The sequence below is a fragment of the Zingiber officinale genome, chromosome 7B (genome assembly GCF_018446385.1).
Source record: "Zingiber officinale cultivar Zhangliang chromosome 7B, Zo_v1.1, whole genome shotgun sequence".
Classification (NCBI taxonomy): domain Eukaryota; kingdom Viridiplantae; phylum Streptophyta; class Magnoliopsida; order Zingiberales; family Zingiberaceae; genus Zingiber; species Zingiber officinale.
This window is the reverse complement of record NC_055999.1, coordinates 60,573,726-60,631,436: the sequence shown is the minus strand read 5'-3', so window position 1 is coordinate 60,631,436 and position 57,711 is coordinate 60,573,726. Positions and strand designations below refer to the sequence as shown.

Sequence of the window (57,711 nt, the reverse complement as noted above, 5' to 3'; positions counted from 1 at the left end):
CCGGTAAATAGTATGTGACTATTAATTTTTAAAATAATGATTAATATATAAAAAAAGTATTTATTTTGATTTTGTCGAGATTTGAATCTCATATCTCATAATGATAATACCTCATATATTAATCATTAGATCGTTTCGAGTAGACAAATAAAAGATACATATCATATTAAAGGAAGATGGTGATATCGTTGCTCCCATTTACTCGTTATTTGTCACCTATTTTATATGCTTTTACACCTCCAATACTAATATTATATTTATTTGAGAGAAAAAAAATAAAACTTTAGAAAAATTTATATATAATTCATGAGCGATATTTTTAAAGTTAAAATTCATCGTCTCAAAATTTGACAAAAAATAACGTATAAAAAAAATAATATATACTCTTTTTCATTTATAAAATTATATTATATAAAAAAATGATGTATATATATTTTTAATTATAAAAATCACATATTTATCTTCCTCAATTTAATCTGATCCGTCCGATCAATAATAAGACATAGAGACATAGGAAAACGGGGATAGAAGATCCGAACTGGTTTTTGGGAGGCCAAACATCTTAAATCCTATACATTTATTCTATTGTATTTTAAAATGGATAATATTTTATTAACTTTAAAATAAGATTCTGAATATTTGTTGGAATATTCTTCGGCGGCCGTTAAGGCTACTCAAAATACTCGTCTCAACCAATTACTACATTTTCTTTTCCTGCTTGCTGTCTCGAGTAAAACAGGAATATGCACGGCACTCGTCGACCAATCCGCGAGATACGGCAGTTAGTTTAGTTCGTGTCCTTCTTCTGCCCCAAGCTCGGGGAACCCTAAACACAGACGACGAAGGCGAAGCCCTCGATCGAACGGCTGGAGACCATCGGTCCGCGAGATTCGTAGCCGGAAAAATGTGGAAGAACTCGGGTTACTCGAAATCCGAGGACTTGGAGTCCGGCGCCGCACAGCCGCTCTACCCGGGAATGCTCGAGAGCCCCGATCTCCGCTGGGCCTTCATCAGGAAGATCTACTTCATTCTCTCTGTCCAACTGGCCTTGACGGTGGTTGTCGCCTCGGTCGTCATCGCTGTCCGCCCCATCTCCCAGTTCATCGTCTCGTCGAGCCCCGGATTGGCAATTTATATGTTGAGCTTCATCCTTCCATTAATCGGTCCTCTTCAATCTTTGATCTATTTTCTCTGTTCATTGAATTAGTTTTCTCCGATCGTTCATTTTTCGTTGTTGATTGCGTGCAGCGCTGTGCTTTCTTTCTCACTATTATCAGCGGCACCCTGTGAATCTACTTCTCCTTGGATTGTTTACGGTATCAATCAGTTTCGCCGTTGGACTGACCTGTGCATTCACGAGCGGTAGTATTTGAACCCTAATCCCTTAATCTCAGTATCTCCTTACTAATTTCATAGCATTGGATTGAAATCTCTCTTTTTTTGTTCGTACTGGAAAAAAATTTGTCATGTATTCTGATTATCTTCTCCCAGAATACATATTTCTACTCCAATTACGCTCTATTCTTTACTTCCTTGTCAATTCTATTATGTGAACATCATTTAAGGGAAAAAAACAGAGGAAAAATAAAACCTGCATTTAGCTAGTTATGAGAATATAATTATTTTACATACAAAGGTTGTATTGAAGAAGAGTTTTGGCCTAACGATAAGTTGTTGTCATGTCATCTAGGAGTCATTTGTTCGAGTCTTGAAAACAATCTCTTGCAAGATAAGGGCAAAATTATATACGAGATCTTTCCTCAGGACTCCACATTAGCGGAAGCTTTAGACACTGAGCTGCCTTTTTACAAATGTTGCATTATGAAAGAAAACTTTAGAAACTTAGGCTATGTTTACTTGGATGGAAAGGCGGAAAAGGTGATTCGTAAGTTAATTTAGGTTTTAATTTTAAGTTGAACTAAGACTGAATATGTGAAGTATTTTTCAACACTAAAAAGAATCAACTTGAATGTCAAGATGGATAGGCACAAAATTTCTTTATGGAAGAATTTTAAATATCATGGATTTATTATTCAACAGAAGAGTATTGTTAAAATGTAGCAGAGAATTGAGATGAGGATATTAAAATAGATGTATATTACTATATAAAATAGAATTAATATCCATCAATGGAAAGTAAAATAAGAGAAAATGCATTAAGATGGTAGAAAGATGTATTTCTTGACTAAGATTTCTCCTTTCTGAAAAGGTTCCCTTACCCCTGAAATTCATGCTTTGAATTATAGGAGTTAAACTGAGATTCTTGATGTTTGCAAACAGGAAAGATCATTTTGGAAGCAGCTATTCTCACTGCAGTGGTGGTTGTTAGTCTCACTTTGTACACATTCTGGGCAGCACGCAGAGGCCATGACTTCAGTTTTCTAGGCCCTTTCCTCTTTTCTGCTTTCACGGCGATGATGGTGTTCGCATCGATCCAGGTAAAACTTATATGGATATTCCTTCTTTTACTGCATAACGAACCTCGGCCTAAACCACAAGCCTGTGCCAGTTGATTTTAAAGTCAGCTATGTTTTTGCACCATTACGGCATGGGAGACCCATAAAAGATCACTTTAGGTGCAAACAAACTCAAAACACAACAATCTTGAGTGAAATTAGTGCTGCAAATCAACTCGTGGATCATACCAGCTAGCTCTATGTTGATTGATACATTGTGAGACCCAAAAATGATTGTTTTCGTTGCAGAAAATCACAATTAAATTGAGTTTGAGTGAAATCATGTTGCATGGGCAAGCTTTCATATTTTATGATATGCGAGACCCGAACACGACCGTCTAGGTACAAACCAACTCAAACAAGCCGAATGTGACTGAAATTCATGCTGCAAGCCGATTTCTAAATGAGCGTGTTGGTCATTCTGACCAATCGTATTAGTGCAAGCTGAATCGGGTTGTGGAGATCTACAGGCGTAATCTGTGGAAGGGTTTTTGGAAAACTGTGTTGGGGCCTAATTTGCTAAAATGCCCTTTCCTTTTAATCTCTGCACTGCATTGACTCTGAATCATACTCCCCATCATGCTTCAGATTCTATGTCCACTGGGAAAGACTTCAGTGATGATATATGGAGTAGCGTCTGCAATCATGTACGCCGGCTACCTCGTCTACGAAACAGACAACTTGATCAAGAGATACTCTTATGACGAGTACATTTGGGCCGCTGTTGCTCTCTATCTTGACATCATAAACCTGTTTCTTAGTCTGCTTTCCATTCTAAGGGATGCTGACAATTGAATCATGCACTGTGAATAGCATTATATTTTTTTTCACACTAATAAACTTCACAAAGGTGCTCCTTTTGATTTGTTTGAAAAATGCCTTAATCAAACTTGTAAACAATTATCATTTATTTAGCCTGATTATCATGGTTTATGATGTTCCCACGAGGCTTATTGTGCCTTTTTCTCTCTCTCTATTTTTTGCCATTGCCATTTATTTGAGGATTATAAACATAATTTTTGCTCATCAATAAACTTGAAATGTGTTTGATGTTATTTCCCATTGCCTTATTTTCTAGGATTGTGACGTGTGCAGTTTTTTTTATTTGAAAATGCCTAAAAATCATTTATGATGCTCCAAAACTGATCATTAAGATCATTTTGTGCAAAAAAAAAATCATAATATTTTGATGTTTTGTCACAAAAACTCCGGTTCCAGCCTAAAAACCTCAAGACACTTGTAGTTCGCAGGATGCTTTAGCTCAGACGGCCTCAGTAATAGGATGAGGATGATAAGGCAAATCAGGCAAGCGATTTAGCACATCCGTCAAAAGAGTTAGTTAGCCAACGGTGATGCGGTTAGGTTGCTGCTAGACTTACAAAGGGAGAGGAGCTAGAGCTCAGAGACAACGATTCACACCCAAGTCATGTCCTTGGGTGCAAAAAAACATTTAGGGTGAGGCGGTAGATCACAGAGGTCACATATCGCATTCAATGCAATGTGTTTCAGTCCCGCCTCGCAAGTTGCAGATATTGTCAGCTAGACGATCTCCTGTTTAGAGCTTTCATCACCATCGCACAATGCCCTCAGAATATGGCAACAGCTCCGCCAGATGAGAGCCGAGGCCACTAAAGATCCAACTGAGAACAAGCTCCTCCCTTCAATGAATCAGGATTGTGACTTTACCGAGTGTGCGACTTGAAACGCTTTATCAATGATAACCAACTTTCAAAATTTGGTGCGAGGCTTATGCAAACTCGACCAACACTCATTGAAGAACTTCAGAGATGATGTAAAAAGTGTAATCACAGAAAGGAATAAGTGGGAAATATAGTTCCATTACTGGCACCAGCCAAAGATTTTTCAAGGAGTTTGATCTTAATTAAATATATAGTAAGGCAGAGTTGTGACGGAACATTAGCATAGTGGGCACTGAAGAATATACACGTTTTGGAATGCTTACTTACAGAACACGATCCGATTAGCTCACAGGGAGCCAAATGTGTTCTCCCCACTGTAAGTCATATAAAGAAAACCATCCTCGTCCTTGTTCTCCTCATAGATCGCAGACATGATTGCAGCTGGAAGATAGAAAAAGGGTGGGGAAAAAATCGTCAAAACCAATTCTATTAATTGATTGATTTGGTGTTTGTGGTTGTGTTTACCTGTGGGAGGTAGTGAATTCTTTACGAAGATGAAGATGGCCTTCTCGGCGCTGAGCTTGATCCTCTTGCGCACCACGTATACAAACTGCCCGACTGTGAGATCAGCAGGAACCAGGTACCTGGGTTGAGAAGTTATTCAGAGGTTTGTATGATTATGGAGGATAAACTCAGCTAACTTTCCTAACATTAATATATATGCATGCAAATTTCCATTTTGGTAAAGGTGAACTTTTTACATTGGACTTTCACAACTATGCAAAGTTAAACTTGTTTGTTATGCACATGGAATAGGTTCCAGATGCAGATGACCCAACATTACCAAAGCAAAATAGAATTATTCTGTGGCATCCAGTTTAACCTTGTGGGAACTAATTACTACTCACTCGGGCTTGAGTCAATGGTTGAGTTCAATTAGTTGTTGAGTTGGTTTTCTCGTCCAAGTAGGACAACACAATTGCTATTAAAGTGAACCTAAGGTGTTGGAAGAACCTACCTTTGAAATGGTGTAGCCGTTATTGAGCCTCACCAGTCAAATAGTTTAAGGATGATTTTCAAATGAGTTGGGGATGTCAAGCCTTCAGTGAGGTATATTGTGATGCTTCAGCTTAGTTACACATGAACTGGGACAATGGGTAAATTAACAATGCGAAGCAGTAGAATCTGACAATAACAAAGCTGACGTGCAAATCTTCTACATGGAGAGAATAAAACTGATGCACATGCCCATGCCCATTCCACAAAGATAGAGCTCTCCTTGATGGAGTGGACTTTAATGAAAACAGATATAATTGGTAGCGGAAGAAGCCATATTGAAAAAGGATGGCCTTCCATGGAAAGCTCTTTTATTTATCCAACAAGATGCTTTATATATTCCAGACATCATAGATATTATATTTACACAGGTAAAAGAGCAGAATATTGTTCTCAAAGAAAGCAAAGGGTGCATTTTCAATGTGACTCAATATGTGAGAATTCTATATTTGGAAATATATTAATATCAGATGATCACCCAAATGATTGAAGAATGAGAGAGCTATCATGTGAAGGAGTGGTCTAAAAAAAAATCAGTCACTTGAAATGAAACACAAACTATAGACATCAAATATGTAAAAGCATGCATATGTTAGACCACGAAGCTTAAAATAAACAGGGCAGATGTGTTGAAATAACTAACTTCTTTTTGTCAATGTCTGGTATATCACTCCTCTCTGCCTTCTCCACAATCACCTATCATACAAACAATTAGACGAGTTACATTAGAAACTAGTTAAATGGATGATGGATAATCAACATCACATTGTATTTACTCACAGGAATTCTATCAGGGTACTTCTCCCTGATACGAGAAGCTTCTGCTAACCTCCTTTCTGAATATTTGAATGGGTTAACTCAAAGATCATCTTACCAAAAATAGAAAACATATATGCAAATTGCATGAAAAACATTAAATTTGAAAAGTTAATTCCTTGCCTGATCTGCTTAAAAGCATTCATTAGAAAAAACAATAAACTAAATAAAATAGCTACATGCTCTCATATTAATGGGGGAAAAGACAGAGAAAAACAAAACGAAGGATTACATCCAAAATTTACAAAATTTCTAAACATCACCATAAACCACCTAAACAGATATACCATGGTGATTTAGACAAAGTTCCTGTAAACTATTATACCGATTTGGCCAACTGATATGCATCATTATCTACACATCACCAACGACACCAAAATTCATTAATTAAGTTTTAAATATTATCATAGCACATTGCTTTGTTCCTCCCAAATGCAATCCTAAAGCATGAACTGATAAAATGAAGAGAAAGACGAAGGGATTATCAAGTAAGAGATTATCTTACCATCAGTGATATATTTTGAACTTAGAAAAACAAATAAAAAACCTAAATCATGTGCAATAAGGGGTTAATTGACTGTCATATGGAAAACAATAGCTAAAAGAATAGCATAATCTGAAGTATGTTGGTGATAAGCCTTCTTATTCATCTAAATTACAAATTCTACTAAAATAAGTTTTACAGCGAAACTAAAAGGCGGGGCGGAATCCAGAATCCTGATTCTCAGGGTCAAGTACTGATAATAAGAACCATAGAAGAGTAATATAATACCATCAGGAGGACATAATTGTAAGCCAGATTCAATCGCGTGAATCCCAATTTCGGATTCTAATCCTTGTTGGTGAAGATAGATCAATCAAACCCTAATCGATTTGCGTCCAATTATTGGATCAAAAGATAGGAAAGAAAGGAAACGAACCAAGTGGATGCTCCAACTTGAAGGGATTCTTGGCCATGGTCTCCTTTGCCTGCGATTCCAAAATAAAGCAGCATAATTTCGATGTCAAATCCATGATACAGAACAGAAAAACAACAACAACAACAACAACAACAACAACAACAACAAAAGCACGTAAAATTTGCAGCGATGAAGATCACAGACCTGAAAAATTACGCGAAGAAGGTGGGAAAAGCTGTGAATCGAACGATTGGAGAAGGGAATTTGGGGGAAGTCGGCAAAATAGCGACTCGATTTATAGAGGCGTGAATAGACGATTTCATCTTCTGGCTTTTCTGGATACCTAAAAGCTACCTGGTTTGTTGTCGAAAGACTATACGTGGGTATGTCAGTGGATTATCTATAGTGAAGGAATGTGATTTCACCACAAGTTAAGGAAGAAATGAGCTTTTTGATGGAATTAGTTAATCACATTTTGGCAAAAATGAAATGCGGATGCTTTTGTTTTTTTGTTTTTAATATTTCAAGTATAATGAATTATCAAAATAGCTTTTTGATTTTATAACTATATGCTTATTAATTGTGTGGTAGAAATGTGTATTAATTCTCTCCTTGCATCATCTACTCTAGAATATAAACATAGCAAAAAAGTGGGCTCCACCTCTCTCACCCAATATGTGACATTCAAAGTAGAAGGAATGTTTAATCGAAGCAGAAGATGGTCTTTATCAATAAACTATCCACTAAATTTAAGAGAGAATAGCTCTTTACCATGACCGATCTGTGGGGCTAGATTGTCCAATATCAGGATTAGTATGATTGTAAGAGTTTATAAGCCATTATTTAATCAAATTATCCACATATATATCATTTATCCACTAGAATTACGGGTTTAATAATGATGAAGGTCACAAGAGAGTCAAAAATCGTATACCCTTTAGATATTATTTACTCGATGTAGTCGACACGATCAGAAACTTGCTCACAATTCGTCAGTGCCGATGGGTGGTCCCATGGCATGTTCTAATTGAGATGCTGATTTAGGTACGTTGAACATGAATTCAAAGGCAACAAATCCGTTCCGATTTTGTCACTCGTATTGTTTCCCGGACGTCCAGAGGTGGGTCTACGCTGGTTGTCCAATAAAGGTTTAGGTAAACGAGTGTGAATTTCCGTGCCGGATCGAATTTCCCAAATCGGAGGACTCGTAGACGGAGGGAAACTGGATTATGTAATTATACACGTTCGACAGAAAAATGAAATAAAATGATTTAAAAAAAGGAAAAAGAAAAAAGGAAAAAAGAAATAGTGTTGTTTAAAAGCGCCCCACCTCTTCGCCCTCATTCACCTCCCCCGAGCTCCCCCCCTCTTCGCCTCCGCCTCCGTATCGATCTTGCGTCGCCAACCCTAATCCTACTCCACAGATCTGTTCGCCGCAGTTGATCTCCCTGCCAAATCGCGCCATTCCTCGAGAATCCCCATCGCTGTTCGAGGTATGCAGGATTTCGCTCCTTGATCCGCTGATTCTGTCGGGGCTGTGATGTTCTGCTCATTTTTGCTTATTTTCACTCGTGCTCGGATCCGAGCTGGTTTATTTTTTTTCTAGATCTTACCTCTAGGCTTGGCGTGTGGGGATCCTTTGTTCTTCGTCGCTTGGTGCGGTTGGTTTGGTTTCTGGGTCGAAGTCGATACTGTAGGGTGGAGGCGTCTGAGTTCTTCTGGCGCATCCTAGATGAAGAAGCGGAGAGGGATCGAAGTCTCTGCAGCGGAAAAGGTTGATGGGTCGAATAAGGATATGAAACGGAGGTTGATTATGAGCGATTCGGAGTGTAACTTGGATGATTGCCTCGCTTCTTTGCGGAGGGCGGATCGTGGAGTTAGTCGAAATGGGGACAACTCCATCTGCGGCGAAGACAATGAGGTGGAGATGAAAGAAGAGGAGGAGAATGCGGATGTAGATAAGAAAGAAAAGGTTTTGAAGTCTTATGAAGGAACTCAAACTGATGAGGTCGCAGTTTCTTGTAAGAAAGAAGTGTTAGAGACAGAGCTCGAGAGGAAGTGCCGAATAGAGTCATCTCGTGCTGAAGTCCAATCAGAAAAGTCAAAATTGGATTCTTCGGAACAAGGAGGAAAGAAGAAATTTCTGTCTGGCGGGAACATGTCTAAAACTGTTATTTCAGATGGTGTGGATGAAAAAGAGGAGATGAATGTGCACAAAGAAGGAAGTTCCAAATCCTCAGTCCCTGCAAAGAGGAAGAGGGGTCGAGTAATGGAGAACCAAACACTGACAAATTTACAAAAAACTGGGAAGACGGAAACTGAAAAGAACAAGCTGATAGAATCACCAGATAAGCAGAAACTTGAGGCGAAGGATAACAGTAGCTGTGTCACCGGAGACAGGGCAGAAGACATTGGTGTTTCACGACCCAAGGATGATATTCTGAGGATGCAAGGGAAATCTGGCGTCTTGCGAGTACTACCTAGTAATAAGAAGGTTGATGGGCTTGAGAACCATTCTAAAAGGAATTATGAAGAGGTCTCAAAGGCCATAAGCTCTCGTGGTGTAGCTACCCGTGCCGCACTGAAGCAACAATCCCTGTCTCCCTTTGAAAGAGTTGATGAAAATTCAAGCTTAGGTGCCTCGCCGAGCAAAAATGAATTGAGAAAGTCAAAAAAGGACAGTCTCGAGAAAAGTGCAAACAGTAGACGTGAAACACTGCAGAAGAATGTTTTTCATAAAACAAGAAAAAAGAAAGCACATATTTCAAAGGGTAAGACTGGTCTGAGAACAAAGAGCAACTCCAGTGCAGAAAGTGTTGTTAAGGCAAAACAAGTATCAGAGAGTGCAAACGTATCTCGCAGAACTGAAAAGCAAAAACTTAGAGATCAGTTAAAAGATATACTTCTTAATGCTGGTTGGACAATAGATCTGAGGCCAAGAAGAGGCAGGAACTATGAGGATTCTGTTTACATACCTCCTGAAGGTCATGGTGGTTATTGGTCAATCACAAAGGCTTATGCAGTGTATCAGGAACGTCTAAAGAGAACAAACAAATCGGAGGGTAAGATTTCTTCTGGAAGGAACTGCAGAACACCTTCTGTGAGCGACCCTATCATACCCTTGGAGTCACTTGATTTACTGAAAAGAGTTGTTGTTAACAAGAGAAGAAGAAGGATAGAAGAGTCTGAAGAATCCCCAAAGTATAAAGGGAAGAAAGTAAAGAAAAAATCTGACAAGAGACATCCTAGAGATCAAGCTACTAAGGGTAAGTTGACTCCAGACTCAAAGTTTTCTGTCGGTTCCACATCTTATAAGAATCATCACAACGGAAGAAGCAGACAGAGAGGATGCACCCTATTGGCCCGTGGTATTAACCATAAGTCAGAAGCTGATGACGCAGATTATGTCACTTACAGGCATAAAAGGACAGTTCTTTCATGGATGATAGATGTGGGTGTATTGCCCATAAATGGAAAAGTGAAGTATATGAACCAACGAATGACTAAAACAAAGTTGGAAGGCTGGATAACTAGAGACGGCATTAACTGTAGCTGCTGTGGTAAAATCCTTTCTCTATCAAACTTCGGTCTTCATGCTGGTAACAAACTTATACATCCATCACAAAATATATTTTTGGAGGATGGAGAAATTTCCCTGTTGAAATGCCAGCTTGAGGCATGGAAAAAACAGGGTGAATCTGAACGGCAAGGATTCTACAATATTGATGTCAATGGTGATGACCCTAATGATGATACCTGTGGTATCTGTGGTGATGGTGGCCCCTTAATCTGTTGTGATGGTTGTCCTTCGACCTTTCATCTGGCTTGCTTGGGCATCGAGGTACATCAAACTGAACAATCCTTACTTTGAACAAACCTTACCCTTTATAGAACGCATTGCCGTAGTTAGTTGGCATTGCTATTGCATATGTGGTTATTGCAGAAACATAGATCGGGCTTTTTTATTTGTTCTTTATAAATGGTTTTCTTTCTCCATCTCCATTTTTTTTGTGGATTCTGAAAATTATGCAGGTGGCAAAATGGATTTCTGCAAAACTATTGATTTTTATTGACCGGTAATATTTATGTTATAATTAGCTACTATGGTATTTCCATGCTCGTAACTGCCACATTCTTTAGTTTATTTTTCTACATGATTGTCAGCTTAATCTTGGTAATTTCTTTGCCTTTTGGTTCTGCTATGCATGAATGTCTTAAGTTCCTGTGTTGCATCCCAGAAGCCTCCTCCTGGAGATTGGCACTGTACCAACTGCTGCTGCAGGTTCTGTGGGCAGATCTCGACTGATCCTAGTAGTGCAAGCTATGAAACAGTTTCCTTATTGCTTTCCTGTCACCAGTGTGAGGCAAAATGTATGAATCCTCCTGTTATATGTTCTTACTTAAATGCCCTTCTACATTCTAAGAGCTATGGAGTTACTTGTATTGGATTTTGCAGACCATGAAGATTGCATTCCTGAGACAGAGTATATATCTGCCACTTCCAAGAGTACTGCCATTTCTTTTTGTTCCTCAAGTTGTAGAAAGGTACAAAAATGATTCCTACGAATCCATGTGACCATGACATAATGTGTAAATAGCTCCATCTAGTTTGAAATTTCAAATTATTCCTGTAGAAAGTCATCAACCTTTTCATGCATCCTTTACGATGATTTTGTTACATCAAAAGTTTTATATGTTTGGATACATGCCTATCTTCAGTTATATCAATAATGTTCTTGATAGCAGATTCTGCTTTCTTTCATGCATATTGTGTTATAATGAAGAAGATAATAACACATGTGTCTGTCTGGATAAGTCGAACGATGTATGGTTATGGATGGATGCATAAATGGGTAGATTCAATGAAAGTTAACTTATCCTTCTTCTTATTGTAAACAGATGGATGAATAAAATGATCCATCAATTCATCTATCCTTTCACTTGGTTTAATAAATTGAAGGATAAATAATTAAATTTTTAAAAGGCAACAATACTCTCCTTTTCATAACTACTTTCCTGACTGAATTGTAATTAAATCCATCATAACTACTTTCCTCTCTGAACATTAAATCAATCCAACAAACTTTTATACAAGAATTCATATCTAACAATTTATTAATGCCTTTCCTTTATAATGCCCATTTTGTTTGTGTTTACGACAGAGAAGGTGTGAGGGCATGTAAATGCACGATACAAGGGTATATAGTATGAGCAATCTACTGAGGATAAGTGACTTGAGCTAACTACTCTTGTTCGGTTTTTTATGGAAGAAGAAGGCATGTAGGCAAGCAAGCATGATAACACAACGTGAGAAACTGACTAGAACTAAGAGATGCGAGCGTAGGGTTCGATGGGTGCTAAGTATGTTACAAAACATTTGAATGACAAAGATGTGATTAACAAAATATCTTCATCCATCCTTTGCTCGATTTGCCCTATTTTGGGCAGAGTAAATATGAGGGGAAAATGTGAATCTTTATCCTTCACGATTGATCCATTCTTCCAACCAAACATTGTAAGGATGAATTAAAGGTCCGCCCATCCTCTCATTTATACATCTTTCAAATTATATATTCAAATGAATAGGTCTATAAAAGTTGTTTGTGGGTGGGTATACGGTTGATACTCTACGTAACACACGTGGTTTATATTTTGTTAGAAACTTACTTTAGGTATGTTGACAGCTGCATGCCAAGAAAATGCATTTGTTTGCATGGACTATATAATATATCAAATTAAATAACCTAAACAATCAATACAAATAAAACTTTCCTCTTTCATTCAATAATATCATTTTAAGCAATCTATGTTTCCATATGAATGTTTATACAACTAACCAGAATAAAATATACATATTGATGTAAGCAATGTATAAAATATGCCCATTTTTTTATATCAATTTAGCAAAATTGATTTAATTAAATAAATATTAACTTAAACATGACTTGGAAATTAACAAGATAGAGATCGGAGTAAGCTGCACAATACATGATTGAATAGGTAAACCCTAGGTGGTTTCTCGCCCCATAAGCTTATGTTTCTTTGTCTATATAGAGTTTTAAAAACAATTATTAATTTATTTATATAGTTTATTTATTCACAAAAGTTAATAAAAAAATATATTGAATTAAACATAATTAATAAAAATAATATGAACTTATTAGGAAAAATTTCCAAAAATAGTTTATAAAGATATAGAAAACTAAATAGTAAAATAAAGGAAACTTATCAAAAATAGTAATATTTAGTATCATCAGGTTCATAAGTTTATTATAATATTATATTGGTATCATATTATATATACTATATTGTTATGATATAATAACACAAATAATGAGATCATATTTTATTTATATATATCTGTTAAGTAAAATTAGATTATTGATATGTAGGAAGGAGGTTTCGAGGCTACTGTCTATCAAGAGAGATGCTGTATTTTATCTTGATTGGTAATAACGATATGACAATATCATGCAAGAGACAGAAATATGAGATAGATGGGGTACTTGGTCTAGCTAGTGGTAGATTCCAGAAATAGTAAGATTAAACAATTGATTTTGTGATAAATTTCTAGAGGTGGCGAGGTTGAGCAGTTTAATCTGCAATTCAAATAAGTGACGAAGAATATCTCCTCCTCATGTTATGTTGGCTAGGACTCAAGTTGCAATCAACGAAGAATTGGGTACATCGGCCGAGTTTTCCTAAATCAACTTTATTTGACAAAATTGCATTTATTTCAATTTTTCCTCCTCTAAATTTGATCAAGTTTCAGTGAATTCCATCTATTTCACAGTATAACCTAACTCATTTCTAAGTGATTTCTTGGAATCCTAATTTTTGAAATTCTGCCAAAAATCTTTGTGTATCTATTTCTCTGGAAAAATCATTGCACCCTTTACCAATAGCAATCTAAGTCGAATTACTATATTGATATTGGTTGATGACAATCATGGTGGCAATACAAGAACAGAAATGTGTAAATGACAATATATTAGGTAGGAGATATAATAATACAAAGGAAAACAACAAAAACAAAATACAAAAAAAAGGCACCTCCAATTTTGCATTTATAGCATATCAAAAAATTCAACTCTAAGAAACTAGATAAGCAAAATTATGGATATGAAAACATCTCTTAAAACAAAGAACAAAATAAATAAATGGCATTTATTAATATAGGATGCTAACACGACACATTTATATAACAGATGGAAGTATATGGATTTTTTTTTTCAAAAAAGAATTTTTAGCATGTAAGGTAATAAAATGAAACAAGCAAAAGAAAAGAAAAGGAGAATAATTGTCAGTCAAACTTGTTTTGGTTGATCATATGTGGAATTTATGGACATAATTCTTCTAATGATATATCATTAAGAAGCTCTTATATACAAGAATGCCTAATTTTTCTGTATAAAAATGTAACTTATGTAAACATTAAGTGGCAATGATTGGCTTCTGTAGGTATATAAAAATGTTATATACTGGAGAAAAACCATTAGTTATAGCTTATTAGGCTGACTGGGGAAAATGTAGGCCTCCATGGTTGCTTTATAACTCTTGAACATTGGCCAATTAGTATTGTTTAATATTCTTATATAAGGTGCGAAAATAGAATGCTTGTGTATTGTAGTAGGATTTGAATAATATGTCTATTCACCTTTGATATGGTATCATCGGCTTGTAATTTTGTTTGCTGTAGGTTTTCCGAGGACTAAAGAAGATTCTTGGGATGAAGAATGATATTGAATCAGGATTCTCATGGACTGTTGTCAGGCGTTTTGATGAGGATTCTTCTAAATCTCCATTACAGTTCCATCAAACGGCCGAATCCAACTCAAAGATTGCTGTCGCCCTTGCAGTTATGGATGAGTGTTTTCTGCCTATTGTTGACCGGAGAAGTGGCATTAACCTTATTCATAATGTTGTGTATAATTGTGGGTAAGCATCTGTCATACTATAATTTTAAACTCCATAGCTAGGCACTGACTAACAATGAGTTTGCATGCTTGTGATACCCAGAATTTCATATTGCATTGATGTAAGGCGATAGAATCATAGAAGTTGTTCTTGATAACTCGGAATTGCTAGACAGATCAATGTTGCTTTTATTGCTTTTGTATCAAAGTGGTCCAAATGGAATTAGTTTCCATCCCAATGCAATCTCTCATATTAACCAATGTTTAACATTTTGTAACTGGTAAAACACAACAACATATTTGGGTCCTAATACCTATGTACTATTTATCAAAATTTCTCCAGTCAACCAAACTAGGAGCTGGTTTGCTGGTCTATATTGGATCCTACAGACAAAGCTGTAGAGCTTTTTTTTACTAGGACATCAAAGCTAATCATATACAGTATGATGTAAGAAGAAACAAGATTATAAATGATATCTTGAAATTGTTTCGAATTTTTGGACTTGTGAAAGAAAAATGTCTCTCATCAAAATTTTAACTGTGCTTTAGGTCTTTTAGAGTCAATGTTTGCTCTTTTGTCATTTGAGCTTTGCATGGTGAGACCCTATGGTAACCAACAATTAATGTTGCAGGCAAATGCAAATGATATAATGACATTTGCAACTTGTTTTGTTCTGGCAAATGCATTTGCTATTTGCAATTACAGTTCTTTAAATGACTACACAAGCAACTTTATTATAGTAGTTCTATAAATAATTTTAGGATATTCCATGTTCCAAATGATTGTATTTTTTGTACATTTTTCAAAAGTTATTCAAATATATTATATAATTAAATGTTTTTTGTTGTTGAACTATTTTATCTTCGGTTCATTGTTAGTTTTACAAAGATGATAACATCACACAACATTTGAGCCTAGCCAAAATAAGATATTTTAACATTTTTATTTTTTATTTTATTTAAAGAGAATTTAAGCTTATGTGCCTTTTCTTTTTTGTATATGTTTTGGTAAGTCGCTAAAAATTATTCATAATATTTTAAGGTCTTTTATTTGTGTTTCTATATTTATGTTTTTTAAGGTATTTTTTCACAAAAAGAAAAAATCGTCCCTAGAAGATTTAGGGAACAAAGTTTTATTTTTATTTTTTGGAATAACTGAGAGTTGTTGGTAAAGGTGCCCTCTGTGATTTCTTAATAAATATCATATAACTAACTCTGCTCTATGTATGACTTTGGTTTTCTGTGTAGATCAAATTTCAGTCGGCTGAATTACAGCGGTTTCTACACTTTTATTTTGGAGCATGGGGATGAAATTATCTCTGTGGCATCTATCAGGTACATTTTTCTTATTTTCTTAAACAGGTGATATTTGGATAACAAGTAATAACTGCTTGAGTTAACTTGCTATCGATCAAGCTTCCCTGAAGTGTTTTTGGGTTGATGTAACCTTGGGTTTGTTCTTTCTGTTGAGCATATTGTTCAATAAATGATGATTCTTCCTCCTTGATGCATTTGTTATGTGAAATTCTTAGAACGGAGAAGACTCGTTGGGATGACTCTAATTTATCCAATCTGAAGCTGATATAATCTGACTGATTTGTATTCTGAGTGTTTAGACATTTTTGGTCATCATATCTTTAGCTATAAGAAAGTGCCATTTTTATATAGCTAGATTGCAATTCATTTTTGATTGTATTTAAGCACTACTTTAATTAATTACTATCTAATCTTCTTTCCCACCTCCAAACAGAATTGTTTCATTATTTTTCTTCTCTTCCATTTCCATATGTTGTGTTTCCCTATCATCTCCTCTGGTGCTTAAGTAGTTGCTCTTTTTATTTTATAACCACTTCCTACAAGTGCTGTCATCCGACTTCTCTCTCACATGATGTCCATTACATGGATTATTGCCCATCGTCTTTAGCTGATAATCACAGCTCTAAATGGTATCAATATAATACAAGATGTCATTGGCCATTGCAACTTAGTTTTATAGCTAACCCTTGTCTTCTTTCCTTCAGAGTCTTATTATTGTTTGGTTTCTTTTCTTCCATCGCAATGTGGCTTGTTCATTTAGTTAATCTACGGGGAAAAAAATCTGGCCAAGATAGATTTTTACAGGCAATTTATTTAGGTTTTTGTTGGGTGGATTTAATGGAGCCTCACAAGTTACAAGGATTGTTTGACCTCCAACATATGATTTTGGTGCGGTTAAGCTATATCAGTAAACCTAATGGTTGTCTCTGGCTAGTCAATAGTTGATGCACCTACTTATTTTTTCTTACCAAATCTAGTATTTGTCAAAGACAGTTAACCTAAAGTGTAAATCTAAAATTAAGTCTTCTCTGAATATTATCAGCAAGATTTGATTTCTTTTATTCATCATCACCTATGCTCTATTTGATATTGAATTTTGTTGATTTTATTGCATCAAACAGAATTCACGGAACCAGACTGGCAGAAATGCCTTTCATTGGGACAAGAAACATGTATAGACGTCAAGGGATGTGCCGTCGGCTACTTAGTGGAATTGAATCAGTAAATATTTTCTCTTGGATGTTTTTGAGTAAAAATAAATAGATTGAGGCTATATGTTTTGTCCCATTCTTTTCTATTTTCATCCTATTATAAAATTTTCTACATCTTGACTATAAGTATATCATTCTTTCATTATTTTTATGTTATTTTATAATTCTTATACAACGTAAAAGTTAATCATTGTGTTTATATTCATGTATGCATTAAATTTCTTTTATTTCTATGTTTAAAGCAGGTAAGAAGCTGTAAACTGAATTATCTTCAATATCATCTCTCTGCCATCATAATTATCAAGAAAGCATATTTGTTTCAACCATCTCTCTCTCTCTCTCTCTCTCTTTCAAATTTCCCTACTGCCTCTACTGCTTTCTTTGTTTTCTTTAAAGCCTTAGCGATTGCTTCAATTTATGTTGCCTCAATTCATTTTAACTACTATGACATACAGACCATGCATATTTACAGCTGCAGAGATTAGAGACTTATTTTGGGTCACAAACTTGTAAATATCTAATGTTCTTGTAAAACAAAATGATTGTGATTTCTATAAATGCAATTAAATATGGAAGATAAAATGGAAACATTCGTGTGGTTTTAGACTTTAGAGCATTGAAAATGTCCTTACTAACATAGAGAGGAAAGCTAAATGGAAGTGTTATGAAGTATGTCATTTGTAAGATGGAAAAAAGAATAAAAAGGCTAGCCCAGGACTGATCCTAATGTGGCTGATCATGTCTGAGAGTCGAGGTGATGGACGCTGAGGATGTGACTCTCCTGTTGACCGTGCATGGATCTCCGATGAGACTAGCCTGCAAGCACAAAAGCGTCAGTGCCGAACCGGAGAGCGTAGTGAGGAAAACTCGGGACTTGACCCATCTGTGTACTGATGAAGAGTAGCAGCGTTATCAAACTTACCGAGATGGTCATCCGGGTTGACCGACCCGTTATATTCTCCGATCACCAAGGGAGCGTAATGCCTTGATAGTGGATCTTGTAGGATTGCCTCAAAGAACTGCCGATTGATCCGCTCGGGAGACGAATCAGCTTGGGGCGTCTTGCCTTTCCTTGCTCCCTGCACGGGTGCTTCATCTCAAGAAGAGCCCCTTCCTTGATTGGCTTGAGCAATCTCGGAGGGCGTTTGAAACAAGGCTCGGTGGAATGGAATAGGCGCGGGTGGACCTCCCCGTGAGTGCCGATCGACCCTTTATTCCGCCCCCGATGGACAATTGCTTCGGCCGGCCTTCATGGCCGCTCGGCCACGCTGTCGCCGACCACCTTGCCGCCGCGATTGGTGGCTGCCGAGTTCTCTTGAGTGAGCGCTACCGCAGGAAGTCATTCCCGCTTTTCTATCTTCCCGCCGGAAGTAGCGCTCTTTGCCAGACGATGTCAAATTTGATCTCGCTCGAGAGTCGAGGCGACTTGTGACACGGATGTGGCGCCTCCTGGCCGACCGTGGCGTGGACCTCCGATGAGATTAGCCCGCAAGCACAAAAGCCGCCGCCACGAGCCAGAGCGTTCGACTACACCTTCGACGCCTGCCGACTCCATGAAAGAAGCAAAAGAAAGCCAGCAGCGGGGTGACAACAACCGTAGCTGGCAGAAGCCTGGACATAACAAAGAAATACCATCTTGTCTTGATAAATCACCACCCTGTTAAATAATAAACATCATTTCCCATTGATAATAACTGACTATTTGACATTATTATAAAAATAAAATCCAAATTACACTAACTCATTGAAAATGATAAATAAGAAAACATATTTTCATAACTGACAAGGAAACAAAAGAAATAACCCAATAAAGAAGTATCAACAGGATACATCCTAATGAATGGATATGAAAAGCAACTATGAATCATTTTTTGAACAACAATGAAACAGGGAAAGAGACGTACTTGAGCAACAAATCCTTTCACAATTCGATGGAAGGTTGAACCCTTGTAACACAATGGTACTTTTGTAGAAGCTCCAATGCCTTTTTCACCTTGACAAAATGAATATTTTCTCATTAGTATAACACAAAACGAAAAACATAAGGGACGAAGTATCTGCCTATTTGCAATTCTATGGTACAATGTCATATTTTAGCACTGTTAAGTCAGTCAAGAATCAAGATCCTTATTACCTTCAAGTATCTACATATTATATGGCATGCAATTCTGCAGAGAAAAGATGCACCTTACAGGGTATTTATTGTTGTGTGGATTAATTTTCATTAAAAGTACTAGTCATATCTTACTGTGGAGAGTTAAAATGGTATTGGAGAACATACCAGTACAAAGTGCTCGAAAATTCTCAGCAGTTTTTGGAACTACATCAGCAAAAAGCTGTATGATCAAAGGAGACAAAAAGTAACACAGAGGTATAGCAAATGTAACCAGATATCTTTCAAAGAAATAAGCCTAGTTATGAAGACCAGTAGAATACCTACCTCTATATCCATTCTGTCAGGAGGCTTTCCATCCACCGAAATCTCAAGAAAAACAATGGGATTCTTCTTCATTGCCATATTTCCTTAGTTGAAAATGCTGCATTTAATTGTTAAAAAAATCCCTCTCAAAATAGTAATTCAGAATATATATATTCCCAGTTCAACCATCATTACTGTAAATTGTTTCCGAAAAGATCGAACTAAAGACTCAACTCTCAAAGATCCTATTTAAGGTAAGGGAAACATGGGTCAGGCCAATTTGGTTTTCAACTAAAATTTAGCACAACCCTTATTCGGATCAAGGAATATCAACCCAAACCATGCCCAGAACCAAGTTGGGTAGAATCAAACCAACACAAGTCAGATCAGATAGGAATAGTTACCAGTTTTTAGGCCACATCAAACTACTTACTAATGTTAATACAAGAAAAATTGTTTCATGCACCAAGAATTAAGTTATGTTATTATAAATTAAATATTCATAACAAAAGATCTCAAAAAATATATTCAATGTCATACAGTTATAAATATAAACATATAACATAATAATCATACAATGCATTAAAGTCTCCAAGACAAACCATGAGATCCTATATGGGTGATTTACAATCTATGCAATTGAATTCTGAGAAAATTATATCTTCATATAATTTAATGTAGGGTCAGGTCTGGTTAACTGGTAAATTGACTTAGATATAAAAAAATAACACAACAATCCAAACTTTTGGATTGAATTTAGTCAGGTCAGATATCCCTTGGATCAGATTTTTCACCCACCCCTAATTTAAGGATGAGACAATAAGAATAGATGTTGGCACTTAAACCGTAATTTTTTTTCTTCTAATATCTTATATCCAATTTCTTGAACAAGTGAATCTGCCAATCCATCTGACCGGTAGTATCCCACTCTACACTACCTGGTGGTTGTGTTGCACTCTGCAATCTGAACCTAGTTAAGATTATAACACATCTACTTTATTAAAACATCAGAAATGTAATTCCTCCATCAGAATCCACTGAATGGAAACAAGGCCATGGGTGATCAACCACAAAAGCAATACCATTCTTCTCCATTGCCTAAATATCCATCCCTAAAGCAACAGCTAATAGAGAAGTTAGAATACCAAGGATCTGCTAATGTTTCTATATGATTCTTCTCTGCATGAATCATGGTCACAACTGTGCAATAATGGCTAAGAAGAACATGGATATTTCCTTTAAAAAAATTTTATTCTGAACGAATTCAGATACGCATCGATCAAATTCTTCCTAGATAGTAAATCAGAAATCTACTCAGAAGGAGAACGTAGAGTATCAGTCAGTAAAAAAAAAGAGGGCTTCCCCACCGTTTTAATTGTTGGACAGAAGAGCGCAGGAGTCGAGCAGAATGAGGCGGCGATTGTGTGGAGTTCAGGGGGCGTTAGGGAGGTGGCGGAGTAAGCAGGTCAGGGTGCGACGTCGCCGCCGAAGCAAAGGGAGACCGAGAATGAGAAAGGAGAAGGGAATATTATTTAGATAAGTTCTAGGGTTTCTAAGTTGGGTGCATTTCATTTCAGTCCAAAATAATATATTTGAGTCTTAAAATTAGTAAATTCATCAAAACGGCCATTATCTTTTTCAAAACTGTCATTGTATCCCTCGGCTGAATGATTAGGAGGTAAACTAATAAAAGCTTAAAATTTATTAGGAGCATTTTGTTGAATTTAAATGGGATCCTCCAGTCCATTTTTTAGATTACGGGATGGTCTATAATATAATTATGATTAAATCATGATCGTAATTCGATTATAATTGATTGTGATCCCTGACTGAGTTCACTTTCCCATTCAGATTGTAATTTGGATGGGGATAGATTACTGGAGGCCGTCGACGGTGGGCGGGTGGTCGGGTTACCAGGCATCGAGCGTGGGACGACCTCCGACCACCCATCTTGACTCAAACTATAACTTAGATGGGAAGATGAATCCAGAAAAGGATCGCAATCAATCACGGTCGCGATCCGGCTACAGTTACATTGTGGATTATCCCCTAATCCATAAAAAGTGAGGGGGGTTTAGCTTTTTTTTTTTACCAAATCCGAAATTATATAGAGTAGTTTATAAATGACCAAATCATGTGTTCACTTATATTTTTACCCCTATAACTATTCCCAGTCTGATTTTTTAACCACTCTAATTGATTTTGTTTTTTATTCGATATTGACTTATTCATGTTCAAAAAATTTCTACTCTCAATATATTTAGGGTTGTAAATGAACCAAGCGTTCGTGAACAAGCTTGGTGTTCGACTTGGTAAGAGCTTGTTTATATTCGTTCAATATACATAAGATTAATTAAACAAACAAGCTTGAATAGCTCATTAAGCTAAACAAATAAACTTGAACACATATGTGTTCAACTTGTTAATGTTCGTGAATAACGTTTGTGAACAATGTTCACGAATCATATTTATTAATAAAACTCTTTTCAATATGTTAAATAAACAATAAAATAAAATAAAATAAATAAATTTAAATTATCGATTTTAATAACTAATCAAACAATTAAAAGTTTCAAACAATCAAACAAGCTTTAATTGAAAGCTTGATAACATCTAAACAAACCAAGCTCAAACCAAGCTCAAGCCAATCTTGAACCAAGCTCAAGCCAAGCTTGAATTGAGAGCTTGATAAAATCTAAACGAATCAAGCTCAAACCAAGCTCAAGCCAAGCTTAAGCCAAGCTTGAATTGAGAGCTTGATAACATCTAAACGAACCAAGCTCAGGCTAAGTTTCAAACAAGTCAGCTCATAAAATAAATCAAGCCAAGCTTGAACACTCATTCCAAAAGCTTTGTTCATTTTAAGCTCGGCTCGGCTTGGCTCGGCTTGTTTATAGCCCTAAATATATTAGGTAAAATTAATATTTAATAGTATTTTTACAATCAGAAAAACTGGATAAATACATAGGAATTGATTTTATATCATTCCAATGTCTCTAGTCCATCAGTCGATTTCAGTCGAAACTGACTGATAAATCTAGAGATCTTGGAATGATATAAAATCAGTTTTTATGTGTTTTTCTAATTCTCCTTATTGTAAAAATTATTGGATCAAATTAATATTTGAGAGAATGAATATAATAATAAGAACTAGACGAACTCAAGACCTAGTTTCACATCATTCTAAGTACTTAGGTTCAAGCTTGTGGCGAGTATTCCGGCCGGAAACCGATCGCGGCCAGAATCGGCAGCGTTGTGGCGAGGTCGGCGAAGAAGACAAGAAGAGAGATGATGCCGCGTTTTTTTTTTTGGCTTTGATGTGGAATGCCAATTCATCTCTACCGCAACAAAACCGCAAGAATGACACCGCAACATAAAATTTCTATGAAAATACATTCCATATTTATTTCATAGCATTCATGGCATTCCATGCAATGTTTTTAATATAATTAAATATACAAATGTTTTTTAAAAAATAAAATTATATAAAGCGTACGAAAAGACGCATTTACACTTAATATAAAAATTTATTTAAATATAATTAATAATTAAAAAATCTATATATAGTTGAATAAAACTTGATTATTGTAATGATATAATTAAACATATTGTTATTTTAACATTGTTTTATAATTAAATTTTATTAAAAATGAAGTATATTTAAATAATTTAAATTAAAATTAATTAAAAACATTATTTTAATATAATAATATATTATTTATAAAGAATTTTCATTTAACTAAAATCATCTGACTTTAATTAAAAACACTAATAAAGATATTTCTAAAACGAAAAATATTTTTTAAATATATATTTTTTAAAAAAAATAGGAGCCTTTTATTTTCATTCTACCTATTGAATTTTTCAATGTTAAAAATACATAGTTATTTCTAAGGATATAAAAAATTGATCCGAACTTCAATCCGAATTGACTTAAAAAAAGATTAAGTTTGAATTACGGATTCAAATTAGAGTCGGATTTAGAGTTTTTAGAGTTGTGTTAGGATTAGATCAAGCTCGGATTGATCGAGATGGACTTGGATTTAAAACTTAGTAGATGATCCCTTTCGGAAGCGGAAGCTGAGTCATATAAGGGTATTGGTGACGAAAACAAAAACGTTATTAAAGAGAGGAATCTAGGACTTGAGGGAGATGATCACCAATGGTACCCACGACTCTATAAACACCACAGATCAATCATCCAAAAGCATTATAACAAGAACTAGGGAAGAAGTCTTTAACGTAGACCCTCTGATGCTGAAGTCAGAAGAGAGGCCGAGCAAAAAAAAAAAAGGAAGAACAGTAAATGCATGCGCATAAGTAAGACTAATGTCTAGTGCATACATGGTCAACAGAAATGACCCTCTTTTTATACTATTTTTTGTAACCTCCATAATCGTAAGACATCATAGAATGTTGAATGCCAGAGGGTGTCGGGTGAAAGGAGATGTACAACAGATTTCCATTGGGTAGATGAAGGTTCCACGATTTGTATATGGTAGAGTATTGGAATATCCCCTAATGAATAGTTGTTATTCTCTGACAAGTTATTGCGATTATTTGACAGCGTTGTCCTTATGGGGGTCGACTGGCTAAGAGATTGACTGAGAGTAAGGTTGAGACGGTGCCCAGGAAAAGGGGACTAAGCCCTGGGGTTCGATCGGCTAAAAAATCGACCAAGAGTAAATTAAGAGTCTTACCATGAGAAGTGAGGGGGCAACCTTGTGGATTCCAATTGACTAAGAGGTCGACCAGAAGTAAGGTTGGGATGGTGCCCGGGAGAAGGAGACTGAGCCTTGGATTTCCGACCGGCTAAGAAATTGACCGAAAGTAAGGCTGGGATGATGCCTGTGAGAAGGGGGCTGAGCCCTGGGGTTCTGACTGACTAAAAGGCTGATCAGGGGTAGATTGAGAATCTTGCCTATGAGAAGTGAGAGGACTTAGCTCTAGGGATTCCAACCGATTAAGAGACCGACGGGGACTAAGGCTGGGATGATGCCCAAGAGAGGACTGAGCCTTGGGGATCCGACCGACATAAAGCTGATCGAAATTAGATTGGGGTCTCACTAGGGATTAAATTAGGAGCCTTACCCATAAAAAGTGAAAGAATTGAGTCCTGAGATCCGATCAGTATAAAATTATCCAGACGTAAAGAAATGAATTGTCTGAACACATAGTCTTTAACCCTAACTACTACCTCCTTTTTTAACTGGCACATCATCTTAACTATCATTTCTGACCTAGTATCAAGATCATCCACTATTTTAAATATCAGTAGATTTTTTTTAGGGTTCAGTAATAAAATTATAGAAAAATTAATAAAAAAAATTGTTTTTTTAATTAAGCTATTCGTATACGAATTTGAATTTAGAATCTAAATCTATCCGAATTTAGGGCCCTAATTTTTTCCGCAAATACCCCTGCAACGAAGATTCATTCCGTCGCAATGAATTTTAAACGAGACCGCGACAAACAGAATTGCAAGTGAGAACACATAGAACAAGCTCAAAACACCTACCAACTAATAAACATCGATGTTTTATTTATCATGACACCGGAATATTGCTTCCAAAGTTTCTCATACAAATTAAGCAGTTAGAACTACGTGACACAAGGAGACTTTTGAAATCTGATGCCTTGGTGCAGCTTATTATGATTGAACACATGCTTACAGCTTACCATCCTACCTGGGACTGGTTGAACTCAGGAACCCTAATTTATCAGCTAAATTATTCACATCATCTCTGCTTCCTGCTTCAATTGCAAGTTTTAACTCGTCTTCACCGCCGCTGTCGATCCCCTCGTTCAACAAATCCTCCCAAAATTCTTCATTCAAATCCCCATCTGGCAGCCCTGCTTGTTCTTGGTAATCATCCTCACTGACCAGTCCCTGCATCTCCATGGTCATGTCCAACCCCAATGCCTCCATGCTGAAGTCTGCAAGATCATGGCTTTCGACTTTGATTGGGATGCCACTTCCATTAGTTCCCTCAATTGGTCGTCGCCTTTTCCTTGATATCGCATCTTTGAGTTCCTTGAACCTCTCCTTTTGCTCGACCAATTGGTGTAAAAAGCTGGGGTTCCGCATCAAGCGTGCCAAGAATTCCATCATCTGTTGTTGCTTCAGTTCAGTTTGATGCAGCTTCTCCTCCATAGCTCTGAGACTGGATCTCGTGTTCTGCTGCTCCTGTCGCAGCTTCACCAACTCCATTAACAGTAACTGTTTGTCGCGCTTCAGCCTGTCAATTTCGCCTTCAAGACCGAATTCTCCAACTTCGAGGAATGAACCAAGAGGCTGCTGCTGCTGCAGAGGAAGATGAGCAGCTGACCTTCTTCTCTTGATGCTCTTAAGGAGATGTTTCTGGCCTCTCAGGAATCCCTCATTTGCGAACTCCCACCGATCAGGATCCACCTTCCTGAAGCCCTGCATCAACAATATCCGACAAGAAAGTAAGATTAGAACTGTCTGGTGAAACATAACTCTTCTTTCAGATTCAGTAACGAAAAACAATCAATGGATGGTGTTCTACAAAGAAAGTGGCAACATAAACTTGAAACACAAATTTTTGCAATTTCAGTGGAAAAACCTAACCATTTTGCCAACTTTCCTTCACAATGAACTGGATATAATAATTAGGAAAAGATCAGGAAAAAGAAAATATCCCAGTAACTCAACATCCTAACATGAAAGTAGTATAGGATCTTGTCCCAATTAAATTGTATAGCAAATCGACTCAAGGTCACTAAAAAGTTCAATTTCTGTTCTCCTGACATGAATCTTTATAAGGATGCTTGTCCATTGAGAAATTATAATACCTACAACTTGAAGACAAAAGAATGATACACTACTGTTTGAAGTTTCAAGAAGGTACTGAATGAAATATCTGGTGAACACATTTTCTCAAACTAAATCTGAGCATACAAAATTATGTTTGATTATTTCCTCCATTCAGCCAAATACAAAGATCAAAGCAACTAAAATTCAGTTATCTGTAAAGCATTTTTATGTGCATGAAGTGGCATATTTGCTGATGCAACTCTGCAAGTAAACTGAAGTGTTTGTTGCTTCTCTTTGCACACTTTCCCTACTCAATAGTTCATCTACAGCTAACAGTTCGCTAGGAGAGAGCTAAATGAGCTATTAAAAAAATACTTACATAGGTATTTAACTGCCGGACAAAGCTGGAGAAGTTGTTGTGCTTGAAATATCTAGGAAGAAGAGTCATCGCGAATGCTTGAGGATCCCAGATAACGAAACTGTTGTTGGTAGGGCTCCATGACACAACCTGGTCACTGTTAGGATCATCAACTATCTCATAGGTTTTTGTCAGAAATGGCGGTGGGCCGACATCATGCAACCCATCTAGTGGCCTAGGAGGATCCACGGCTCCATTGACAGAGCCAGAGGAAGCATCAGAGAAGTCCTGGTGCTCCTCTTTCACTGGTTTCACAATGTGATTCATAGATTAAGCGAAGACAAGAGCGGGAATTTGGAAATCAAGTAAAAGATGGAAGTAAATAGTCCTACTGCGAAAGGGCAATAGATACAAGGAAAAGCAATTCTGATGTAGACGTTTACAAATCTTCGGGTCGAAGATAGATACAAACTCCGCTCAGGAAGCAAAATGCTATATTCTCCAGAAGTTTCAGGTTAGAGCTAAAGATTCTATTTTTTTGGAGGAAAATAGTAGCCAAGGAAGACAGCAAGCATAGAACAAAATCGAGAAGAACAATATGAAGTGACCGTTGGAATCCGAACGAAACAGAGAAACCAATTACCGACGCTTTACCACCAAATTCGTTGCTCGGATTACCAAGATATCAACAGAAAAGAGTGGAAATACAACACTTTGCAAAGAACAAATTGCAGAAACACTACAAGCACTGAACTTGATGCGACAAATGGAATTCGAACGAAGCCGAGACAGCAGTTACTGAAGCTTTACCACCAAAACAAAGGAAAAGAGTGAGGTGTGAGCATGAACAACGGTAATCAGTCCTTCACCCGATTTTCGCTTAGAAAAAAAGGGAAATCGGTGGAAAAGCAGAACGAAAAGGGGAGAGAACGATCCAACCGAAATCGACCGACAAAGCTTTGACGAAGAAAAAAGGTTGAATTTACCGGATATTCTTGCTTGGAGTCGAATAGAATGCGGGTTTAGGAATCGTTAGCTCTGTTGGAGAGTGAGCTGAAAGAGAGAGTGTGTCATCGATACCGGGAGGGCGCCGCGTTACCGCCATGAGCGAAGAGGGGTAGAAAGGACGGCCAAAAATAGCAACTTTTCTCCTCTGCAATGGAACTATGGAAGATTCTAGAGCTACAACGGTGGCGCTGGAAGATTCTAGAGAAGACAGGTGTCGTTTTATTAGCGTGGAACTGGAAAGCGATGCAATGGTAGAAGATTCTGGAAGCGGTCATTTAAATATCTAGTTAGATTTTTTATGTAACTAATTTAAGAAATAATTTTAAAAAATTATAGTCACTTGATAATATTTTCTAAGTTTTTAATAGTTACCCATCTAATTAATCTGGAAGATTAGCAATCTTATTTTAATTTATCTCTATCCGGTAAATAGTATGTGACTATTAATTTTTAAAATAATGATTAATATATAAAAAAAGTATTTATTTTGATTTTGTCGAGATTTGAATCTCATATCTCATAATGATAATACCTCATATATTAATCATTAGATCGTTTCGAGTAGACAAATAAAAGATACATATCATATTAAAGGAAGATGGTGATATCGTTGCTCCCATTTACTCGTTATTTGTCACCTATTTTATATGCTTTTACACCTCCAATACTAATATTATATTTATTTGAGAGAAAAAAAATAAAACTTTAGAAAAATTTATATATAATTCATGAGCGATATTTTTAAAGTTAAAATTCATCGTCTCAAAATTTGACAAAAAATAACGTATAAAAAAAATAATATATACTCTTTTTCATTTATAAAATTATATTATATAAAAAAATGATGTATATATATTTTTAATTATAAAAATCACATATTTATCTTCCTCAATTTAATCTGATCCGTCCGATCAATAATAAGACATAGAGACATAGGAAAACGGGGATAGAAGATCCGAACTGGTTTTTGGGAGGCCAAACATCTTAAATCCTATACATTTATTCTATTGTATTTTAAAATGGATAATATTTTATTAACTTTAAAATAAGATTCTGAATATTTGTTGGAATATTCTTCGGCGGCCGTTAAGGCTACTCAAAATACTCGTCTCAACCAATTACTACATTTTCTTTTCCTGCTTGCTGTCTCGAGTAAAACAGGAATATGCACGGCACTCGTCGACCAATCCGCGAGATACGGCAGTTAGTTTAGTTCGTGTCCTTCTTCTGCCCCAAGCTCGGGGAACCCTAAACACAGACGACGAAGGCGAAGCCCTCGATCGAACGGCTGGAGACCATCGGTCCGCGAGATTCGTAGCCGGAAAAATGTGGAAGAACTCGGGTTACTCGAAATCCGAGGACTTGGAGTCCGGCGCCGCACAGCCGCTCTACCCGGGAATGCTCGAGAGCCCCGATCTCCGCTGGGCCTTCATCAGGAAGATCTACTTCATTCTCTCTGTCCAACTGGCCTTGACGGTGGTTGTCGCCTCGGTCGTCATCGCTGTCCGCCCCATCTCCCAGTTCATCGTCTCGTCGAGCCCCGGATTGGCAATTTATATGTTGAGCTTCATCCTTCCATTAATCGGTCCTCTTCAATCTTTGATCTATTTTCTCTGTTCATTGAATTAGTTTTCTCCGATCGTTCATTTTTCGTTGTTGATTGCGTGCAGCGCTGTGCTTTCTTTCTCACTATTATCAGCGGCACCCTGTGAATCTACTTCTCCTTGGATTGTTTACGGTATCAATCAGTTTCGCCGTTGGACTGACCTGTGCATTCACGAGCGGTAGTATTTGAACCCTAATCCCTTAATCTCAGTATCTCCTTACTAATTTCATAGCATTGGATTGAAATCTCTCTTTTTTTGTTCGTACTGGAAAAAAATTTGTCATGTATTCTGATTATCTTCTCCCAGAATACATATTTCTACTCCAATTACGCTCTATTCTTTACTTCCTTGTCAATTCTATTATGTGAACATCATTTAAGGGAAAAAAACAGAGGAAAAATAAAACCTGCATTTAGCTAGTTATGAGAATATAATTATTTTACATACAAAGGTTGTATTGAAGAAGAGTTTTGGCCTAACGATAAGTTGTTGTCATGTCATCTAGGAGTCATTTGTTCGAGTCTTGAAAACAATCTCTTGCAAGATAAGGGCAAAATTATATACGAGATCTTTCCTCAGGACTCCACATTAGCGGAAGCTTTAGACACTGAGCTGCCTTTTACAAATGTTGCATTATGAAAGAAAACTTTAGAAACTTAGGCTATGTTTACTTGGATGGAAAGGCGGAAAAGGTGATTCGTAAGTTAATTTAGGTTTTAATTTTAAGTTGAACTAAGACTGAATATGTGAAGTATTTTTCAACACTAAAAAGAATCAACTTGAATGTCAAGATGGATAGGCACAAAATTTCTTTATGGAAGAATTTTAAATATCATGGATTTATTATTCAACAGAAGAGTATTGTTAAAATGTAGCAGAGAATTGAGATGAGGATATTAAAATAGATGTATATTACTATATAAAATAGAATTAATATCCATCAATGGAAAGTAAAATAAGAGAAAATGCATTAAGATGGTAGAAAGATGTATTTCTTGACTAAGATTTCTCCTTTCTGAAAAGGTTCCCTTACCCCTGAAATTCATGCTTTGAATTATAGGAGTTAAACTGAGATTCTTGATGTTTGCAAACAGGAAAGATCATTTTGGAAGCAGCTATTCTCACTGCAGTGGTGGTTGTTAGTCTCACTTTGTACACATTCTGGGCAGCACGCAGAGGCCATGACTTCAGTTTTCTAGGCCCTTTCCTCTTTTCTGCTTTCACGGCGATGATGGTGTTCGCATCGATCCAGGTAAAACTTATATGGATATTCCTTCTTTTACTGCATAACGAACCTCGGCCTAAACCACAAGCCTGTGCCAGTTGATTTTAAAGTCAGCTATGTTTTTGCACCATTACGGCATGGGAGACCCATAAAAGATCACTTTAGGTGCAAACAAACTCAAAACACAACAATCTTGAGTGAAATTAGTGCTGCAAATCAACTCGTGGATCATACCAGCTAGCTCTATGTTGATTGATACATTGTGAGACCCAAAAATGATTGTTTTCGTTGCAGAAAATCACAATTAAATTGAGTTTGAGTGAAATCATGTTGCATGGGCAAGCTTTCATATTTTATGATATGCGAGACCCGAACACGACCGTCTAGGTACAAACCAACTCAAACAAGCCGAATGTGACTGAAATTCATGCTGCAAGCCGATTTCTAAATGAGCGTGTTGGTCATTCTGACCAATCGTATTAGTGCAAGCTGAATCGGGTTGTGGAGATCTACAGGCGTAATCTGTGGAAGGGTTTTTGGAAAACTGTGTTGGGGCCTAATTTGCTAAAATGCCCTTTCCTTTTAATCTCTGCACTGCATTGACTCTGAATCATACTCCCCATCATGCTTCAGATTCTATGTCCACTGGGAAAGACTTCAGTGATGATATATGGAGTAGCGTCTGCAATCATGTACGCCGGCTACCTCGTCTACGAAACAGACAACTTGATCAAGAGATACTCTTATGACGAGTACATTTGGGCCGCTGTTGCTCTCTATCTTGACATCATAAACCTGTTTCTTAGTCTGCTTTCCATTCTAAGGGATGCTGACAATTGAATCATGCACTGTGAATAGCATTATATTTTTTCACACTAATAAACTTCACAAAGGTGCTCCTTTTGATTTGTTTGAAAAATGCCTTAATCAAACTTGTAAACAATTATCATTTATTTAGCCTGATTATCATGGTTTATGATGTTCCCACGAGGCTTATTGTGCCTTTTTCTCTCTCTCTATTTTTTGCCATTGCCATTTATTTGAGGATTATAAACATAATTTTTGCTCATCAATAAACTTGAAATGTGTTTGATGTTATTTCCCATTGCCTTATTTTCTAGGATTGTGACGTGTGCAGTTTTTTTTATTTGAAAATGCCTAAAAATCATTTATGATGCTCCAAAACTGATCATTAAGATCATTTTGTGCAAAAAAAAAATCATAATATTTTGATGTTTTGTCACAAAAACTCCGGTTCCAGCCTAAAAACCTCAAGACACTTGTAGTTCGCAGGATGCTTTAGCTCAGACGGCCTCAGTAATAGGATGAGGATGATAAGGCAAATCAGGCAAGCGATTTAGCACATCCGTCAAAAGAGTTAGTTAGCCAACGGTGATGCGGTTAGGTTGCTGCTAGACTTACAAAGGGAGAGGAGCTAGAGCTCAGAGACAACGATTCACACCCAAGTCATGTCCTTGGGTGCAAAAAAACATTTAGGGTGAGGCGGTAGATCACAGAGGTCACATATCGCATTCAATGCAATGTGTTTCAGTCCCGCCTCGCAAGTTGCAGATATTGTCAGCTAGACGATCTCCTGTTTAGAGCTTTCATCACCATCGCACAATGCCCTCAGAATATGGCAACAGCTCCGCCAGATGAGAGCCGAGGCCACTAAAGATCCAACTGAGAACAAGCTCCTCCCTTCAATGAATCAGGATTGTGACTTTACCGAGTGTGCGACTTGAAACGCTTTATCAATGATAACCAACTTTCAAAATTTGGTGCGAGGCTTATGCAAACTCGACCAACACTCATTGAAGAACTTCAGAGATGATGTAAAAAGTGTAATCACAGAAAGGAATAAGTGGGAAATATAGTTCCATTACTGGCACCAGCCAAAGATTTTTCAAGGAGTTTGATCTTAATTAAATATATAGTAAGGCAGAGTTGTGACGGAACATTAGCATAGTGGGCACTGAAGAATATACACGTTTTGGAATGCTTACTTACAGAACACGATCCGATTAGCTCACAGGGAGCCAAATGTGTTCTCCCCACTGTAAGTCATATAAAGAAAACCATCCTCGTCCTTGTTCTCCTCATAGATCGCAGACATGATTGCAGCTGGAAGATAGAAAAAGGGTGGGGAAAAAATCGTCAAAACCAATTCTATTAATTGATTGATTTGGTGTTTGTGGTTGTGTTTACCTGTGGGAGGTAGTGAATTCTTTACGAAGATGAAGATGGCCTTCTCGGCGCTGAGCTTGATCCTCTTGCGCACCACGTATACAAACTGCCCGACTGTGAGATCAGCAGGAACCAGGTACCTGGGTTGAGAAGTTATTCAGAGGTTTGTATGATTATGGAGGATAAACTCAGCTAACTTTCCTAACATTAATATATATGCATGCAAATTTCCATTTTGGTAAAGGTGAACTTTTTACATTGGACTTTCACAACTATGCAAAGTTAAACTTGTTTGTTATGCACATGGAATAGGTTCCAGATGCAGATGACCCAACATTACCAAAGCAAAATAGAATTATTCTGTGGCATCCAGTTTAACCTTGTGGGAACTAATTACTACTCACTCGGGCTTGAGTCAATGGTTGAGTTCAATTAGTTGTTGAGTTGGTTTTCTCGTCCAAGTAGGACAACACAATTGCTATTAAAGTGAACCTAAGGTGTTGGAAGAACCTACCTTTGAAATGGTGTAGCCGTTATTGAGCCTCACCAGTCAAATAGTTTAAGGATGATTTTCAAATGAGTTGGGGATGTCAAGCCTTCAGTGAGGTATATTGTGATGCTTCAGCTTAGTTACACATGAACTGGGACAATGGGTAAATTAACAATGCGAAGCAGTAGAATCTGACAATAACAAAGCTGACGTGCAAATCTTCTACATGGAGAGAATAAAACTGATGCACATGCCCATGCCCATTCCACAAAGATAGAGCTCTCCTTGATGGAGTGGACTTTAATGAAAACAGATATAATTGGTAGCGGAAGAAGCCATATTGAAAAAGGATGGCCTTCCATGGAAAGCTCTTTTATTTATCCAACAAGATGCTTTATATATTCCAGACATCATAGATATTATATTTACACAGGTAAAAGAGCAGAATATTGTTCTCAAAGAAAGCAAAGGGTGCATTTTCAATGTGACTCAATATGTGAGAATTCTATATTTGGAAATATATTAATATCAGATGATCACCCAAATGATTGAAGAATGAGAGAGCTATCATGTGAAGGAGTGGTCTAAAAAAAAATCAGTCACTTGAAATGAAACACAAACTATAGACATCAAATATGTAAAAGCATGCATATGTTAGACCACGAAGCTTAAAATAAACAGGGCAGATGTGTTGAAATAACTAACTTCTTTTTGTCAATGTCTGGTATATCACTCCTCTCTGCCTTCTCCACAATCACCTATCATACAAACAATTAGACGAGTTACATTAGAAACTAGTTAAATGGATGATGGATAATCAACATCACATTGTATTTACTCACAGGAATTCTATCAGGGTACTTCTCCCTGATACGAGAAGCTTCTGCTAACCTCCTTTCTGAATATTTGAATGGGTTAACTCAAAGATCATCTTACCAAAAATAGAAAACATATATGCAAATTGCATGAAAAACATTAAATTTGAAAAGTTAATTCCTTGCCTGATCTGCTTAAAAGCATTCATTAGAAAAAACAATAAACTAAATAAAATAGCTACATGCTCTCATATTAATGGGGGAAAAGACAGAGAAAAACAAAACGAAGGATTACATCCAAAATTTACAAAATTTCTAAACATCACCATAAACCACCTAAACAGATATACCATGGTGATTTAGACAAAGTTCCTGTAAACTATTATACCGATTTGGCCAACTGATATGCATCATTATCTACACATCACCAACGACACCAAAATTCATTAATTAAGTTTTAAATATTATCATAGCACATTGCTTTGTTCCTCCCAAATGCAATCCTAAAGCATGAACTGATAAAATGAAGAGAAAGACGAAGGGATTATCAAGTAAGAGATTATCTTACCATCAGTGATATATTTTGAACTTAGAAAAACAAATAAAAAACCTAAATCATGTGCAATAAGGGGTTAATTGACTGTCATATGGAAAACAATAGCTAAAAGAATAGCATAATCTGAAGTATGTTGGTGATAAGCCTTCTTATTCATCTAAATTACAAATTCTACTAAAATAAGTTTTACAGCGAAACTAAAAGGCGGGGCGGAATCCAGAATCCTGATTCTCAGGGTCAAGTACTGATAATAAGAACCATAGAAGAGTAATATAATACCATCAGGAGGACATAATTGTAAGCCAGATTCAATCGCGTGAATCCCAATTTCGGATTCTAATCCTTGTTGGTGAAGATAGATCAATCAAACCCTAATCGATTTGCGTCCAATTATTGGATCAAAAGATAGGAAAGAAAGGAAACGAACCAAGTGGATGCTCCAACTTGAAGGGATTCTTGGCCATGGTCTCCTTTGCCTGCGATTCCAAAATAAAGCAGCATAATTTCGATGTCAAATCCATGATACAGAACAGAAAAACAACAACAACAACAACAACAACAACAACAACAACAAAAGCACGTAAAATTTGCAGCGATGAAGATCACAGACCTGAAAAATTACGCGAAGAAGGTGGGAAAAGCTGTGAATCGAACGATTGGAGAAGGGAATTTGGGGGAAGTCGGCAAAATAGCGACTCGATTTATAGAGGCGTGAATAGACGATTTCATCTTCTGGCTTTTCTGGATACCTAAAAGCTACCTGGTTTGTTGTCGAAAGACTATACGTGGGTATGTCAGTGGATTATCTATAGTGAAGGAATGTGATTTCACCACAAGTTAAGGAAGAAATGAGCTTTTTGATGGAATTAGTTAATCACATTTTGGCAAAAATGAAATGCGGATGCTTTTGTTTTTTTGTTTTTAATATTTCAAGTATAATGAATTATCAAAATAGCTTTTTGATTTTATAACTATATGCTTATTAATTGTGTGGTAGAAATGTGTATTAATTCTCTCCTTGCATCATCTACTCTAGAATATAAACATAGCAAAAAAGTGGGCTCCACCTCTCTCACCCAATATGTGACATTCAAAGTAGAAGGAATGTTTAATCGAAGCAGAAGATGGTCTTTATCAATAAACTATCCACTAAATTTAAGAGAGAATAGCTCTTTACCATGACCGATCTGTGGGGCTAGATTGTCCAATATCAGGATTAGTATGATTGTAAGAGTTTATAAGCCATTATTTAATCAAATTATCCACATATATATCATTTATCCACTAGAATTACGGGTTTAATAATGATGAAGGTCACAAGAGAGTCAAAAATCGTATACCCTTTAGATATTATTTACTCGATGTAGTCGACACGATCAGAAACTTGCTCACAATTCGTCAGTGCCGATGGGTGGTCCCATGGCATGTTCTAATTGAGATGCTGATTTAGGTACGTTGAACATGAATTCAAAGGCAACAAATCCGTTCCGATTTTGTCACTCGTATTGTTTCCCGGACGTCCAGAGGTGGGTCTACGCTGGTTGTCCAATAAAGGTTTAGGTAAACGAGTGTGAATTTCCGTGCCGGATCGAATTTCCCAAATCGGAGGACTCGTAGACGGAGGGAAACTGGATTATGTAATTATACACGTTCGACAGAAAAATGAAATAAAATGATTTAAAAAAAGGAAAAAGAAAAAAGGAAAAAAGAAATAGTGTTGTTTAAAAGCGCCCCACCTCTTCGCCCTCATTCACCTCCCCCGAGCTCCCCCCCTCTTCGCCTCCGCCTCCGTATCGATCTTGCGTCGCCAACCCTAATCCTACTCCACAGATCTGTTCGCCGCAGTTGATCTCCCTGCCAAATCGCGCCATTCCTCGAGAATCCCCATCGCTGTTCGAGGTATGCAGGATTTCGCTCCTTGATCCGCTGATTCTGTCGGGGCTGTGATGTTCTGCTCATTTTTGCTTATTTTCACTCGTGCTCGGATCCGAGCTGGTTTATTTTTTTTCTAGATCTTACCTCTAGGCTTGGCGTGTGGGGATCCTTTGTTCTTCGTCGCTTGGTGCGGTTGGTTTGGTTTCTGGGTCGAAGTCGATACTGTAGGGTGGAGGCGTCTGAGTTCTTCTGGCGCATCCTAGATGAAGAAGCGGAGAGGGATCGAAGTCTCTGCAGCGGAAAAGGTTGATGGGTCGAATAAGGATATGAAACGGAGGTTGATTATGAGCGATTCGGAGTGTAACTTGGATGATTGCCTCGCTTCTTTGCGGAGGGCGGATCGTGGAGTTAGTCGAAATGGGGACAACTCCATCTGCGGCGAAGACAATGAGGTGGAGATGAAAGAAGAGGAGGAGAATGCGGATGTAGATAAGAAAGAAAAGGTTTTGAAGTCTTATGAAGGAACTCAAACTGATGAGGTCGCAGTTTCTTGTAAGAAAGAAGTGTTAGAGACAGAGCTCGAGAGGAAGTGCCGAATAGAGTCATCTCGTGCTGAAGTCCAATCAGAAAAGTCAAAATTGGATTCTTCGGAACAAGGAGGAAAGAAGAAATTTCTGTCTGGCGGGAACATGTCTAAAACTGTTATTTCAGATGGTGTGGATGAAAAAGAGGAGATGAATGTGCACAAAGAAGGAAGTTCCAAATCCTCAGTCCCTGCAAAGAGGAAGAGGGGTCGAGTAATGGAGAACCAAACACTGACAAATTTACAAAAAACTGGGAAGACGGAAACTGAAAAGAACAAGCTGATAGAATCACCAGATAAGCAGAAACTTGAGGCGAAGGATAACAGTAGCTGTGTCACCGGAGACAGGGCAGAAGACATTGGTGTTTCACGACCCAAGGATGATATTCTGAGGATGCAAGGGAAATCTGGCGTCTTGCGAGTACTACCTAGTAATAAGAAGGTTGATGGGCTTGAGAACCATTCTAAAAGGAATTATGAAGAGGTCTCAAAGGCCATAAGCTCTCGTGGTGTAGCTACCCGTGCCGCACTGAAGCAACAATCCCTGTCTCCCTTTGAAAGAGTTGATGAAAATTCAAGCTTAGGTGCCTCGCCGAGCAAAAATGAATTGAGAAAGTCAAAAAAGGACAGTCTCGAGAAAAGTGCAAACAGTAGACGTGAAACACTGCAGAAGAATGTTTTTCATAAAACAAGAAAAAAGAAAGCACATATTTCAAAGGGTAAGACTGGTCTGAGAACAAAGAGCAACTCCAGTGCAGAAAGTGTTGTTAAGGCAAAACAAGTATCAGAGAGTGCAAACGTATCTCGCAGAACTGAAAAACAAAAACTTAGAGATCAGTTAAAAGATATACTTCTTAATGCTGGTTGGACAATAGATCTGAGGCCAAGAAGAGGCAGGAACTATGAGGATTCTGTTTACATACCTCCTGAAGGTCATGGTGGTTATTGGTCAATCACAAAGGCTTATGCAGTGTATCAGGAACGTCTAAAGAGAACAAACAAATCGGAGGGTAAGATTTCTTCTGGAAGGAACTGCAGAACACCTTCTGTGAGCGACCCTATCATACCCTTGGAGTCACTTGATTTACTGAAAAGAGTTGTTGTTAACAAGAGAAGAAGAAGGATAGAAGAGTCTGAAGAATCCCCAAAGTATAAAGGGAAGAAAGTAAAGAAAAAATCTGACAAGAGACATCCTAGAGATCAAGCTACTAAGGGTAAGTTGACTCCAGACTCAAAGTTTTCTGTCGGTTCCACATCTTATAAGAATCATCACAACGGAAGAAGCAGACAGAGAGGATGCACCCTATTGGCCCGTGGTATTAACCATAAGTCAGAAGCTGATGACGCAGATTATGTCACTTACAGGCATAAAAGGACAGTTCTTTCATGGATGATAGATGTGGGTGTATTGCCCATAAATGGAAAAGTGAAGTATATGAACCAGCGAATGACTAAAACAAAGTTGGAAGGCTGGATAACTAGAGACGGCATTAACTGTAGCTGCTGTGGTAAAATCCTTTCTCTATCAAACTTCGGTCTTCATGCTGGTAACAAACTTATACATCCATCACAAAATATATTTTTGGAGGATGGAGAAATTTCCCTGTTGAAATGCCAGCTTGAGGCATGGAAAAAACAGGGTGAATCTGAACGGCAAGGATTCTACAATATTGATGTCAATGGTGATGACCCTAATGATGATACCTGTGGTATCTGTGGTGATGGTGGCCCCTTAATCTGTTGTGATGGTTGTCCTTCGACCTTTCATCTGGCTTGCTTGGGCATCGAGGTACATCAAACTGAACAATCCTTACTTTGAACAAACCTTACCCTTTATAGAACGCATTGCCGTAGTTAGTTGGCATTGCTATTGCATATGTGGTTATTGCAGAAACATAGATCGGGCTTTTTTATTTGTTCTTTATAAATGGTTTTCTTTCTCCATCTCCATTTTTTTTGTGGATTCTGAAAATTATGCAGGTGGCAAAATGGATTTCTGCAAAACTATTGATTTTTATTGACCGGTAATATTTATGTTATAATTAGCTACTATGGTATTTCCATGCTCGTAACTGCCACATTCTTTAGTTTATTTTTCTACATGATTGTCAGCTTAATCTTGGTAATTTCTTTGCCTTTTGGTTCTGCTATGCATGAATGTCTTAAGTTCCTGTGTTGCATCCCAGAAGCCTCCTCCTGGAGATTGGCACTGTACCAACTGCTGCTGCAGGTTCTGTGGGCAGATCTCGACTGATCCTAGTAGTGCAAGCTATGAAACAGTTTCCTTATTGCTTTCCTGTCACCAGTGTGAGGCAAAATGTATGAATCCTCCTGTTATATGTTCTTACTTAAATGCCCTTCTACATTCTAAGAGCTATGGAGTTACTTGTATTGGATTTTGCAGACCATGAAGATTGCATTCCTGAGACAGAGTATATATCTGCCACTTCCAAGAGTACTGCCATTTCTTTTTGTTCCTCAAGTTGTAGAAAGGTACAAAAATGATTCCTACGAATCCATGTGACCATGACATAATGTGTAAATAGCTCCATCTAGTTTGAAATTTCAAATTATTCCTGTAGAAAGTCATCAACCTTTTCATGCATCCTTTACGATGATTTTGTTACATCAAAAGTTTTATATGTTTGGATACATGCCTATCTTCAGTTATATCAATAATGTTCTTGATAGCAGATTCTGCTTTCTTTCATGCATATTGTGTTATAATGAAGAAGATAATAACACATGTGTCTGTCTGGATAAGTCGAACGATGTATGGTTATGGATGGATGCATAAATGGGTAGATTCAATGAAAGTTAACTTATCCTTCTTCTTATTGTAAACAGATGGATGAATAAAATGATCCATCAATTCATCTATCCTTTCACTTGGTTTAATAAATTGAAGGATAAATAATTAAATTTTTAAAAGGCAACAATACTCTCCTTTTCATAACTACTTTCCTGACTGAATTGTAATTAAATCCATCATAACTACTTTCCTCTCTGAACATTAAATCAATCCAACAAACTTTTATACAAGAATTCATATCTAACAATTTATTAATGCCTTTCCTTTATAATGCCCATTTTGTTTGTGTTTACGACAGAGAAGGTGTAAGGGCATGTAAATGCACGATACAAGGGTATATAGTATGAGCAATCTACTGAGGATAAGTGACGTGAGCTAACTACTCTTGTTCGGTTTTTTATGGAAGAAGAAGGCATGTAGGCAAGCAAGCATGATAACACAACGTGAGAAACTGACTAGAACTAAGAGATGCGAGCGTAGGGTTCGATGGGTGCTAAGTATGTTACAAAACATTTGAATGACAAAGATGTGATTAACAAAATATCTTCATCCATCCTTTGCTCGATTTGCCCTATTTTGGGCAGAGTAAATATGAGGGGAAAATGTGAATCTTTATCCTTCACGATTGATCCATTCTTCCAACCAAACATTGTAAGGATGAATTAAAGGTCCGCCCATCCTCTCATTTATACATCTTTCAAATTATATATTCAAATGAATAGGTCTATAAAAGTTGTTTGTGGGTGGGTATACGGTTGATACTCTACGTAACACACGTGGTTTATATTTTGTTAGAAACTTACTTTAGGTATGTTGACAGCTGCATGCCAAGAAAATGCATTTGTTTGCATGGACTATATAATATATCAAATTAAATAACCTAAACAATCAATACAAATAAAACTTTCCTCTTTCATTCAATAATATCATTTTAAGCAATCTATGTTTCCATATGAATGTTTATACAACTAACCAGAATAAAATATACATATTGATGTAAGCAATGTATAAAATATGCCCATTTTTTTATATCAATTTAGCAAAATTGATTTAATTAAATAAATATTAACTTAAACATGACTTGGAAATTAACAAGATAGAGATCGGAGTAAGCTGCACAATACATGATTGAATAGGTAAACCCTAGGTGGTTTCTCGCCCCCATAAGCTTATGTTTCTTTGTCTATATAGAGTTTTAAAAACAATTATTAATTTATTTATATAGTTTATTTATTCACAAAAGTTAATAAAAAAATATATTGAATTAAACATAATTAATAAAAATAATATGAACTTATTAGGAAAAATTTCCAAAAATAGTTTATAAAGATATAGAAAACTAAATAGTAAAATAAAGGAAACTTATCAAAAATAGTAATATTTAGTATCATCAGGTTCATAAGTTTATTATAATATTATATTGGTATCATATTATATATACTATATTGTTATGATATAATAACACAAATAATGAGATCATATTTTATTTATATATAGCTGTTAAGTAAAATTAGATTATTGATATGTAGGAAGGAGGTTTCGAGGCTACTGTCTATCAAGAGAGATGCTGTATTTTATCTTGATTGGTAATAACGATATGACAATATCATGCAAGAGACAGATATATGAGATAGATGGGGTACTTGGTCTAGCTAGTGGTAGATTCCAGAAATAGTAAGATTAAACAATTGATTTTGTGATAAATTTCTAGAGGTGGCGAGGTTGAGCAGTTTAATCTGCAATTCAAATAAGTGACGAAGAATATCTCCTCCTCATGTTATGTTGGCTAGGACTCAAGTTGCAATCAGCGAAGAATTGGGTACATCGGCCGAGTTTTCCTAAATCAACCTTATTTGACAAAATTGCATTTATTTCAATTTTTCCTCCTCTAAATTTGATCAAGTTTCAGTGAATTCCATCTATTTCACAGTATAACCTAACTCATTTCTAAGTGATTTCTTGGAATCCTAATTTTTGAAATTCTGCCAAAAATCTTTGTGTATCTATTTCTCTGGAAAAATCATTGCACCCTTTACCAATAACAATCTAAGTCGAATTACTATATTGATATTGGTTGATGACAATCATGGTGGCAATACAAGAACAGAAATGTGTAAATGACAATATATTAGGTAGGAGATATAATAATACAAAGGAAAACAACAAAAACAAAATACAAAAAAAAGGCACCTCCAATTTTGCATTTATAGCATATCAAAAAATTCAACTCTAAGAAACTAGATAAGCAAAATTATGGATATGAAAACATCTCTTAAAACAAAGAACAAAATAAATAAATGGCATTTATTAATATAGGATGCTAACACGACACATTTATATAACAGATGGAAGTATATGGATTTTTTTTTTCAAAAAAGAATTTTTAGCATGTAAGGTAATAAAATGAAACAAGCAAAAGAAAAGAAAAGGAGAATAATTGTCAGTCAAACTTGTTTTGGTTGATCATATGTGGAATTTATGGACATAATTCTTCTAATGATATATCATTAAGAAGCTCTTATATACAAGAATGCCTAATTTTTCTGTATAAAAATGTAACTTATGTAAACATTAAGTGGCAATGATTGGCTTCTGTAGGTATATAAAAATGTTATATACTGGAGAAAAACCATTAGTTATAGCTTATTAGGCTGACTGGGGAAAATGTAGGCCTCCATGGTTGCTTTATAACTCTTGAACATTGGCCAATTAGTATTGTTTAATATTCTTATATAAGGTGCGAAAATAGAATGCTTGTGTATTGTAGTAGGATTTGAATAATATGTCTATTCACCTTTGATATGGTATCATCGGCTTGTAATTTTGTTTGCTGTAGGTTTTCCGAGGACTAAAGAAGATTCTTGGGATGAAGAATGATATTGAATCAGGATTCTCATGGACTGTTGTCAGGCGTTTTGATGAGGATTCTTCTAAATCTCCATTACAGTTCCATCAAACGGCCGAATCCAACTCAAAGATTGCTGTCGCCCTTGCAGTTATGGATGAGTGTTTTCTGCCTATTGTTGACCGGAGAAGTGGCATTAACCTTATTCATAATGTTGTGTATAATTGTGGGTAAGCATCTGTCATACTATAATTTTAAACTCCATAGCTAGGCACTGACTAACAATGAGTTTGCATGCTTGTGATACCCAGAATTTCATATTGCATTGATGTAAGGCGATAGAATCATAGAAGTTGTTCTTGATAACTCGGAATTGCTAGACAGATCAATGTTGCTTTTATTGCTTTTGTATCAAAGTGGTCCAAATGGAATTAGTTTCCATCCCAATGCAATCTCTCATATTAACCAATGTTTAACATTTTGTAACTGGTAAAACACAACAACATATTTGGGTCCTAATACCTATGTACTATTTATCAAAATTTCTCCAGTCAACCAAACTAGGAGCTGGTTTGCTGGTCTATATTGGATCCTACAGACAAAGCTGTAGAGCTTTTTTTTACTAGGACATCAAAGCTAATCATATACAGTATGATGTAAGAAGAAACAAGATTATAAATGATATCTTGAAATTGTTTCGAATTTTTGGACTTGTGAAAGAAAAATGTCTCTCATCAAAATTTTAACTGTGCTTTAGGTCTTTTAGAGTCAATGTTTGCTCTTTTGTCATTTGAGCTTTGCATGGTGAGACCCTATGGTAACCAACAATTAATGTTGCAGGCAAATGCAAATGATATAATGACATTTGCAACTTGTTTTGTTCTGGCAAATGCATTTGCTATTTGCAATTACAGTTCTTTAAATGACTACACAAGCAACTTTATTATAGTAGTTCTATAAATAATTTTAGGATATTCCATGTTCCAAATGATTGTATTTTTTGTACATTTTTCAAAAGTTATTCAAATATATTATATAATTAAATGTTTTTTGTTGTTGAACTATTTTATCTTCGGTTCATTGTTAGTTTTACAAAGATGATAACATCACACAACATTTGAGCCTAGCCAAAATAAGATATTTTAACATTTTTAATTTTTTTTTATTTAAAGAGAATTTAAGCTTATGTGCCTTTTCTTTTTTGTATATGTTTTGGTAAGTCACTAAAAATTATTCATAATATTTTAAGGTCTTTTATTTGTGTTTCTATATTTATGTTTTTTAAGGTATTTTTTCACAAAAAGAAAAAATCGTCCCTAGAAGATTTAGGGAACAAAGTTTTATTTTTATTTTTTGGAATAACTGAGAGTTGTTGGTAAAGGTGCCCTCTGTGATTTCTTAATAAATATCATATAACTAACTCTGCTCTATGTATGACTTTGGTTTTCTGTGTAGATCAAATTTCAGTCGGCTGAATTACAGCGGTTTCTACACTTTTATTTTGGAGCATGGGGATGAAATTATCTCTGTGGCATCTATCAGGTATTCTTATTTTCTTAAACAGGTGATATTTGGATAACAAGTAATAACTGCTTGAGTTAACTTGCTATCGATCAAGCTTCCCTGAAGTGTTTTTGGGTTGATGTAACCTTGGGTTTGTTCTTTCTGTCGAGCATATTGTTCAATAAATGATGATTCTTCCTCCTTGATGCATTTGTTATGTGAAATTCTTAGAACGGAGGAGACTCGTTGGGATGACTCTAATTTATCCAATCTGAAGCTGATATAATCTGACTGATTTGTATTCTGAGTGTTTAGACATTTTTGGTCATCATATCTTTAGCTATAAGAAAGTGCCATTTTTATATAGCTAGATTGCAATTCATTAATGGAGATTCATTTTTGATTGTATTTAAGCACTACTTTAATTAATTACTATCTAATCTTCTTTCCCACCTCCAAACAGAATTGTTTCATTATTTTTCTTCTCTTCCATTTCCATATGTTGTGTTTCCCTATCATCTCCTCTGGTGCTTAAGTAGTTGCTCTTTTTATTTTATAACCACTTCCTACAAGTGCTGTCATCCGACTTCTCTCTCACATGATGTCCATTACATGGATTATTGCCCATCGTCTTTAGCTGATAATCACAGCTCTAAATGGTATCAATATAATACAAGATGTCATTGGCCATTGCAACTTAGTTTTATAGCTAACCCTTGTCTTCTTTCCTTCAGAGTCTTATTATTGTTTGGTTTCTTTTCTTCCATCGCAATGTGGCTTGTTCATTTAGTTAATCTACGGGGAAAAAAATCTGGCCAAGATAGATTTTTACAGGCAATTTATTTAGGTTTTTGTTGGGTGGATTTAATGGAGCCTCACAAGTTACAAGGATTGTTTGACCTCCAACATATGATTTTGGTGCGGTTAAGCTATATCAGTAAACCTAATGGTTGTCTCTGGCTAGTCAATAGTTGATGCACCTACTTATTTTTTCTTACCAAATCTAGTATTTGTCAAAGACAGTTAACCTAAAGTGTAAATCTAAAATTAAGTCTTCTCTGAATATTATCAGCAAGATTTGATTTCTTTTATTCATCATCACCTATGCTCTATTTGATATTGAATTTTGTTGATTTTATTGCATCAAACAGAATTCACGGAACCAGACTGGCAGAAATGCCTTTCATTGGGACAAGAAACATGTATAGACGTCAAGGGATGTGCCGTCGGCTACTTAGTGGAATTGAATCAGTAAATATTTTCTCTTGGATGTTTTTGAGTAAAAATAAATAGATTGAGGCTATATGTTTTGTCCCATTCTTTTCTATTTTCATCCTATTATAAAATTTTCTACATCTTGACTATAAGTATATCATTCTTTCATTATTTTTATGTTATTTTATAATTCTTATACAACGTAAAAGTTAATCATTGTGTTTATATTCATGTATGCATTAAATTTCTTTTATTTCTATGTTTAAAGCAGGTAAGAAGCTGTAAACTGAATTATCTTCAATATCATCTCTCTGCCATCATAATTATCAAGAAAGCATATTTGTTTCAACCATCTCTCTCTCTCTCTCTCTCTCTTTCAAATTTCCCTACTGCCTCTACTGCTTTCTTTGTTTTCTTTAAAGCCTTAGCGATTGCTTCAATTTATGTTGCCTCAATTCATTTTAACTACTATGACATACAGACCATGCATATTTACAGCTGCAGAGATTAGAGACTTATTTTGGGTCACAAACTTGTAAATATCTAATGTTCTTGTAAAACAAAATGATTGTGATTTCTATAAATGCAATTAAATATGGAAGATAAAATGGAAACATTCGTGTGGTTTTAGACTTTAGAGCATTGAAAATGTCCTTACTAACATAGAGAGGAAAGCTAAATGGAAGTGTTATGAAGTATGTCATTTGTAAGATGGAAAAAAGAATAAAAAGGCTAGCCCAGGACTGATCCTAATGTGGCTGATCATGTCTGAGAGTCGAGGTGATGGACGCTGAGGATGTGACTCTCCTGTTGACCGTGCATGGATCTCCGATGAGACTAGCCTGCAAGCACAAAAGCGTCAGTGCCGAGCCAGAGAGCGTGGCGAGGAAGACTCGACACTTGACTCCCTCTATGTACTGATGAAGAGTAGCAGCGTTATCAAACTTACCAAGATGGTCGTCCGGGTCGGTCGACCCGTTATATTCTCCGATCGCCAAGGGAGCGTAGTGCCTTGGCAGCGGATCTTGTAGGATTGCCTCGGAGAACTGGCGGTTGATCCGCTCGGGCGACGAATCAGCTTGGGGCGTCTTGCCTTTCCTTGCTCCCTGCACGGGTGCTTCATCTGAAGAAGAGCCCCTTCCTTGATTGGCTTGAGCAATCTCGGAGGGCGTTTGAAACAAGGCTCGGTGGAATGGAATAGGCGCGGGTGGAGCCTCCCCGTGAGTGCCGGTCGACCCTTTATTCTGCCCCCAGATGGACAATTGCTCCGGTCGGTCTTCATGGGCCGCTCGGCCTCCTGAAGTTGATGTTGCTTGTTGAACCAGCCGATCGGCTAGCGCTGTTTGCTGTTGCTGCTCGACTAATTTTGCCGCTCGCGATTGTACAAGTGCGTCGAGCTCCTCTTGAGTGAGCGTCACCGTGTGAAGTCGTCCAGTTTTTTCTATCTTCTCGGCTCGAATGCAGGTGCGTTCCTACAGACGATGTCAAATTTGATCCTGTTCGAGAGTCGAGGTGACGGACGATGGGGATGTGGCGCTCCTGTTGACCGTGCGTGGACCTCCGATGAGATTAGCCTGCAAGCACAAAAGCGTCAGTGCCGAGCCAGGGAGTGGTTCCCCGACGATGACCCTTCGACGCTCAAGTCAGATCTCCGGCGAAAGTAGCAAGAAAGCAAAGAAGCGAAAGTGACAGCGTAACTGTAGCTACAGTAGAATGAGCATACCTTCGTCGAAGCTTGGGGTCCTTTATACAGAGCTCTCTGGGTGCGTGTGCACGCTCCTCGAGGCATGCACGCATCTCAAAGCTTTCCTTGATAGGACGTGTCAGAAAAGTGTACCTGACACCATACCTCAACAACCCGAGCATATCCTGACAAGACAGTGGAAGCTTCCGTCGTACGATTCTCTGCTTGATCATGCCGGCAACCATGCTATCTGTCTACGACACGGGTTTCGAGGAGGATACCAGTCAATCCTGCCTTTGTCTGTTAGTGGGCCGAGCGGGTGGGCCGCTCGGCCAGCTTTTGTCTGCTAGTGGGCCGAGCGGAAGATCGCTTAGCTAATTCTGCTGTCTGGGCCGAGCGGGGAGGCCGCTCGGCTATTTCCACTGTCTAGGCTTGCTGGGTCGGGTCCGCGCTTCGTTGGCTGTGATATGATCTGTGGGCGATTCTGATGTCCGCACGACGCATGCCCAATCGCTCGGCACATGACTTGCCGGTCGGCGCCTGCTCTGGTGATAGTCTTTGAGTGTCGGAAGCTCGGTGCGAGACCGAGCTGTACTAACATCGGACCGACCATTCCTTAGTCCGACCGGCTGATGGGGTCGCCAGGTCGGATGCTAGCCTAGGGGCATTGACCGCCTTGCCCTTGACCTTCCACGTGACGCTGACCTCCTGCGGGACGGGGCCCTACCTTACCACCGGATCAATGTCATTATGTGATTGCCTTAAAATCCTAGATCCAGGCTTGCAGAGGATGCATAGGAGCCAACCTTTACAATGCCACTGATGTTTCACTGATGTTTGTCTTTAGAATGAAAGAATATGGCTACGGGTTAGCCAACTATTAATTGGTACAGGCTGATGGTTCTTCTGTAAGCTAAATGAAGTATTAGGTGTCTGATATTTGAAACTTGGCAGTTATGTTGTGTGAAATTGATTTCGTTTGCAATTGCATTGTTACAGGCATTTTTGTCGATAGTTAATTGAGGTTTGTTTTTCCTTTAAAGAGGTAGCCACTTGGGTGTTTGTGGATATGCACATTGTTACTCAGTTTGTGAATTTTTCAGTACTTAGACTATTGTATTAGGCAATAGTGTAGTTCTCCCGTCCCCTCTTTTTCTTTCGTAACAAGCAGTCTTTTATTATAATTCTATGAACTATTTAATTTTTCTCATCTCTATTTTCCTTTTCTTTAACAAGCTATCTGTTATTATAAATAATTTTCTCTCTTTTTTTTTTGAAATAATTTGTTCTCATCTTCAGGTTCTCTCTTCCCTTAATATTGAAAAGCTGGTCATACCTGCAATTTCTGAATTAAAGGAAACATGGACTAATGTATTTAGCTTTAAGCAGCTTGAGGTTTCTCAAGAATTAGAAGTTAGGTCCATAAACATATTGGTTTTTCCTGGTACTGGTTTACTACAGAAGCCACTGCTGGAAAATCATTCTTCTAAACATGATACACCTGTTGATGAAGGTGACCACATGGGATGACATTGACATTTATTGAACATTTTCTTTGTGATTCTCCGTTTTAAACATCTCTGTGGTTTATGCAGTTGGAGTCATTGAATACGACATCAAAGATCATCAAGATATAAAGTCAGCTCATGATTCTTCTGAGCTAATTGCTGCTGAAGCCGAGCCCCATAACTCTGCCCAGGCTGTTGGCCATTGCGGAAATGCTACCGAAGATTCATCTTTTATTTCAGATGATTCTGCTGATCCTATTAACAATGGCAAATCTTCCCAGTCTTTGTCAGTAGAGACTGCTGGTGATGCTTGCACAAACATTTTATCTAGAGGAGGTAAAACAAGTTTCCATAGTGAAGAAAAATCTGAAGTCGATTTTACAACTGTTCAGACAACTGAGTTAATTGGCAATACTTCTGATATTATTGAGAATAAAATTGTAGCTGTTGATGCAGTAAAAGATCAGCAAGAATGTGACATAGTTTCCAACTCCTAGTTGTTTTGGCCTTTTTGGTCTGCTCCAATTTGAGGCCAGTGTACATTTTGCTTTAAACATGAAAGGATCCTTACAGTCGTCCAAAATAATTCACCTCCACAGGATGAGTACAGGAGTACATTGAACATCTTGTATGACCCTTATGGAAGTAAACCTAGCTGCTAATTAAGAATCAATCCAGAGCGTAGATTGAATGAAAGCTGAAGTTGATGCCATTGACCATAGCTCTCCTGTAAATGATAGATTTTTTATCTTCTGTTTTTGCAATCGTCAGTATATCTATGTTTTTCTGGTGCTGCAGAAGAAAATATGCTTCTTACCTGTTGTTGTTGTTAAGTGTTACAAGATACAAGATCAGACAGAGAACTTAGACACGGCTTGTTTTCTGAATCTAGAATCAGGCACCTGTATCCAATTTGGCTGCTGCTGATGCTTTGGCTGAATTCCATCATGCTAGCAATGATTTTGCAAACAATCGTCGTAGCCAAGAAAATTAGGTGTCTTGCCGACTCTTCTTGATGTCTCACATTACTCCTGATGTTTCTGTGGGCATAAAGAACCCTGATATTCACTTTGTGGGAAGTCCAAAGGAAGTGTCCATGAATTTGTGTTTCCTGTAATGATAACACTATGACGATGCTTATAGAAGAAAAAAAAAGGCCGTGGTTGTGTTAATACAGCAGTTGCCAGTTATGTTCTAGTGAATGCTATTGTTAATTTCATTTCTCATTGAAGACCTTCACATGATGAAGATGGCGGTTTAGTGAACTTGTTAACACTGCCTGGAGATCAGTAGAAGATCCTCCGATTTGATCTAACATTTTATTGAGTAACAATTTTCTGCTTATATTTCGGATGGGTGTGAAAGTGCTGAGTTTCCAACAGTAGGTGCAAATGGAGAACTGAACTAGATTAGTTTCTGTAAGTACCTTCTTATTAGCATTTTCTCTGTGATTATCTGAACTTTTAATATGGTCCTCAAAGTATCATAATCTCTTGTAGTCAATCCATGAAATTTATTTTCCTCGTTTCAACTTATTTAGTTAAACAACATTTTCAACTGAAACCAGTTCTACCATGGATGTTTAATGTTTCCTTGTTTTTTTGGGTTCCTCTTTAAAACCTAGGGCACAGGCTAATATGTCCTGTTTTGCACATTAGATGGAACATTATTTCGTCATCGCCTGTTGCATTGGGAAAGTACTTAAATTGTTCACACTGCATCTCATTTCTGTTTAAGTTGTCAGTCTTGCCATACTTATGTTTATATGTAGAAAAAACCAAGTTTTTTAACCGCATTTTCTTTATGGAAAAATCGCATTCCATTGCATCTGTTCACCTAAAACTTTGGTATTTGATTCTTTTAAGCAAGCACTAATTACAATACTAACTTCATTGCATTTTCAGAAAATAGATGTTGATAGCATATATTTCTTTTCTCTCGTGAATTCGTCCAACTTCTTTCCTTGATCATTGTTCCATGTTAAACAGGTGTTCAAAATTGACGACTCTAATTTTCAATATATGGATTATTAATTATCCGGCACTGGCAGATCCTGGATGTCACTGACTGCAAGAGGCTTCCTTCTTTGCGATAGGTATAATTAGTTAGATCGCGAAGGTTTCTCTTTTCTTTTTCTTTTTCTTGAATTTTGTTTTCACTTAGAGCTATACTTGTATTCATTCTGCAGAAACTTTCAGAGTTTTTGTATTATAAGTAGATGCACCTTTATAAACCAAAGTATACCTTTTTAGAGTTTGTTCTTGGGCCACTGAGTTTTCAATCTCAATCATTGTCTGCTTGTTAGTTAGTTGTTTTTTCTTTAAAAAATATAACAAAGGACTCTTCGCCGAAAAGGAAAGGAAGTCTAATCATCTATGCCAGTCTAATAATTGGACATTTACACAACCATTGGAAGATTTTTGAGTGGCCAAAAAAAAAATTTCATTCGTATTTAAAATTTGAATTTGAGTTGAACTCGATATATTTGATAATTATTCGATTCAAATTCAAATTGAATTTTAGTTAATTCGAATATCATATATGTTTTTCATTCAAATATATCGCCACGTTGATAATGACATTGAGGAGCATTTTAAGAAAATCTGAAAACTTTATTAAAATTGTCTCTGATATTTTTGAAATACAAGAGCAATGTGAAAAAAATATAATTATATTTATTATACTAATTTTAACAATGAATAACCAAACACACAAGTCTTTTATGCAACCCATTCGTTCACCTTCCGAGCTATAAATCAATATCCACTCGAACGACATTAACATTCCTTCCTTTCTACCCCTACTTTATTTCGCTCCAAGAGCTAATTGGTATATTCCTTTTCAATTCCAATCCACGAACAATCAAACCAAAAACAACATTGAATTGTCCCAGGCACCATACTGCCCCTAGGCTACGATGCGATAGTAAAAGATGAGAGGGATGACAACGAAATTTAAATCTCATCCATACACATTATATCTGAAGAATTTTAAAAATTTATGATGTTAGACTATCTACTAAGACCCATCTGTATTTCTCAATTTATCTCCATGGTCAGAAAAAAGCTTTCGTAGAACTCAGCCAATCAGTTTCAAGATTAGACTAATCGTGAGAGCTGAAAACCTGAATTTTTTAAAAAAATTAAATCCAAGAAATTTGGTTCGAACACTTCCACTAAACCAAGAATGACACCCAATAAGACTACATTAACCAGTTAAGATTGCATTAGAGCTATTAGCAACAAAGTGTCGCTTATTGAGTTACAATGTTTATGTACATGACCTACAAGAACAATAACCCGTCTTTATCCTTACTACGTGAGGTCAATTATATGAATCTTCTTATGTCATTTGGCTCGATCCAAACCAATAAAATCCAAATGCCTCCGACACAAAGCGACCATTAAATGATCTAAATCAGAGTGTCCTATGGACTTGGCTGGGCGAGGTACTGCAGCCATTCCTCAGGGACTCCTTTTCTCATCTTCAGCATTTTTATCGCAGCTGTTGTCAAAGGTATGGCGAGGATGTCATAATCCTTAGGGACCTGCAGCAACAATTTAAGATGAAATATATTACTTCTGTTCATGGAAACATTCATTAGATCGGTATCTTTCAGAGGACATATGCGAGCAATGTTATAAATACTTCTACCGATAGAACGACAAGTATACGATATTTATCAACCCATCTATAGAAAAAGAAAATTTTTGGGTACTATCAAAATTTGTAACCAACTAAATAGCCGTTATCTGAACTCTAGTGCTTGATCTATGGTACCGACTTAAGTGAGTAGAGTATGCGTACTCATGTGTATCTACATATGCAGTCTGAGAGACTGAGTTTTTTAAAATCATGTTCGAAGCGAGGCAGAGTGGAGAAAGTTGGTTGAACCAGATTTGGGCCTAGTTCAGACCAAATCTGGAACCAGGGAGCCATTGGTTCGCTCGCCGGTTTCAGTTTTGAAAAAAGGAAAAAAGAAACACTGCATTGAATAGTTGAGAGAAGAAGAACCGAAATGTTGATCGAGTAGAATCATGGCAGCATGTGAAATTTCATCTAGAAATAGTTGGAAGAGACCTTAGGAATCTTAAGCAGCCTCATGTTCACCTCTTCCAATGTTTTCTTTCCCTTCCTTGAGTTACATCTTGCACATGCAGTCACCTGAAAACAGTATATCATTTAGCATTTCAACCAAAACTATAATTTCGATAACTCTAAATTTGATATCATAATATTATGTTGCAATTCAAATGCAAAAAGATTAAAGCTCAAGGCTTGAATTATAGTTTTAAGGTTTTAGTCTCTAGCTAGAATGCTACGGTGTTGGTGATGCACTAGACATGATGACACATGGTGCTGAAAACAGTATGGCGTCGATCATCTCCAGGAGTCGTATAACTATCTCAAGCTGTAATCATCTCAAAATCAATGATTTCCAAGGAATGCAGTAAATTTTGTGTATGAAAGGACTAGAAGAAATTTGTCTCTTGGTGGCGGTAACTTGCACACCAACTTGTTATCTCTTATGCTGCAATTGTGGTGCAGTAAATCCAGAGATCATCAGCTATCATAACAAAGAGATTTTTCTTTTCGCTAAAAAAAACTCTCAGACCATCAGAAACTTGCATTATAAATGTAGGTGACTTCATATTAAACCGAAAGAAATTTACCATCATTATGAGTTGGATTTACACATTTATCTTGCTAATGCTCATCAAAATTGCTGCTCACTTACAAAATTACTGAAGCTTAAAATGAAAGTTTTACTATCGAGGTAACACATCCAAAATCTGACCAAAGTCGCTTTTGAATTCAATATGCAGAAAGCAAATCCTATTTAATACAATTTCTTATGCCGACTGTCTACAACCTTCTTTGAAATTTAACTGCATTAATCCAGTTCAAGCAAAAGATTAGTGATTAAACAAAGAAACTGAACGACGACGACGACGGAAAAAAATGATCAGGTAAATCTACAAGATAAATTTGCGAGCAAAAGATTGCTACTCTATGGAAGTGCAGTTAACTACCAGATTTTCCCACGTCCATTCACCGCCGCGTGAAGTTGGTATTACATGATCAATGGTCAAGTCTTGATGAGAAGAACAATATCTACAAATAATAATAATAATAAAACTTACGACTAAATCAAGTGTAATAATATTTCGTACAGAACAACAAATGCATCATCATGGCAATCCCATAAATTTCTGTTATGAAAAAGCACTTACTGGCAAGTGAAAGAATCCCTGAAAAATATGTTTTTTCGACTAAGATTGTGTTTAACCCGTCTTCTCTTGACAACTTGAAGCAAATGTGGAATCTGAAGGTGAAAACATGATAAAATATTACTAGTCGAAAGAAAGCAAAATTAGAGCGCCATCTTAACAGTAGGTGCATATGAACCTGCAAAACAGCTGGAATATAGTATGATCCTTGGGGCGAAGACACGGTTTGATCATAGTATTCAAGAACATCTGCCTATCCGTTGAATAAAAACTGTTTAGTAGCTAGCGGGTGGGAAAATCGAATGTTGTAATGCAGATATAGATTGTGCCTCGCAAACTAACTAACCTTGTCCATGAATTCCAGACATATTGCCCGCTTCCAGCAAACGACATTAATAGGCCTAATCAAGGATGACACAAGTAACATTCTAATGGTGTGCCAGAAATTTGCAAAACAGATGCATATGCTATATTTTGTAGTAACTAGAATTTTCATCAAAGTTGATGCCTACAATTTCACAGACTCGAATCGTACATTGCTGATGAGGAAATCTGAATAAAGGGTGTTCTAAAAGAAAGGCAAAACAATGCCAACTTATCCATAATCCTACCCAGATTCCAATTCATCAAGCTATGAAAACATGAGCATAATTCGATGTTCAACTGATGCCTTAATGCATAATCTTTGGTCATTGCTGCAAGATACTAATTCAATCATATAGAAACAGAATTCAGACTCAGACTGAATGAGTTTGGGGTCAATGATTTAGTGGTCGGACCAGTTGATCGATCGGTCGAGCAAAATGCACATTTCTCAAATCATCCTCCGAGAAGGTAATTGGAACAAAAGGCATGCCAGATACTTAGAGACATACATTGCAGGTAATGTTACAAAACTAGGGTTTTAACCATGAAAGACATTTAATCAAACGCCATGAAGCATAGTCCAAAATGCAAAGCAGTCGAAGCATATTACACACTGGAGATGAGATCATTGCCGAAGTGAGTTAAAATCAAGTTCACCTTAATCAGCAGCAGATCTGTAATCAATGGAACATCCACAAATTTAGAAGAAGAAGAAGAAGTGCAGGAGGGAGAAGTACCTATAAGAGATATCCAACACCAACCCTCTGAAAGAAGAGAATTCATCCGATTTGAACTGCTCGTCCTCCTCCTCTTCCTCGTCTTCGGATTCTTCTTCTTCAACATCTTTATCCTCCAAACTCCTGCGTTCATCGACTCTGGAGCCCCTGCTCGACTTCCTCCCCACAGCCCAAACCCTAGAACCACCAGGAGACATGAGTACTCCTCTGGGGATCCCTACCGACCTCTCGACAATCCTCTTCCCCGACCAAAGTGACAACTTGTCGCCACTCAAGATCATCCTGAGACCCCCCTGGGCTGCGAGCTTCGCCATGGGGAGGCTTGGATCAGATCAAAATGGAGTCTTTCTTACCTCGTACAGCAATTTGTGACAGAACAATCACAGTAGGGGGGTTGATCTTTGCTTCTTCCTCTCTTCTTCTTGTTCTGTTCCTTGAACAAAATTGCTGCTTTTTTGTTCATCGAAGCTTTTTTGAGAGGTTGCGTGTGGCACAATTGTTGAGGCTCCCAGCCACACGTTGGTTGGGCAAGCAAGGAATATCTTCAGTTCGATCTTGTGATTCCTGATACAATTGTTGGATTCTCGAGATCAAAATGAGATTTTTTTTTTCGTTTTTTTTTTCTCCGCATTTTTTATGGTTCGGCAGATCTAAAGCTGTAGAAGAGTGATTGATGGTGAATTATGTAGGCCAACCAGCAATGGATATGGGCTATTGTTTCAGCCCATTATATGACACTACTTCGGCCCATCATATCGAACAATTCGACAATTTAATTTTATTGAACAAGCATATTGATCGGCCCAATTTATATTTATTAGGCAACAATTCCTGCCTAATTTGGGGCAGGCATGTTGGTTAGGTTTAATTCTATTCGGCTCAGAGTTATAAATAAACTGTACGTTCATAAATTTGATATTCAGCATGATAAGGATTTATTTTATTCATTTAATATACATAAGTTTAATTAAATAAATAAACTTAAATAATTCGTTTAATTGAACGAACAATCTTGAACATATATTATTTAACTCATTAGTATTCGTGCACATGTTCATGAATAATATTCGTGAGTAATGTTCATCAATAAAATTCTTATCAACTTACTAAATAAATTAAAAAGCTTTTAAAATGAATACAAAAATTTATATTATCAAACTTAGTAACTAATCAAACAAACTTAAAATGTAAAACTTTTAAACAATCAAACAAGCTTGAAAACATCTAAACTATAAGATCGAGAAGGAGGGGGGAGGAGGGGTGAATCACGTGGTTTAGAAAACTCTAATTTTTTATTTTGAAAAGTGAGTACACAGCGGAATTAATTAAAACATAAAAACAAAAAGCCAAAACACAAGTATGCAAGCGGTTTACTTGATTCGGAAGTTTCGGCAACTCCTACTCTAAGACCTAGGTCCTGCAGACCTAACAATGAGTAATCTACTAAAGATCTCGTTTGGAACCGTCGGAAAAAAGGATCGAGTATAATAAAAAATAAGGACAAGTGTAACACGCTACATTTTCCTTTTTTGCAGAAATTAAGTACAAAATTAATTTTCGTTATCCAACACTTGTAGATGATCAGATCAGATTCGATGTAGGTCGGCTTCTCAACGGCAATTGGGCGCAGTAGTGTCGTAACAGAGTAGCAGCACAAAGCCAGAGCAGTCAGAACATCGCACGATTGCGTTGAAGCTTGTAAAATGATGTCTGTTAGAGTTGCTGGTCGAGATGCTCTATTATTGAGCATTGAAGGCGCCTTCCATAGCACTAGAGGCACCTTCAACCCCAAAGTTTATCCTAACAAAAGCTGCTCCTTATTGTTGACAAAATCTTCTGCGTTATTCGATTGAAGTCGCCTTTCAAGCTCTCAAAGGCGCCTTCCATTAACAGTCTCAAGCCGTGGAAGACGCCTTGGGTACTATTCACCCGAGGTATTTTGTGCTCCCTTTACCCTGTAAAATGTGTTAGTTCAATAAAGTATCTAACATGTAAAACAAAGTTAGCACAATAATAGAATACCAGTAATAATTAGTTTCTGTCCTTCCAAGACTAAGAACTAGTCAATGTCTCAGTTTAGAGATCTAAAATGGACCTAAACTGGACCAACGCCTACTGTCCTCTCAAACGGGACGCGTCCTCACTGAGTTACTCTCCTCCAGTGACTTACCTCCACTTACCAAATGTCAAGTTACCTCCTTGACATCCAATCTAACCCACTAGGTCTTCCTGCCGGAATCACATATCCGGACTTCGCCAATCGGGAACCAAACATCCCAACCTCCTGCCGGAATTGCACATTCAGACTTCAACCCATTGGGAATCGAACATCTTGACCTCTTGCCAGAATCCCACATCTGGACTTCCTGCCTAGAGTTTGGTCCTCTTGACCTATCAAGTTAGTCAACCTTGCGCATTTGGTAACAAAGTTAGATCAACAATACATCTAATTTTAATCCACCTGTTATTCATCAAAACTTAGGTTTAATCATTGATGCCAACTTCACCAATAATCTCTCCCTTTTTGATGCAATAACAACCCCGGTTAAAGTTAGAAAAAATAAAAAAAAGAAATAGCAATAACATGATTCAAGAGAA

The 57,711-nt window shown here is 36.9% G+C and overlaps 9 protein-coding genes across 13 annotated transcripts; 4 read left to right on the top strand and 5 right to left on the bottom strand.

Moving 5' to 3' along the window:
• Nucleotides 1-769: 769 nt before the first annotated feature.
• On the top strand, nt 770-3,366 carry LOC122005823 (protein LIFEGUARD 2-like). Its single transcript, XM_042561042.1, has 4 exons — nt 770-1,163; nt 1,249-1,362; nt 2,281-2,438; nt 3,045-3,366. Exons 1-4 carry the CDS (start codon nt 905-907, stop codon nt 3,249-3,251), a joined length of 738 nt encoding a protein of 245 aa, XP_042416976.1. The 5' UTR covers nt 770-904; the 3' UTR covers nt 3,252-3,366.
• A 908-nt stretch (nt 3,367-4,274) lies between these two features.
• Nucleotides 4,275-7,224, bottom strand: LOC122005824 (autophagy-related protein 8C-like). Its single transcript, XM_042561043.1, has 6 exons — nt 7,072-7,224; nt 6,889-6,937; nt 5,933-5,988; nt 5,796-5,848; nt 4,622-4,740; nt 4,275-4,537 (listed from the first exon to the last, which is right to left on the bottom strand). The coding sequence occupies exons 2-6, from the start codon at nt 6,923-6,925 to the stop codon at nt 4,443-4,445; spliced, it is 360 nt and encodes a 119-aa protein (XP_042416977.1). The 5' UTR covers nt 6,926-6,937; nt 7,072-7,224; the 3' UTR covers nt 4,275-4,442.
• A 986-nt stretch (nt 7,225-8,210) lies between these two features.
• Nucleotides 8,211-18,123, top strand: LOC122005819. Of its 2 annotated transcripts, none has more exons than XM_042561038.1 (7): nt 8,211-8,360; nt 8,474-10,708; nt 11,109-11,238; nt 11,324-11,412; nt 14,567-14,805; nt 16,032-16,118; nt 17,222-18,123. In XM_042561038.1, the coding sequence occupies exons 2-7, from the start codon at nt 8,600-8,602 to the stop codon at nt 17,361-17,363; spliced, it is 2,796 nt and encodes a 931-aa protein (XP_042416972.1). In that variant the 5' UTR covers nt 8,211-8,360; nt 8,474-8,599; the 3' UTR covers nt 17,364-18,123. The 2 variants fall into 2 exon arrangements, with proteins under 2 accessions (XP_042416972.1, XP_042416971.1); XM_042561037.1 differs by having other exon boundaries at nt 11,106-11,238.
• A 581-nt stretch (nt 18,124-18,704) lies between these two features.
• On the bottom strand, nt 18,705-21,289 carry LOC122004369 (peptidyl-prolyl cis-trans isomerase CYP63-like). Its single transcript, XM_042559269.1, has 5 exons — nt 21,098-21,289; nt 19,752-19,848; nt 19,593-19,647; nt 19,216-19,304; nt 18,705-18,968 (listed from the first exon to the last, which is right to left on the bottom strand). Exons 2-5 carry the CDS (start codon nt 19,827-19,829, stop codon nt 18,705-18,707), a joined length of 486 nt encoding a protein of 161 aa, XP_042415203.1. The 5' UTR covers nt 19,830-19,848; nt 21,098-21,289.
• Nucleotides 21,290-25,252: 3,963 nt separating this feature from the next.
• LOC122005820 (heat stress transcription factor A-2b-like) lies at nt 25,253-28,020 on the bottom strand. Its single transcript, XM_042561039.1, has 2 exons — nt 26,888-28,020; nt 25,253-26,154 (listed from the first exon to the last, which is right to left on the bottom strand). Exons 1-2 carry the CDS (start codon nt 27,191-27,193, stop codon nt 25,414-25,416), a joined length of 1,047 nt encoding a protein of 348 aa, XP_042416973.1. The 5' UTR covers nt 27,194-28,020; the 3' UTR covers nt 25,253-25,413.
• A 1,045-nt stretch (nt 28,021-29,065) lies between these two features.
• On the top strand, nt 29,066-31,557 carry LOC122003766 (protein LIFEGUARD 2-like). Its single transcript, XM_042558792.1, has 4 exons — nt 29,066-29,459; nt 29,545-29,658; nt 30,576-30,733; nt 31,340-31,557. Exons 1-4 carry the CDS (start codon nt 29,201-29,203, stop codon nt 31,544-31,546), a joined length of 738 nt encoding a protein of 245 aa, XP_042414726.1. The 5' UTR covers nt 29,066-29,200; the 3' UTR covers nt 31,547-31,557.
• Nucleotides 31,558-32,567: 1,010 nt separating this feature from the next.
• On the bottom strand, nt 32,568-35,517 carry LOC122005818 (autophagy-related protein 8C-like). Its single transcript, XM_042561036.1, has 6 exons — nt 35,365-35,517; nt 35,182-35,230; nt 34,226-34,281; nt 34,089-34,141; nt 32,915-33,033; nt 32,568-32,830 (listed from the first exon to the last, which is right to left on the bottom strand). Exons 2-6 carry the CDS (start codon nt 35,216-35,218, stop codon nt 32,736-32,738), a joined length of 360 nt encoding a protein of 119 aa, XP_042416970.1. The 5' UTR covers nt 35,219-35,230; nt 35,365-35,517; the 3' UTR covers nt 32,568-32,735.
• Nucleotides 35,518-36,503: 986 nt separating this feature from the next.
• On the top strand, nt 36,504-51,035 carry LOC122005816. Of its 4 annotated transcripts, none has more exons than XM_042561034.1 (10): nt 36,504-36,653; nt 36,767-39,001; nt 39,402-39,531; nt 39,617-39,705; nt 42,861-43,099; nt 44,325-44,411; nt 45,524-45,623; nt 48,571-48,784; nt 48,867-50,197; nt 50,768-51,035. In XM_042561034.1, exons 2-9 carry the CDS (start codon nt 36,893-36,895, stop codon nt 49,274-49,276), a joined length of 3,378 nt encoding a protein of 1,125 aa, XP_042416968.1. In that variant the 5' UTR covers nt 36,504-36,653; nt 36,767-36,892; the 3' UTR covers nt 49,277-50,197; nt 50,768-51,035. The 4 variants fall into 4 exon arrangements, with proteins under 4 accessions (XP_042416968.1, XP_042416967.1, XP_042416966.1 ...); XM_042561033.1 differs by having other exon boundaries at nt 39,399-39,531; XM_042561032.1 differs by having other exon boundaries at nt 36,504-39,001; nt 39,399-39,531.
• A 947-nt stretch (nt 51,036-51,982) lies between these two features.
• On the bottom strand, nt 51,983-55,765 carry LOC122005815. Its single transcript, XM_042561031.1, has 7 exons — nt 55,114-55,765; nt 54,357-54,411; nt 54,189-54,263; nt 54,014-54,105; nt 53,813-53,894; nt 52,860-52,943; nt 51,983-52,326 (listed from the first exon to the last, which is right to left on the bottom strand). Exons 1-7 carry the CDS (start codon nt 55,425-55,427, stop codon nt 52,207-52,209), a joined length of 822 nt encoding a protein of 273 aa, XP_042416965.1. The 5' UTR covers nt 55,428-55,765; the 3' UTR covers nt 51,983-52,206.
• Nucleotides 55,766-57,711: the final 1,946 nt, after the last annotated feature.

What these genes read in the sequence shown, in the direction of transcription:
- LOC122005816 (XM_042561033.1), top strand. Translation starts at nt 36,893, where the DNA reads ATGAAGAAGCGGAGAGGGATCGAAGTCTCTGCAGCGGAAAAGGTTGAT. An exon ending in TCACCAGTGTGAGGCAAAAT is followed by an intron (nt 39,532 to 39,616) that starts GTATGAATCCTC and finishes TGGATTTTGCAG; the next exon opens with ACCATGAAGATTGCATTCCT. An exon ending in AATGTTGTGTATAATTGTGG is followed by an intron (nt 43,100 to 44,324) that starts GTAAGCATCTGT and finishes TTTTCTGTGTAG; the next exon opens with ATCAAATTTCAGTCGGCTGA.
- LOC122004369 (XM_042559269.1), bottom strand. Translation starts at nt 19,829, where the DNA reads ATGGCAATGAAGAAGAATCCCATTGTTTTTCTTGAGATTTCGGTGGAT. An exon ending in CTGACAGAATGGATATAGAG is followed by an intron (nt 19,648 to 19,751) that starts GTAGGTATTCTA and finishes TTGATCATACAG; the next exon opens with CTTTTTGCTGATGTAGTTCC. An exon ending in TTTTCGAGCACTTTGTACTG is followed by an intron (nt 19,305 to 19,592) that starts GTATGTTCTCCA and finishes CATTTTGTCAAG; the next exon opens with GTGAAAAAGGCATTGGAGCT.
- LOC122005819 (XM_042561037.1), top strand. Translation starts at nt 8,600, where the DNA reads ATGAAGAAGCGGAGAGGGATCGAAGTCTCTGCAGCGGAAAAGGTTGAT. An exon ending in TGGCTTGCTTGGGCATCGAG is followed by an intron (nt 10,709 to 11,105) that starts GTACATCAAACT and finishes GTTGCATCCCAG; the next exon opens with AAGCCTCCTCCTGGAGATTG. An exon ending in AATGTTGTGTATAATTGTGG is followed by an intron (nt 14,806 to 16,031) that starts GTAAGCATCTGT and finishes TTTTCTGTGTAG; the next exon opens with ATCAAATTTCAGTCGGCTGA.
- LOC122005820 (XM_042561039.1), bottom strand. Translation starts at nt 27,193, where the DNA reads ATGAATCACATTGTGAAACCAGTGAAAGAGGAGCACCAGGACTTCTCT. An exon ending in TCCGGCAGTTAAATACCTAT is followed by an intron (nt 26,155 to 26,887) that starts GTAAGTATTTTT and finishes TTGTTGATGCAG; the next exon opens with GGCTTCAGGAAGGTGGATCC.
- LOC122005823 (XM_042561042.1), top strand. Translation starts at nt 905, where the DNA reads ATGTGGAAGAACTCGGGTTACTCGAAATCCGAGGACTTGGAGTCCGGC. An exon ending in GACCTGTGCATTCACGAGCG is followed by an intron (nt 1,363 to 2,280) that starts GTAGTATTTGAA and finishes GTTTGCAAACAG; the next exon opens with GAAAGATCATTTTGGAAGCA. An exon ending in TGGTGTTCGCATCGATCCAG is followed by an intron (nt 2,439 to 3,044) that starts GTAAAACTTATA and finishes ATCATGCTTCAG; the next exon opens with ATTCTATGTCCACTGGGAAA.
- LOC122005824 (XM_042561043.1), bottom strand. Translation starts at nt 6,925, where the DNA reads ATGGCCAAGAATCCCTTCAAGTTGGAGCATCCACTTG. An exon ending in AGTACCCTGATAGAATTCCT is followed by an intron (nt 5,849 to 5,932) that starts GTGAGTAAATAC and finishes TTTGTATGATAG; the next exon opens with GTGATTGTGGAGAAGGCAGA. An exon ending in GAATTCACTACCTCCCACAG is followed by an intron (nt 4,538 to 4,621) that starts GTAAACACAACC and finishes TCTATCTTCCAG; the next exon opens with CTGCAATCATGTCTGCGATC.
- LOC122005815 (XM_042561031.1), bottom strand. Translation starts at nt 55,427, where the DNA reads ATGGCGAAGCTCGCAGCCCAGGGGGGTCTCAGGATGATCTTGAGTGGC. An exon ending in GTGTTGGATATCTCTTATAG is followed by an intron (nt 54,412 to 55,113) that starts GTACTTCTCCCT and finishes ATCCTTGATTAG; the next exon opens with GCCTATTAATGTCGTTTGCT. An exon ending in GTCTGGAATTCATGGACAAG is followed by an intron (nt 54,264 to 54,356) that starts GTTAGTTAGTTT and finishes TTCAACGGATAG; the next exon opens with GCAGATGTTCTTGAATACTA.
- LOC122003766 (XM_042558792.1), top strand. Translation starts at nt 29,201, where the DNA reads ATGTGGAAGAACTCGGGTTACTCGAAATCCGAGGACTTGGAGTCCGGC. An exon ending in GACCTGTGCATTCACGAGCG is followed by an intron (nt 29,659 to 30,575) that starts GTAGTATTTGAA and finishes GTTTGCAAACAG; the next exon opens with GAAAGATCATTTTGGAAGCA. An exon ending in TGGTGTTCGCATCGATCCAG is followed by an intron (nt 30,734 to 31,339) that starts GTAAAACTTATA and finishes ATCATGCTTCAG; the next exon opens with ATTCTATGTCCACTGGGAAA.
- LOC122005818 (XM_042561036.1), bottom strand. Translation starts at nt 35,218, where the DNA reads ATGGCCAAGAATCCCTTCAAGTTGGAGCATCCACTTG. An exon ending in CCAGACATTGACAAAAAGAA is followed by an intron (nt 33,034 to 34,088) that starts GTTAGTTATTTC and finishes TTCTCAACCCAG; the next exon opens with GTACCTGGTTCCTGCTGATC. An exon ending in GAATTCACTACCTCCCACAG is followed by an intron (nt 32,831 to 32,914) that starts GTAAACACAACC and finishes TCTATCTTCCAG; the next exon opens with CTGCAATCATGTCTGCGATC.